Genomic DNA, 72089 nt, shown 5'->3' with positions numbered 1-72089 from the left:
ATGTTGAGGAGCCTCTGTCTTTTGATGAAGCACAGAATTCAGAAAATTGGATTGCTGCCATGAAATCAGAATATGATGCACTTATAGAGAATGACACATGGACTTTATGTGATTTGCCTCCTGGCAAAAAGGCCATTGGTACGAAGTGGGTTTACAAGTTGAAACGCAAGCCGGATGGTGAGATCGATCGCCATAAGGCTCGACTTGTTGCAAAGGGTTATGCACAACAAAAAGGCATAGATTATGAAGAGACTTTTGCTCCCACTTGTCGTATGACTACTGTGCGTTTTCTATGTGCATTGGCAGCTCATTTTGGTTGGGATGTACATCAATCAGACATTGTTACTGCTTTCTTGAATGGTGACATATTTGAGGAAGTTTATGTAACGCAGCCTCGCGGTTTTGTCATAAAAGGACAAGAGGACAAAGTGTGCAAATGTAAGAAGGCTTTGTATGGGTTGAAGCAATCTCCTCGTGCTTGGTATGAGAAAGCTGACACTCATTTGGTTAAACGAGGCTTTCGTAACAGTCCAACAGAAAGCACATTGTATGTAAAGCGTGAGGATGATGTATTTCTCATTGTGGTTCTTTATGTTGATGATTTGCTGATCACTGGACCAAATGAGAGACATATTGCTGAATTTAAGGCTGATTTGAATGCTACTTTCAAGATGAAAGATTTGGGGCTGTTGCATCATTACTTGGGTATACAGTTTAAGCAGTGTGATGGTGGTATTGCCTTGTGTCAGAAAAGTTACATAGAGACATTGCTATGTAAGTTTGGACTTGAGGATTGCAAACCTATTGCCACTCCCATGGAAACAGGTTTGAAGTTGAGTCTACATGATGCTGGCGATCCTGCTGATGTCACTCTTTACCAAACTGCTGTTGGCTGCCTCATTTATGTATGCAACACGAGGCCAGATATTCAGTTTGCAGTCTCGCAGGTCAGCAGATTTATGCATAGCCCAGGGTCTAAGCATTGGCAGGCTGTCAAGAGGATTTTCCGCTACCTTAGTGGCACTTTACATCTTGGCTTGTTTTATCCCAAGGGGGGATCATTGCCGCCAGACTTACATGCTTTTTCGGACTCAGATTGGGCTGGTTGTTTTGACACGCGAGTGTCCACAAGTGGTTTTTGTTTCATGCTTGGCAGTTCATGTATATCATGGTTGAGCAAGAAGCAACCTACTGTGGCCACTTCGAGTTGTGAGGCTGAGTACAGGGCAGTCTTCACAGCTACGGTTGAGTGTGTATGGCTCAGACGCCTTATGGCTGACTTGGGTGTTGGACAGGACACTGCCAACACTATCTACACTGACAGTCAGAGCGCATTGGCAGTTGCGAGGAACCCAGTTTTTCATGCTCGCACAAAGCACATTGAGGTGCATTACCACTATGTCAAGGAGAGGCTCTCAGCAGGAGAGATCAGCTTGGCTTATGTGCCAACACAGGACAACCTTGCAGATCTTTTCACAAAGGCATTGTCTCGTGAGAAGCTTGAAGCTTTCCGCAAAGCTTTGGGCTTACTCCCCTTTGTGGACTGATCCTGTCCTCAGGGCATGGCACTTCCCTTTACTCATGTGCCAGCTCTCGTTCACCGCATCACTCCAGGGGGGATTTGTTACCATATACATGTGGTAGTGATGTGTGTGAACACACTAGGACCGCCGGGGCATTTTTTCCCTCTTTAGGAGGTTTTTTCCCCCGTGCATTGTATATACGCCCATCACTCTAGGGCTATCTATCTTTCCATTGCACACTAAGTAACACACTCTCTATTGTGTGCCTTGAGCTTCCTTCGTCTTCTCCAAGCTGTGTGTGTTTCTCTGCAACCCTAATTCCAACAGTGACCTTATTGAATGGCCAACCCCATTTCATGAATATTCCTAATGTATGTACTGGAGTGAGTGATGTCATATCACTTACTGCTGGCCTACCCATTCTCTAGCACATATCATAGGTTTTGTAGAACATTGTATCTGCCATCATCATCTGCCACCAAAGACCTCCTTGGAGGATCTTCTTATATGTAATATCTGTTGAGAAGTGTCCCCCTGCATCTCCATTGTGAGCTTCAGTAATAACTTGCATTTGTCCTTTCATAGGCACACACCTTCAAAGTACACCATCAATGCCTAATCTATACAGGGCTCCCCTAATGATAATAAACTTAAGACTTTTTACAATTAGTACCTTTTTCTTGTTCAGGGACTAGTCTTCTAGAAATCCCCCCATCTGAAGGAAATCGTAGACATCTTGCCACTTTGGATCCTGTCCGTCATTAGTCGTATTCTAGAAAAGTTCAATGTCTATTGGTTCATCTTCTAGTGATGCTTTTCTGTGCTTCTACAAAGAAAATCACCACTACAATGTGTTTTGCCTAGTTTGTGGAAGATTTTGAATTCAAACTCCATCAAAAACATCATCCATCTACTGAGCTTTCCTTGAATGATCACTTTGTTAATAAGAAAGAGAAGTGTCTGATGGTCCACATAGAAATGAAAAAACTTTCTCAATAGATAATTCCTGAACTTTGTAGCACTAAATACCATTCCCAGTGCTTCTCTCTTGGTGGTCGAGTAAACTTGTTCAATGATGCTAAATTTGCGATTGACAAAGTAGATTGGGTAGTCCATCTTTCCATCAGGTTGATTGCCCCCATCGCCATTCCAGACGCATCAACATGCACATGGAAAATCACATCCCAATTCAATTGGCAAAGGATTGGCCTCCTGCTGATTGCATCCTTTAAGCACTAAAAGATTTGCTCACATTTGGGGTCCATATGAATTTCTTTTATTTCTGAGTCAGTTCATACAAGGGTAGAGTTTTTGTTGACTATGAACATATAAATGAACCGTCTATAATAATTAATATATCCTAGAAAAGAGCTTAGCTCAAATACTATCTTTGGTGCTCTAGCCTAGCGAACACACTTGACTTTGCATTATCCATTTCAATCCCGTTCATTCTCTTTTCTTTGCACCTCCTGAAGACCATCTCCAAAAATAATAAACGCATTTCTTCCATGGAGAAAATATTAAATTACTCCACAAATATGGCCAAAAACTTATGAAGAAACTCACTAAATTTTTTTCCATCATACATCTTTAAAAGCTCACTAGAGCATTTTACAATCCAAATGGCATTACCAAATACATAAATGCTCCCCATTCAATGATAAATGTAGTTTTGGCATGATCTTTAGGTGCTATCTTGAGTTGATTGTAGCCATTGTATCCATCCATGGAACTGTACATTGCATGGCCTACAATCTCATCTAGCATCATATATGTAAAGGGTAGTGGAAAAGGATCCTTAATTGTTTGTGCATTCAACTTCCTATAGTCCACACATACCCTTAGTTTTCCATTCTTTTTAGGGACTACCACTGTCAAAAACAGTCAGTCACTGTCAGAAGATTATCTATCTCCTCCTTGACTTTCTTTGCATAATTGGGGTTCATCCTTACCTCTGTAATCTGATTGGTCTGGCATCTGGCTTCAGTGGTATCCTATGCTGGCACACTTTTGGATCCACTCCTCAGGTCAATATGTTCCCAGGCAAATACATCTTTGTATTTCTAGAATAGTGCCTTCACTTTGTCTTGATCTTTGGCTTCAGATGCTTATTGATTTTAATCATCCGAGGGTTTTCTTCTGAGCCAAGATTGAACTCCTCACCTTCTTGATCATCAGGGAGTAACCAGTTTGGGCCTCCTCCCTTCCATGTAGCCATGGATTCAACTTCTTTCTCAGTTCAGATACCGGTCGCGTAATCATTGAAAGGATTATCTAATCCTAGTGAACCATTCTGAATCTCAGCTTTTTTGATTGTTGGGTTCCCTTCCTCAAAATTTTCTTGACTATTATCCCCTAATGGTCTTAAATCCGTTTTGTATGGTGTTGGCTATTCTGGTGACTGACCATCCAATTGAACTAACCTCTCCCAGAGTTCAATTTCCTTGAACTGGTATGGGTATTGTTTCCTTTGTCTCTCTGCCTGCTCCTTGTCCATTAGCATAGCACTCATGTCTATCTCTGTGAGTGGGAAGATGTTCATTGAGGCCAGCATCTTTTCTATCTTCTTTGTTTCATACTTCTTGCACAGCTCTTTAAGTCTCAACGCTTTCTTCCAGCTTCTGGGGTTGTTAGATTTATTGGAATTCTTCTACTTGCACCTTGAATTGTTAGTATTTGATTGACATAGTCGTGTATTGCACCAGAAGTCCTAAGCCATGGTCGACCTAAGAGTATCCCATATGCTCCTTGAACATCCAATACCAAGGAGCTAGTTTTGAGCTTTTCCTTGCCCACCCTGATCTACATGTTTTCAACTAACCTATTGGCTTGAACCACCCTATGGTCAGCCATCCTGACCCTGAATGGTGATGGTTTTAAGTCCTTGATCCCCAATTTTTGCCTTAAATGTTCTCCCAGAATATTAAAAGGAGCTCCCCCATACAATATGACCCCTGGCAGAGGTTCCCATTGCTTTCTCAGCTTGTAGTCCACCTGGATTATCGAAATCTCATCATCTCGGATGGTTTCCAGGTCCATTGCTCTGGCTTCAACCCCAACTTTTCTCTTCTACCTGATGTACTTTGCAACCTCTAGTAGCATACATCTGATGTCATCCAACTCTACTGTTAATTTTTGGATGCGTATCTTCACATAGATTTCATCTTTCTGTCTTCTCACCTCTGGTGTTGTTGCCCTTTTGAAGACTGGGGTGGTAGCTTCAAAATTATGTGAGCTTCAACACACTCTAGCTATTCTGACATTTTCTTGGCTAGATTCTCAATTATCTTTGCTGCAAGCTCACACTGTTCCTATCATTCATCCACTACCTTTTCCTTGTCCTTCGCCTTCAAGACTGCTCTCTACTACTCCCACTTCCTGGGTTTAACAATTTGCTTTCCCTCATTCTCTTCTAGGATCTCTTCAATGATCACCCCCTTGCTTCTGGTCACTACCCTAACTGGCAATGGCTCTGGTACCTTTTGGTCAGGTGCTTCTGGTTTCAGAGCTTCTGGGCAATGAGCTGCAAAGTGTCCGTACTTCTTGCATGTATAACAATTCAGGATTTGCTTTGCAAAGTTTCCTCTACCTCTGTCCATACTAGTGTCCCCCTAGTATCTACCCCTGCCAATACCAGTACCACAAGTACTTTTGTTGACTTCATTATCCTAGGACCCACTAGCCACTTCTACCTCAATTGCTACAAGATTTTTCAATGCAATCATTGACAGATCCTTTCCCTTCTTAAAATGGTGGATTCTAATGCCACCAATGTTACATACATGACCATAGGCTTTACAATAGATACAGCATGAACACTCATCCAACCTATGATCTCTTGACCTGCACTTTGAGCACCAAATCTCCATCTTCTTTATTGATGGACTCGTCTTGGCAATTTCAACAATCTGTTTTGACATTTCTTCCAATTTCCTAGTCTACTATCCTTTTTTCTTACCTTTGACTTTGTCATCTGTTTCACTTTCAAATGTACTGGAACCGATACTGGAGTTTGATTTTTTAGTGGAAAATTTACTGTCACTGAAATGTTTCTTCTTATGCCCTTTCTCCTTCTTGGCCTATTGCTTAAGTTTCAGTGCCCACTACGCTAGATGATTAAACTTTTTGGTTGATGCTGGAACATCCTGCTCCTTGAGCTTTTTCTTGTGAACCCATTCAGAAACTAGGCCCTCATTCTTTTCTCTAATGGAGGCACTTGTAGTTGTCTAGTTAGTTCCTTGATTTTCTCTACAAAACTCCTAACTGACAACTTGCCTTGTTTAATCTTGTCTAGCTCACAGAGGATATCTTCATCCCCCCTATTGTCTAGATATTCTAGTTCGAAAGCCTTGATGAGCTTATTGTACGAATTGAGGTAGAAGGTTGGTAATGGTGGTACCATTTCCTTGCTGCCTCCTTGAGTGTCTAGGGAAAGTCTCTCCCCATTCATCTTCATCAATATCTTTAGGCTCAGCATAACGCTCAAATGCTTAGATGTGAACATCATGATCATCCTTTTTGCCTCCTTTGACTATTGGGAATGAAATTTTTAGATTAGTGGAATGCTCCTGACTACTAGCTCTAGTTCTAGAAACTGGCTTCTTTCCTTTTGATTTTTGTTTGCTGAAATGGTCCACATTTGCTTCCTAGTTAATTATTGTCAGTTTTGGTTTCAGTCATTATGCCGTCATTTTTCTTCTTTTCTGGCTTGTGTCCTACCGAGTGATGTTTTCTCTTGCTGTCCTCACTTTCTTTAGCACCTCTCCAACTACGTTGAGATCCATGAGATTGATTGCATCATTCTGCTCTCTTTGCTTGCCTGTGCCTAGAGTGAGATGAGTGCTGAGAATCCCTCGATTCATTAGTTGTTCTCGATACTGGAGGAAAATCGGTCTCATTCCCAGGTTCTCTCTCTGTGTCAGAGATTCACTCTCTTTAATTCTTTTGAAACTGGGCTGACATGATCCAGATTCTCCATGAATCTCGTAGCTGGCCTCCTGGCTCGTGTAGTTCCTTTGGGCGGCATGATCGATCGTGATGGCTCTAACACCAATTGAGAGATAGTTTGATTCTCAAGGCTTGAGCAAATTAGCTCAAGCCACCGTGATTACCAAAATGGAATGAGCTGGATAATTTCAATTAACTATTCTAGGTTGGTAGCTAGAGTTAATTCAAATCAGTCAAGACTTCAGACAAGACACACTAAAAGACAAGACTGGAACTTGAAATGATACTAAACACTGGTACAGGAAATGAAAATAGACACTAAGATTGGGAATTGAAATTGGGATTATGCATTTAGATAAAGAATAAGTACAATAGAGACGTAAGCTCAATGTGTATTTAAATTACAAGAGCATGCAGCTCCAAGAAGTAAGATACAAGGAATGAACTCAACCCAAGACCAAACGTTTACCAAGAAGTCCTCCCAAAATGATATAACAACCCCCCATTTATAGGCCTCAGTCAGGGATCTGACTGCCTACGCACTGTATCACTTACTGTGGTAACTGCTCGTAGTTATTGTCCCTAGAAGCTTCCAATCCTGCAGCCTATCCTATCGCTTGTTAAGGGTCATCCCCGCCATCTACATTGTTCCATTTTTTCCTTGCTTGTCTCTCACAAACGCACAAACTCACTCATGAAAGCACAAAGTTCCAAGCTCTAGCATGGAATGGTGAAGCCAATTTTGGAGTTGAGTGGGCCATGTTAAGTATGGAGCCTGATTTACCCCTTGTAATTTATTTGTATTAAAACGCACATTTGTAAGGCCCATGTTATGAGGAGAAGCCATTGTGCGTGAATAAAAATCACTCGCCGGAAACCAAAATTTTTGTCGTTGAAATATTCCTTTTTATCAAAATATTATGATCGGACGGAGGCCGAAAGTGGTCGGAAAAGGGTCGGTCGTTTGGCCGGTTGGCCGGTGGTCGGAAGTCAATGGCCGATGGCCGATTTGAAAGGCAAACTTGTCTTCTCAAGGGCGGCCACACATGGGCGGATTGGAGAGTCCATTTGGACTTGTCGACACAAGGGCGGCTACACATGGCTGCCTCTCATGAGAGAGGGTAGCCCTTTTGGCCTATAAAAGGAGGCCATTTCTACACACATTTGATAGTTTGAAGTTGATGCAACAAGGTGGGCGTGAGGTGGTGAGAGTGAAGCAAGGCAGGAGCTCTATTAAGGGTATAATCCCTTTGTAAACTACATCTTGTTTGAAGTACTAAAGCAATTGAGTGGCTGCTTTCTCGTAGATGTAGCCCACATTGGGTGAACCACGTATATCATGTGCTCTCTCTCTCTCTCTCTCTCTCTCTCTCTCTCTACTCTATAATATTTCGTGCGTGAAAGTTTTCTCTCTCCATTAAGTAAGCTACTCAATTAACTACTTAGCTACGTCCCATTTCCTAACAATTGGTATCATAGCAAGGTTTGCTCGTAGCTAAAGTATCTCAAGGAAAGGATACTTGAATTGATTGAGAGTAATGGTGGAGGAAGGGAAGCTCAAGATTGAGAAGTTGAACGGTAAGAACTACCAACACTGAAAGATGCACATTTAAGACTATCTCTAGGAAAAGGACCTTTATTTGCCACTAGGCGGTCTTGCAAAGAAGCCCGCAACAATGGCAGATGAAGCATGGATTGTCCTTGACCGAAAGGCATTAGGAACAATCCGGCTAAGCTTGGCATCAACGGGGCGTCAACGATGGCCTTCAATGTTTTGAAGATGAAGACCACGGAGGACTTGATGAAGTCACTTGAAGGCCTCTACGAGAAACCAGCTCATTGTACTATGTAACATTCATAGATGATGCGACTAGGAAGACATAGATTTATGTCATGAAGAATAAATCCGATGTGTTTTTCATATTTCAAAGGTGAAAAGTCTTTGTGGAGAATGAAGCAGGTACCAAGGTTAAATGCCTCAGATCCGACAATGGAGACGAATATTGCAGCCAAGCTAATGAAAGTTTTTGTGCTAGCAATGGCATTCAGAGGCAAAAGACAACCCCAAGGACACCCCAACAAAATGGGATTTTGGAAAGGATGAACAGGACAATCATGGAGCGAGCACGAAGCATGTGACTACATGCAGGCTTACCACTCGAGCTTTGGGCACAGGTAGTAAGTATGTCTGTGTGCTTGATCAACCGGTCACCCTCAACAGCATTGGATGGGGGAGTTACAGGGGAGGTGTGGACATGTAAACCCGTGAATTATTCATTTCTCAAAGTGTTTGGGTGTGAGGCTTTCATGCACATAGATAGAAGCCTAATTTCAAAGATAGATGCAAATTCCAAAAAGTTTTTCTTTATTGGCTATGGAGAAGGTGACTTGTGGCTTAAGCCTTGTGGCTGCTCATGATTTAAATCTTGAGTAAATGGATGTAAATACGACATTCCCTCACGGTGACTTAGAGGAGGAAATTTACATGCTTTAACCAAAGGGGTATGAAGTAAAGGTAAGGAGAAAATGGTTTGCAGATTAAAGAAGATCTTGTATGGTTTAAAGCAAGCATAAAGACAATGGTACTTGAAGTTCGATCGATGGATGTTGGATCATGAATTCACAAGGTGCAACTCAAATCATTACGTCTACACAAAGAATTTGGGAGATGGGAAGTTCATCATCCTAATGTTGTATGTTGATGACATGCTGATTAGTGCTAACATGCAGGACATCAAAGACCTAAAAGAGGAGCTGTCTAAATATTTTTCAATGAAAGATTTAGGTGCTGCAAAGAGGATACTTGGTATGAAGATATCAAGGGACAGGATGAGGAAGACAATAAAGCTATCTCAAGAGGATTACATCAAAAAGTTACTAGAAAGGTTTGCAATGCAAAGTGCAAAAAGAGTTTCTACACCTTTGGCTGATCACTTTAAACTAACCAGGATATGTGTCCAAAGATACAAGAGGAGATAGCCTATATGTCTAAAGTTCCATATGTTGCAGCGGTAGGTTCTCTTATGTATGCTATGGTCTGGATAAGGCTAGACATTGCACATGCAGTGGGAGTTGTAAGTAGGTTCATAGACAACCCAGGTAAAGAGCACTGGCAAGCTGTGAAGTGGATACTTAGGTATCTGAAAGGGACAACAAAAAATGCTTTGTATTTTGGAGGAACTGATATTTTTCTTCAAGGATATGGTGATGCAAATATGACAGGTGACAAAGATACTCGAAGGAGCACTACTGGCTATGTGTTCACGGTTGGAGGCACAACAGTAAGCTGGGCTTCAGAGTTGCAGAAAGTGGTCTCACTTTCTACCACGGAAGCAGAGTATGTAGCAATGATAGAGGCAAGCAAAGAAATTTTATGGCTTCACAGATTCTTAGAATAGCTTGGATTCAAACAAGACAATTGTGTCTTGTACAGTGATAGCCAAAGCGCTATCCATCTTGCAAAGAACTCAACCTTTCATTCAAGGACAAAGCACATTGAGGTGAGATATCACTTCTTACGTACACTTTTGGAAGTGGGACAGTTAAAGCTAGGAAAGGTGCATACAAGTGAAAATCTTGCAAACATGTTTACAAAGGTGGTCAACAAGGAGAAGTTGAGCTTCTGCTCATCTTCAATCAACATTCAAGGATAAGAAGTCAGGATGGAAAGCAGTCACATGTTTGGTTTGGAGATTGGCCTCCAAGTGGGAGATTGTTAAGTATGGAGCTTGATTTACCCCTTGTAAATTTTTGTATTAAAAACGCACATTTGTAAGGCCCCCGTTATGAGGAGAAGCCATCGTGCGTGAAGAAAAATCACTTTTTGGAATATTCCTTTTCGTCGGAATATTATGGCCGAACGACGGGCGAAAAGTGGTCGGAAAACGACCGATCGTTTGGCTGGTTGGCCGGTGGTCAGAAGTCAATCGGCCAGTGGCCGATTTCACAGGTGGACTTGTCTTCTCATGGGCGGCCACGCATGGGCGGATTGGAGAGACTTGTCTACACAAGGGCAGCTACACGCAGCTACCTCTCATGAGAGAGGGCAACCCTTTTGGCCTATAAAAGGAGGCCATTTCTATACACATTTGATAGTGTGAAGTTGATGCAACAAGGTAGGTGTGAGGTGGTGAGAGTGAAGCAAGGCGAGAGCTGTATTAAGGGTATAGTCCCTTTGTAAACTACTTCTTGTTTGAAGTAGTAAAGCCATTGAGTGGCTGCTTTCCTGTGGATGTAGCCCACATTGGGTGAACCATGTATATCGTGTGTGCTCTCTCTCTCTCTCTCTCTCTCTCTCTCTCCTTGATAATCTTTCGTGTGTGAAAGTTTGTCTCTCTCCATTAAGTAAGCTACTCAATTACCTACTTAGCTACATCCCATTTCCTAACAGGCCAATAGAATGGCAGCCCTCAATTTCAACCAATGCATCTATATCTGATGCAATAATTGTGAGGAAGGCACTAGAAATGGGTAACACTCAAAAAAATATGGGCTCTTTTTAGTAAATATGGACCCAAGAATTCCACCACAAAATGCCATATGATTGATTGCATTGCTTGCTAGATGTGCCTAATTAGCACAACGATAGGAAGCTATGGGTACACAAATAGGGGCATGGCGAGGAAGGTCTGGGTTGTTTTTAGTGAATGAGAACAAGGGCTGCGATGTGCAAACACATGCAATCATAAAGCGCAAGTCATTCACGAGCCCATGCTCCAAGATGTCGTCTCTTGGACAACGCTAATTGCAAGGTATGCTCAACATGGGCCTTTGATGCATGTTGTGTGTATGAGAGAGTCTAACTTCTTTTGTGATGCATCTGTTGTGAATGTAGTTGGCTACCTTATCTTTCATGTACTGAATGTTCGGATGATTATTTGTCATGTAAGTGCTATTAGATTCATGTTAGTCAGCATCTATTGTAGAGTTGCAGATACGAAACGTTCAAAGTGACAGGCTTCAATAAGTAGTTTTGTTGATGTGAGGCCTAATGAGTAACGCATGCAAAAGGCCAGATGTGATCGATAGATTTTGACAGTGCTTCACTTATCGCTTATAGGAGAAGGCATGTGTGTGTGTGTGTTGGTTTAGTGTGGGGGGAAAAGGCTGTTGGTGAAGACTCGATGTTAGATGGTGTATGAGCAAGGTGTCTCTCTTAAGAAGGCCCTGTGAAACAATTGAAGGCCCTTCTCATAACACCTTTGTATGAATGCCCTTATCCTCGGGAACAATCCAAATTAGCCGACATATTTATGTGTCGATTGTGTGTATCATGGGGAGATGTATAAAGATAGACACACACACAGACACACACACACATCCATGTGCTGTTGGTAAGAGCGAGGGAGACATGTGGAAGGGGGTTGCATGAGCTAGTGCATAGATATTACTCATACTATGCTGTAGCTTTACACCATAATAATGCATAAATATTACTCATTTAATTTTAATGCACTCCCAATTTCGAATCTTGCTCTTCTTGTCAGCAGACATGGAAACGAGCGACAGTACGCTTGCTCTCGCTAAGCTCAACCTCGGGGACGAAAATGAGGTAGAGGTAGAGAGAGAGAGAGAGAGAGAGAGAGAGAGAGAGAGAGAGAGAGAGAGAGAGAGAGAGAGAGAGAGAGAGCGCGCGCACGGAGCACTGTCCTTGCAATGGGTCCCCAATTTAGAACAGAATTCTATGATCAAGTATTGTGCAGAGAATTGTTGTGCAGTCTGTGATGAAAGTGTCGAGAGCTCTAAAGATTTGTACAACAAGCTTTTGAATTTGTGCAGCTCAACTCATTGAGGGAGATTGTGCATTCTCTGTGTCAAGTGGCAAATCCTCTTGGAAAAATGATCGATTTCTTGAAGGTTGGCTTTGTTTAGAACTGCTCATATCTGGCCTTTCACAGTTTTGTCAGTTTAGTGAGTGTAGCAGCTACTATCTAGGGTTTTGATGCACAATGAGTCACTTAAATAAACTTGTGGATGTCCTGGAAAATTGTATCTAGTTTTCCTGGTATTTTCAACTTTTTGGCGTGCCTAGCATTGCTTGACCTTTTGGGCAAACTGAAATTCAAAGTCATTTTACTAATTTGCTTTCATGAAGAAAAAAGCTATTGTTTGGTTGGGAGGTATTCTGGCTACCTTATGGCCTAGGTTGAAATATAACCCGTGCTTTACAGCCTCAGGGGGTTGGTACCTCTTGCATAGATAGCATGTCTGGATGCAGAAGCAGGTTTATTACTTATAGAGGATTGTCGATTTCTCTAGACATGATGAAATGGAAAGACCATAGTTACAGGGGACAAAGGGAACTGGGTTGGGGGGGACAGCCGTAACCGGGTCGGGGACGGGGTTGGACGGCTGGGAATGGCCGGTTGGGCGCATGCCAGGCGGGAATGCAGGCTGATGTCCCGGGGACGGACCAGGAACGGATGGGACGGCCGGGGATGGACGGAAAACGACCGGCAAGGAACGGATTTTTTTTTAAAAAAAATCAAATTTTTAGCCGTTTGAAACGGTCAGTAGGGCAGCCGAACGTCTGTTTTTGGGGGGAGGCTATAATAGCACCCTTTGGTCTCTCAAGACTCAAGCTCTCATTGGCAATTGCTCAAGGCTCAAGCCTCTCCTCTCTACGGTCTACCTTCGGCAAGCTCTACCCTTGAAAGGTTGGAGCTTCTTGAGAAGCTCATCGTGTATGAGGTCGCGGAAGCGGCCAAGAGGGGCCGTTTTATTGCCGTTGATCCCTCCGCCATGGCGACACCGCGAGAGCAAAGGCAAGCCAACCTTGGCTCCACCTCTCAAGCGTTCAAGACAAATGTATCTACATCGGGGGCTTCCATTGTGCATCGCCAAAGCACCCTCAACGAAAATTGGAATCCTAAATTGAAGGAAGAGGTGGATAGCTCGGTTGCCCGATTCTTCTTCCACGACCACATTGCCTTCCATGCTTCACGGTGAGTTTCCATTGTGACTTATGGCATATGCACATTGCAATCTCCCATTTTGTATTTCATTATGGGGTCTCGACTCTCCATACTAACACAACATGCTCTATTTTGTGTGGATAGGTCTTCATACTTTCGAACCATGGTTATGAAAATAGGGGAATATGGCCCCTCTTATGTGCCACCTTCATCGGAGAGGCTTCGCACCACCCTCCTTGACAAAGAGAAGCTTGCCGTGGAGCAAGCGGCCCAAGCAACAAAGGATTTGTGGGAGACCAATGGCGCCTCTCTCCTTGTAGATGGATGGAGCGACACCCGCAAGCGGTCCATCCATGGAGTGGTCGCCTACTCTCGGGGGGAGATGTACTTTGTGCAGAGTCACGTGATGCATCCGACACTGGCAAGGCCGCAGAGATGCTTGCTACGGAGTGGACAAGCACCATAGAGCTCATCGGCCCGGAGAATGTCCTTTGTATGGTTGCAGATGGAGAGGCGTCAAATAGGGCAGCCGGGGCTATCATTGAGGGCATGTATCCCTACATCCATGTCACATTTTGCATGGCGCATTGCCTCAACAACCTCCTCAAGGACATAGGGAGCTCGTCATGGATTTCACCCACCATTAGTGACGCCTCTCAAATTGTCTCCTTTGTGCTCAACCATCAAAACGTGCGCCATGAGTTCTCAAAGAGGAGCCACTTGTCCTTGCTCAAATATTCAGAGACAAGATTTGCATACAATTGGCTTATGCTAGGCTGCTTGTCTACATGTGGCAGAGCCTTAAGGGGCCTCTTTCTCAGTGATGAGTTCCAGGCCATGCCGGAGTCTACATTAGCAACATGATTGAAATGCCGAGAATGGGCCAACGACGCCGCTTGAAGGGACGAGGTGAAGACTCTTGACGCCATGGTCAAGCCTATTCTACACCTACTTCGAGTTGTGGATAGCTTGCAGCCATGCATTGGCAAAGTCTACGAAGCCATGGATCGGATGATACACTTGAGAAGCTTGTGCCTGACCCTATTCAATATGCAGAGATTCGTGGCTTGTGTGAGTTGAGGTGGAATGAATACTACTCTCCACTTCATGCGGCAGCTTATGTGCTTGACCCCGAGTTTCAGGGAAGGGATCAAGAGACCGATAAGGAGGTGAGCAAAGGATGGCGGCTTGCATTGGAGCGCCTTGGCTCTAGATTAGAGATGAGCTATTCAACTACAGGCAAAAGAAGGGCTCCTATGGATGTGTAGATGCATAGGTTGATTGTAGCAAGATTGGCTCGGTTTTGTGGTGGGAGGACTATGGAGGAGATGGCCCACATTAGCGGCACTTGGCTGTTCGTGTCCTTACCCGAGAATGTACCACTAGTTGCTTGGAGCAACTATGGAGTGTGTACAGCCACATTGCCTCTAAGAAGAGGAATCGCCTTGGGGTCCAGAGGGCCAATGATTTGGTGTTTGTGAGCGCTAACTTGTGCATGCTTACCAAGAGTGTCACACACAAGGCAGATCCCTTCACTGAGTGGGAGATGGCACAAGAGAATCCATCTATGGCCGACACTTTTGGAGGAGCTAGAGGAGGACTGCGAGTCTCAGTGCGAGCCTCGCGAGGCCTCATATGTCGCTGACGACCTTGACTATGACGATGATATGGAGATTCAGCAGGCGAGCACTTCCGGAGTTTTGATGATCATTGATCACTCTAGAGTCTAGAGTCTACTCCTCTAGAGTCTACCTAGCTCTTTGTACTTTTTGTTATCTGTAAGGCTTGTCCTTTTTGAGCCCTTGTGGCATGCACTTTTCATTTTGTATCCATCGATGTTTTATTAGCACATTTGCGTCTACATGACTCATGCTGGTTGGTCTATTTAGTGTAAATTTGTGGTCAAAGTGATGCTCTATGTGTGTGGCATGTGTGTAGGTTAAAAAATGCCAAAACAACTTTTTTTTTTTTGGCCATTCTGACCCCCGTCCCCATTTCCTTATTTTTGCCGTCCCGTCCTTGTGCCCGTCCCCGTTCCCGACCCCGACCTGCTGTCCCATGTAACTATGGGAAAGACTACAGGCTCTTTGAACTACATGTGGTATGAAACGCTATATTTGGCAGCATTGCCTGAACTGGCTTGATGCAGATAGTCTTGACTCTTGAGTCTGCTAGCCCTACTATCTTCTATCCACATGTATATTCCCAATGATGGGAGTTCCAAAGGGGGATTCCAAGGTTGTACTCAGAGACTTGCATGTGGACAGGCCTCTTGTATTTTCTTTGCAGCAGGCTCAAAAGAGTTACTCTAGCTTCCTTGGCAGAGCCTAGAGGTCTTATGAAGTTCTTTGTGGATGTTTTGGCAAGTGAGCCGAGGATTGTTTATTTTGTGATCCTCCGTCATGGTAACTTGTCTGACTTGTTCCTTGGGGAAGGAGCTACTGGTATATGTGGCTCTAACTTTGCACTATGATGAGAACCATTGTCATTTGCATCATTTGAAAACGGGTGCATCGTTTTGTGTAGCTTGAGGGACAAGGGTTGGAGAAGCGGGTTCATCAAGAGGCAAAAGATAATGTGGGTCTCCAAGTATCGGCAAATCAGGGGTCGTCGTGGAAGACTTGCCGAGCATAAAGTACCTTGGAGGTATTTATACCCCCTTTGCCATTGGGAATCAGCTCTATAGATCCCTTGCTGCGAAGAGGAATTTTAGATTTGTCATTAATAAAAATAGTACCACAGTGTCGCCGGATGTTGGACAAAAGATGTCAGGTGCAGTGGAAGTGTTTATGGATTTAGCTCGAATCTAGTACCCCGCACAAACACAAGGGACACTTTACTTCACTTGGAAGAAGTGAACTGAACTGAAAGAAAGAGAGAGACACGAGAGAGAGAGAGAGAGAGAGAAGAGAAGCGACACTGGGTTGTCATGTCCCAACCCTCAAGGCTCCCCTTGTTGTGTTGCAAGAGCAAGTACTTTCTTTATTCTTGCAGAAATGCTCATACAATGACTGGATGCTGATGCTAATGGGTACTCATGCTATGGTACTTGATGACGACGATGATGTCGACGACGACAACGACGACGACGACGATGATGTCAAGGTTGAAAGTTGAAAACGTTGATCCGATCTGGATTTGAAAACATTGATTTGAGGCTGAATCAGAAAACACTGGTTTAATTTGAAATGTTGGCGATGCTGGCTGAAAACGCTGATCTTGTCCTGAGAAAACGCTAGGGCTCTTGAGGTGCTGCCTGGCTGCTGTTGGGTGCCTGCCTCTTTGTGTCCCTGCTTCTTCTGCTTCTACTGAGCACCCAATGGGTTTCTTTTATAGTTCCTTTAGCCATTTGGCCTACCTACATTCCAACAAGGGTAAATGAAAAGTCACTTATTAATAAATGATCTATAAGAGGTGGTTCATGCGGTAAAATGCCTGCATGATGAAAATGATTGTTCTGTGCAAGAGAGGGTATGCAACTATGACCGGCTTGGACATGCACGTCCTGCTAGAGCTCACAAAGGTGCTAGGCTCAGTCCTAAGCTATTGGATCATTGTAAGGTGCAGCGAAGTGAATGTTGAACTTTGCTCAAGATGAGTGCTATGAACTATGTTCAAGGGTTCCTTTTACTTACGGAAGGGAGAGCCTTCCGTTCCTTTAGTGAGAGAGTGCAAATGATCACAAACAAAGTGGAAAAACACTGTGAATGAAGGTGCTGAGATTGAGAGATAGAGAGAGAAGAATACGACACCAGAATGTTGTCAAACCCTCCTCCAAGGGCCCCACTCTCTATGGCGAGAGAGATCTATGCTATTGATTGCACAAATCTGGTACAATGGTCTAAATGCAATGGACTTGCCGACGATGGTGACGACGACGAGACGGGCTGAAATCTGAAAACGCTAAGGGCTGATATCTGCAAATCTTGTATCTGCTGAATTCTGACTCTATGTCGTTGACGATGACGCGACTACGATGCATTGAAAACGCAGATGCGGAAATCTGCGAATAGCGGGCTGAATCTGCAAACGTTGGCTGATCTGACCGTGCAGCGAGGTTCTGTTGCAGGACGGTGAGGTCTGCGAGGTTTGGGGGCGGCGGTACGGAGTCCGACTGCTGAAAACTGAAAACGCTGATGTCACGTGACACATCCCAACCCTATGTGTCCGTGGACAAGCTACACCACAACAGGGTTCAGTCAAGTCTAGATTAGCAGTGATCTGGCACTTTTGTGAGTCTATTCGTAGACCGTGCATGCCCAGCCACTTAGCATAGATGCATATCCTCCGGTTGCACACAGCATGATCATCGGAATTCCCATCAGAATCCATTAGCATCAGTTAGGGGAATTTTCCAGTGCATTTAGCCTATTTTCCTATTTATTGGTTATTTTCACTTATTATTTTTAAGTGACTTTCCTACAAAAGTAGGTAGGGCAATTTTGCTTAGTTTCTATATAAGCAAACCCAAGTTAGCACTAAATGGCAGAAGAGGCAGCAGGAGCACCTTGCTCAACAGGCAACTTCTCAGCAAGACCAACGCCCGCAACTACTTTGGCGTTTTCTCCACAGAAGACCTAGCGTTTTTGCATCAGATCAGCCTTGGCGATTTGTGCACAGCAGATCAGCCCCGGCATCATCACGACACAGCAGATCAGCCTAGCGTTTTTGCATTTGCAGAACCCCGGCGACAGAAGGACCAATTTCAGCCCTTGGCGTTTTTGGATTTCAGCAGCAAATTAAGACCAGCATCATTCACCTAAAGTGTAGCAGATTCATCCCGTAAAGACCATCAGTTTTCAGCCCTAAGAAACCTCATTTTTCAGCCATAAAAACGCAACCAAAACAATCATTTTCAGCCACCAAAACAGTCCCGAAATTCAGCAGTTAGAAGATCACAGATTTCAGCCATCGTCGTCGTCATCGGCATAGACCAAGTTGCATCAGTCCATTGCATTTGCATTGTACGCATTTGTGCAATCAAGTAGACCACTCTCGCCGACGAGAGTGGGGCCTTCGGAGGAGGGTTTTACAACCTCTCGATGTCGTATCTCTTCTCTCTCCTTCTCTCAATCTCATTCACTTGCACGCACAATCCACTCACTTTGTTCGTGACCATAGCACTCTACAAGACGGAAAGCTCTCTCTTTCCCTAAGAACTAAAAGGAACCTTGAGCAGTAAAGATCACTAATCTTGAGAAAATACAACATTCATTCCGCTGCACCTAACATTGGTATCAGAGCTTTGGAAGTGTTCTACATTACTCAAGGAAAGAACCACAAGAAATTTTTTTGCTTGTTGCGATCGCACGAACCCAAGTTTACTTGGGCGTGGCGATTCCTAATCGTGTTTTGTTGAAGAGTGACAGGAATCCCAAGAAAGAAGGGCTTGTCCAGTCTCCCCTTGTGTCTCTTTTCACTCATTGAGAGCGGACCGTGCACTTAGCGGCTGGCCAATCGACGTGAGGTGGGAAAAAGCAACCTTGGTGTGAGCGCAAGGCCGCCAAGGGGTGCGCCCGCAGAAAAGGGTAGAACTCGGGTGAAGAGAAGATCCTTCTCAAAGCGATTTGCAAGCGAAAGAAAACCTCAAGAACCTCAAGAACCCAAGACCCCCAAGAACTCAAGAACCCCAAGAACCCTAGATTCTCACGAATCAAGGACCCCAAGAACTCAATAACCTCAAGAACCCTAGATTCTGTCATAATAATCAATATCTAATTCTCCTAAATGATTTTCTCATATTAAACTGATCATTTAATGTGGGGAAGTGCCAGGGGAGAAAAAGCTAGAATATTGGTTAAGCTAGCAGACCGGCCACAGTAGGGATCCAAAGGAGGGAAAATAGGGATCCAAAGGGGGGCCAATCTGCAAAAGAGCCATGTGCAACAATGGGCTAAAAAGACCCTAAGGTTTAGTCCATTAAGACTTCCAAAATGCTAAGGTTCCAAAATTCAAAGGTTGTGTCCAAAGGGTTGAAGCTTAGGGGGAATTGGATGCTTTGTGTGCTCTCCAAAGTCAATGCATATCCCTACATGGGAGGGGGCGAGCCCTTCTTCTAGGGGATGAGAGAGAAAGCCACACACACACATAGGCTCCCTTTACACAAAGGGAATGAGGGACACATGTCAGCTCCCTAGGCCAGATGCCCACAAGGTGTGCCCAGTTTCTATTGGATGACCCTTGAAGTGGACCAATGAGAATTAAACTAGAGTAAATCTAGTTTAATTAATATAAAAACATTTAATAAAAGAAACCAATGAGAATTAAGTCTCCTAGAAGACTATTGGGCAGTCTCCCAAGGGGTCCAATGAGCATTCAGGAGCCCAATGGCTTGCCTGATTCGTATTGGCCAGGAGGCAAAGGGGTCCAATGAGAGTTTAGTTTAATTATTTAATTACCTAAAGCTCTCACAAAAGGGGAAAGGGGGACACATGTCAGAAGGCTATCACTTATGTTGCTTAATTGTCATCGGCTTGACTTGGGGAGAGCCAATGAGGGCTCAGCAAGAGCAAATAGCAAGAGGGCTCGCCCAAGAGAGAGAGGGGGCTGATTTTTGCAAGGCATTATCACACACATACTCACACAAGCTCATGTGTGAAGAAAGAGAAGACTATCTCTTCCCAAGCTTTAATGGAGAACTCATCACCTACTCCAAGCTTGTGAGATAGAAGCCTACATCAACACTCTCTTGGCATGTGGATGCAAATCCAACCAAGAGCCAAGCTTCAATGCATGCTCATCTTCTCTACCAAGCTAATTACTAAGCTAAGCTATGCTAATATGAGTGATTATGTGAGGAGATGTACATCTTTCTTGTAAGATACTCCTTCTTCCTCTCAATCTACTCTCATACCCTGCTAGCTCTCACCATCTTCGAAGGTGCGTGAGGTCTTGGGTCTTGGATAATTCAAGTTGTGTTTGCTAAGTGTTTGCTTAGTGCATGAAGCTTTCATCTTCATTGCACTAGCTAGTCTTAAAGGAACACAAAGAATTGTATTGTACAATGTCTCTCTTGATGGGAGAAACCATAATACAAAGCCTTTTGGAGGGGGGACCGGCTCCATGCAAATCCGGTCCTCAACTGTTGTCATTAGCTTAATTTATCTCTCTTTTGAAAGTATTGTCGATGCTATCTAACTAGGTGTTATGCTTTTTGTTGCTCTCTCTACCCAAAAACTCTTGTAATTCTCATTAGGAATCTATTCTAATGAAATGCCCACTATGTTCATGCTCATTTCCGCTACACACAAGTTATTAGGCCATTAAATGTTACATTGGTATCAGAGCTCAAGGTTTCTCTTTTCTTGCTCAAGAAGGGAGGTCCTCAAGCTAGCTACAAATGGTTGGTATTATTAATTGCCTGTGAGTAAGTAGAATAGGGATTTTTCAGCCTTGCAGTGCGCTTGCCTTTGTGCAGTTAACGGGGCATCACCGTCGAGAGCTATGGTCTTAATAGTGGAGTCCTACGGGGCTTGCCTACGGCTTAACCACTATTGAGCTATTAGAAGCTTGACAGGAGCCGGTGCTGTTTTGGTGTTGAAAGACCCTCTCTTCTATTCCTTGCAATTAATGGTATTCGAGCCGCGGGTACAGTAGCTTGAGTGCTTTTTCTAAAGGGGTAAAGAGGAGTAGCAACTAGAGCTTGAAGTGCCAAAGTACACCTAAAAAGTTTACACCTAAAAGTTGTTAGAATGGCTGACAATAGTAAAGAGAGTGAAATTAATGTTGATAACTTTGATTTTGCTCATGAGCAAGCTACTAATGATGCTTCAATGCTTGTTAACTATCTTGTTTCTAGGCTTCAACAAGCCATGGGCAATCCATCTCTCCAAAGTGAAGTGCAACGGCAGCTCTGTGCTCACGGGATTCTCCAAGCTCATCACCATGACGAGAGAACACCTAGGAAGCCTCCTTGTGAGACTACCAAGAGAGGTCTCTCTCTGATTCGGGAAGAAGAAGAGAATCCATACGAAGGGCTCAAGAATTTACTTCTTGATGATGTATCTCCTTCCCAAAGGAGATCTCAAGAGCCTCCACCGAAGGAACGAGAAAGAAGTGAGTCTCCCGCCACCTCGGCGGAGATGGCTCCACGAAGACGGCAGGCTAAACGCTCTCCATCACCACCAAAGCGGAGAAGACCATCATACTCTTCTCCACGCCATAATTCAAAGAGGGATGATAAAAAGCAAGAGAAGAAAAAGGCGAGAAAGAGGACATCCTCTTCTCCATCTTCTTCATCCTCTTCCTCTTATGAAAGCTATGGTGAAGACGACAAAGATCAAGACAAGAAAAAGGCGAGAAAGAGGTCACCCTTTTCTCCACCTTCTTCAAATTTTTCACCTTTTGAAGAAAGTGATGGCGCTACTTTTGAACCATCAAAAAGAAGAGGCCATAGGAAATCCTATGCCGCATGGAAGAGGTCGTCCAAGCTGAAGAAATTCAAAGAGGGAGGGAAGAGCATCTCTTTCTTTACCTATGATGGCACCTTTGGTGCTACGAACAAAGTCTTGGCCTTTATCCAGCAATGCGATGCGGCGTTTGGAGATGAGGGCTTCACGGAGTCCTCTAAGCTACGCCATGTAGCTATGCACTTTCAAAAGTCCGCCAAACAATGGTGGTCTAGCCTACGAGTCAACGGTGAAGCTCCACGAACATGGAAAGCTTTAAGAGCTTCCATTATGAAGCAATTTTTGGCCACCGATGCCAAAGACAAAGTACTCACCGAATGGCGAAGCTTAAAGCTCTCTCCAATGAATCCATCCACAAATATGTAGACAAGTTTTGGGACCTACAACTCAAAGCCACTGTCTTCAAAAAGTTGGATTTTGGAGAGAAAAAGTAACAATTTTGTGCTGGCTTAACCGAAGAAATGGCGGAGTATGTCAACTCCCAAAGGCCACGTACCATATCGGCGGTAATACACCACACTATGGTGGCCTCTCGAATCAATTTCCAAACGGGGGCTAAAAGAAATAATAAGCCCCCGGAAAACAAGGATTCCAATGAGCCTAAGGGGAAGGACAATGTCCAAAAGTCTCCTAAGGGCAACTCCAACAAAGCTAAAGAGAAGGGAGTTTACAAAGGTAAGAATAAACTCTCTCCTGAAGAGCTTGAGCGTTATTGTAAGGATAACCGGTGTTTCAAGTGCGGCGAATAAGGGCATGCGTACCGCACTTGTTCCCAAAAGAACAACCGCCAAGATCCTCCTAGAGCTTCCTTGGTTGAAATCCAAGAGGAGGAGACTCACCAAACTCACCACAAAGGATCTCCTCTATGCCATGCTTGGGGAAAGGTAAGAGAACATGATGCTTTTATTCTCTTTGACCCTGGTTCTACTCACAATTTTATATCTATGGAGTTAGCCACCAAGCTAGGCATACAATCCTACGAGATGGGAGATGTCCTACCCGTAGATAGTGCCTTCAAGGGGCAAGAAGCTTCAGTCACTCCCTTAATTGGGAAATTGAGGCTTCATGTCCAAGGCTATGTGGACAAAGAGGACTTCTTTATCTCTCCTCTCAAGCATGAGGATGTAATCCTAGGGGCACCATGGTTTGACCGCCTGGCTGCCGATGTTAAATTTCCTGAAAGGAGAATCTCCTTTAAGTTCAGGGAAAAAGACATGTATATAGATGCTAAGGAAATGGGTAACACCATCCCCATTGTACATACACCAGCTTTCAACAAGTCAATAAAGAGCTCTATTTCCGTGTACATGATTTTTGTTAAAGATTCTCAAAATGAACCTAATGCTTTAACAAAAGAAAATAAAAGCAACCAAAAAGAATTAGAGTTATCCAATTTTCTCAAGGGGTCTCAAGATGTTTTTATTGACGACATCCCTTGTGAACTACCTCCTAAACGAGGTAATGATGACCATGCAATTGAACTTCTTCCAGGAAGTTCACCGCCTAACAAACCTTCTTATAGAGTTTCTCAAGCCTAACAAGAGGAGATTATGCGGCAAGTGCATGAGTTAGTTGAGAAGGGTATGGTTATGTTAAGTATGGAGCCTGATTTACCCTTGTAATTTTCTGTGGTAAAAGCGCACATTTGTAAGGCCCCCATTATGAGGAGAAGCCATCGTGCGTGAAGGAAAATCACTCACCGGAAACCAAAATTTTCACGGACAAGAATCAGGGGCAACTTTAAAGGCCTCCCCGAGACTTTTTTTTTTCGCCGGAATATTATGGCCGGACGGCGGCCGGAAAGTGGTCGGAAAACAACCGGTCGGTTGGCTGGTGGCCGGTAGTCAATGGCCGATGGCCGGTGGTCGAAAGTCAATGGCCGGTGGCCGGTGGTCGGAAGTCAATGGCCGGTGGCCGGTGGTCGAATTCAAAAGCGGACTTGTCTTCTCAAGGACGGCCACACATGGGCGGATTGGAGGGTCCGATTTGGACTTATTCGCACAAGGGCGGCTACACATGGCTGTCTCTCATAAGAGAGGGCAGCCCTTTTGGCCTATAAAAGGAGGCCATTTCTACACACATTTCATAGTGTGAAGTTGATGCAACAGGGTGAGTGTGAGGTGGTGAGAGTGAAGCAAGGCGGGAGCTCCATTAAGGGTATAATCCCTTCGTAAACTACTTCTTGTTTTGAAGTACTAAAGCCATTGAGTGGCTGCTTTCCCGTGGACGTAGCCCACATTGGGTGAACCACGTATATCGTGTGTACTCTCTCTCTCTCTCTCTCTCTACTCTATAATCTCGTGTATATAAATATGTCTCTCTCCATTAAGTAATCTACTCAATTATCTATTTAGCTACGTCTTATTTCCTAACAGGTTAGGCCAAGCTCATCTCCATTTTGCTCACCTGTGCTATTAGTGCAAAAGAAAGACGGCACATATCGTATGTGTGTCGACTATAGAGCACTAAATAGGATCACTATCAAGAATAGGTTTCCCGTTCCACGGGTAGAAGACCTATTTGATAAGCTACAAGGATCGACCTACTTCAGTAGGATTGACCTAAAAAGTGGCTATCATCAAATAAGGATAGTTGATCAAGACATTGTAAAGACCGCATTTCGCACCACATTTGGTCTTTACGAATACATTGTCATGCCTTTTGGCTTGACCAATGCACCAGCCACATTTAACCGCTTGATGGAGAAGCTGTTCAGGCCTCGTCGAACCTTCACTGGAGTGTTCTTTGATGATATTATCATCTACTCTAATTCATTGGAGGAACACAAGCAACACCTCCAGGTAATATTTCAAGTTTTAAGAGAGAATAAACTTTATGTTAATCGAAAGAAAAGTGAATTTTTCTTGCAAGAGATTCAGTATTTAGGTCTTATTATCTCTCAAGATGGCATCCAAATGGATCCATCTAAGTTAGAGGTAATAAAAGGATGGCCTAAACCAAGGAATCTTCATGAACTAAGAAGCTTTATAGGTATGTGTGCATACTATAGACGCTTCATAGAAAAGTTCTCACAAATTGCGGGACCATTACATGACCTAACAAAGAAAAGCGTTAGGTATACATGGTTTGCTAAGGAGAACAATGCTTTCGAAAAGCTGAAAGAAAAGCTTATCTCTCAACCTGTGCTTACACTACCGGATCTCTCAAAACCATTTGAGGTCCAATGTGATGCTTGTGGTGATTGCCTTGGAGCTGTTTTGCTCCAAGAAGGGCATGCCATAGGCTATCAGAGTCGAAGGCTCGACCCTGTTGAGCAAGCTCTAGGCATATATGAAAAGGAACTCCTTGCAGTTCTACATGCCTTAGACTCATGGAAGCACTATTTATTGGGGACTCCTTTCATTCTGCGAACGGATCATCAAAGTCTTAAGTACTTCATGACGCAGACCAAGCTCTCCGACAAACAAATGAGGTGGGCAAATTTCCTTTCGCAATTTCATTTTCATATTGCTCACATTGCTGGCAAGCATAATCAAGTAGCTGATGCACTCTCAAGACGGCCGAGAGTGAATGCTGTTTCCATAGCAACTCACAATGATCTATCTTCAATGATAGATGAGTATGCTATTGATCCCGATTTTAGAGATGTGATTTCAGCCCTTGCATTAGGGAAGAAAGAAGAACCATTTACCTTACAAGATGGTTATCTTCTCTATGGCAATAGACTATGCATTACTAACTCACTACGTGAGAAAGTAATGTATGAATCTCATACTCCACCTTATGCGGGGCATAGAGGGATTCAGTCTACCTTAAAGGGAATTGAAACATATTTCTATTGGCCTACCATGAAAGTGAACATACAAGAGTATGTCTAAATGTGTGGTATGCCAAAAGACAAAATTTATTAGAGGGAAGCAACTTGGATTGCTTCAACCCTTGCCAATCCCTAATTCACCATGGGAGAGCATATCCATGGATTTTATCTTTGGATTGCCTAAGTCTATCCATGGGAGTACGGGAATATGGACGATAGTAGACAGGTTCAGTAAACAAGCTCATTTTATACCTGTCAAAAAGACTATCAAAGCCTATCAAATGGCAACCCTCTTCATTTCACAAATTTTCAAGTACCATGGCTTGCCAATGTCCATAGTGTCGGATAGAGATCCTAGAATGACCAGTAATTTTTGGAAGGGTCTCTTTGAGAATTTAGGGACAAGGCTAAACTTCTCTTCGGCCTATCATCCACAAACGGATGGCCAAAGTGAAATAGCTAACCTAACCATTCTCGATCTACTAAAAGCCTATGTAACGGAAGTAGATCAAAGATCCCAATGGGAGAAGTACTTACCCTTAGTGGAGTATGCTTACAATAACACTGTACATACTTCCACGGGAAAAGCACCTTTCGAGGTAATTGAGAGAAGATAAAAAAGTCCCTTGCTACTTAAGGTACATGGGAAGATCTTCGCTGCAGATGAGTATAGCCGAGACCTACAAGAATCTTTTCAAAAGATTAAGGATGCTATCTCTATCTCACAGCAAAGGCAAAAGGCTGCTGCTGACAAGCACAGAAGAGCCCAAGCCTTTAAAGAAAATGATTGGGTCTTGTTAAAGTTTCCCAAGGCTCGATTAAGGCACACGACGGGCAAGAATCCTACGGGCCACCAAAAGTACTATGCTAAACTAGCAAAAAGGTACTATGGTCCCTTTCAGATTCTTAGGCCAATCAATGAGATGGCCTATCAACTCAAGTTGCCCAATCATTGGCTCATACATAATGCTTTTCATGTGAGCCTATTAAAGCCTTACAAAGGAGAGCCACCTCAAGAACCAACTATTGAAGACCCACCGGAGATCGAGGACCCACCGGAGATCGAGGACCAAGAGGAGGTGCTGCAGCCCGAGTCCATTCTCCGACATGAAGACAAGGTACTAAGAGGCGGTAAGACTATCCGACGATATCTTATTAAGTTTAAGAATTATCCTTTTGAAGATGCTAGATGGATGCAAGGCATACAATTAAAGGATAACCTAAACCTTGTCAACGCTTACAATGCTTCCCAAGAGTAAGCAAATGTACAAAATGTTAAAAATGAACAAAGTTTTTGTCTTATAAGACTCTCTTTTTCTTTATTGTGCACAAAAATGAAGTAGTATGCATGCTTAGATCAAGTTTGTGGAGACGACGTCTCCCAAACACCAAGTAGAGCTTGTCACTCTACTATGGAAGACTGATAGGACTAATGTGCAGACATGCTTGCGGCATCCTCAGGCTCTCAAGCGCCAAATGGACTAGTCATCCATTGTGGAATGATGTCGTAGGGTAACATAGGGATCCTCTACCCGCTAAGAAAAGGACTCATGAATATGCTTTATCTTCTCTACACCATAGTCAAGTACGACTATGATTTCAAGAGAGAGGTAATGTCATAATAATCAATATCTAATTCTCCTAAATGATTTTCTCATATTAAACTGATCATTTAATGTGGGGAAGTGCCAGGGGAGAAAAAGCTAGAATATTGGTTAAGCTAGCAGACCGGCCACAGTAGGGATCCAAAGGAGGGAAAATAGGGATCCAAAGGGGGGGCCATCTGCAAAAGAGCCATGTGCAACAATGGGCTAAAAAGACCCTAAGGTTCAGCCCATTAAGACTTTCAAAATGCTAAGGTTCCAAAATTCAAAGGTTGTGTCCAAAGGGTTAAAGCTGGGGGAATTGGATGCTTTGTGTGCTCTCCAAAGTCAATGCATATCCCTACATGGGAGGGGGCGAGCCCTTCCTCTAGGGGATGAGAGAGAAAGCCACACATACACACACATGCTCCCTTTACACAAAGGGAATGAGGGACACATGTCAGCTCCCTAGGCCAGATGCCCACAAGGTGTGCCCAGTTTCTATTGGATGACCCTTGAAGTGGACCAATGAGAATTAAACTAGAGTAAATTTAATTTAATTAATTTAAAAACATTTAATAAAAGAAACCAATGAGAATTAAGTCTCCTAGAAGACTATTGGGCAGTCTCCCAAGGGGTCCAATGAGCATTCAGGAGCCCAATGGCTTGCCTGATTCCTATTGGCCAGGAGGCAAAGGGGTCCAATGAGAGTTTAGTTTAATTATTTAATTACCTAAAGCTCTCACAAAAGGGGAAAGGGGGACACATTTCAGAAGGCTATCACTTATGTTGCTTAATTGTCATCGGCTTGACTTGGGGAGATCCAATGAGGGCTCAGCAAGAGCAAATAGCAAGAGGGCTCGCCCAAGAGAGAGAGGGGGCTGATTTTTGCAAGGCATTATCACACACATACTCACACAAGCTCATGTGTGAAGAAAGAGAAGACTATCTCTTCCCAAGCTTTAATGGAGAACTCATCACCTACTCCAAGCTTGTGAGATAGAAGCCTACATCAACACTCTCTTGGCATGTGGATGCAAATCCAACCAAGAGCCAAGCTTCAATGCATGCTCATCTTCTCTACCAAGCTAATTACTAAGCTAAGCTATGCTAATATGAGTGATTATGTGAGGAGATGTACATCTTTCTTGTAAGATACTCCTTCCTATCAATCTACTCTCATACCCTGCTAGCTCTCACCATCTTCGAAGGTGCGTGAGGTCTTGGGTCTTGGATAATTCAAGTTGTGTTTGCTAAGTGTTTGCTTAGTGCATGAAGCTTTCATCTTCATTGCACTAGCTAGTCTTAAAGGAACACAAAGAATTGTATTGTACAATGTCTCTCTTGATGGGAGAAACCATAATACAAAGCCTTTTGGAGGAGGGACCGGCTCCATGCAAATCCGGTCCTCAACTGTTGTCATTAGCTTAATTTATCTCTCTTTTGAAAGTATTGTCGATGCTATCTAACTAGGTGTTATGCCTTTTGTTGCTCTCTCCACCCAAGCACTCTTGTAATTCTTATTAGGAATCTATTCTAATGAAATGCCCACTATGTTCATGCTCATTTCCGCTACACACAAGTTATTAGGCCATTAAATGTTACAGATTCTCACGAATCAAGGACCTCAAGAACCTTAAGAACCCAAGTTCCTCGTGAACTTAAGAACCCAAGACCCCCTAAGAACCCAAGTTCCTCGAGAACTTAAGAACCCAGACCACAAGAACCCACAAGAACCCACGACTTCAGAATGGTCATCACTCGAAGCGGAATGGATACTTCGCTTGGAGGTGATGTGCATGAGAGAGGCGAAGAAGAATTTTCCCCACCAGGAGGTTTTTCCGACCCTTCCCCATCTACGACAAAGATTGCATCAACTCCGATGGAGGAGTTGAAGCAGTTGTTTCTGGAAAGGAAGTTAGAACGCGAAGCAAGAGATGCAGAAAGAATGGCAGAATTTGATCATGAATGCAAAGAAAGAAAAGCAGAAATGGAACGCAGACACGTAGAAAGAAAAGCAGAAATGGATCGCAGACACGCAGAAGACAATGCAGAAAGAAAAGCAATACAAGAACAGAGCGACCGACAAAACAAAGAGTTATGGCGACTCTATTCTCAAGTTCAGGCACAGATGCAAGAGATTTGGGGAAAGGAGACTGTCTCAGTCTCTTCTTCTCCAAAGCATGACACACAGGATTTGCATGATTGTGTGAAGCATGATGATGATTGGATGCCAATGATTTGCATGATGATTTGGATGACAAAGATAAGCATGATGATTTGAATGATATTGCTAAGCATGATGATTTGGATGCCAATGACAAGCATGATGATTTGCATGATCAAGATGTGATTTCTCACAAGCATGATGAGTTGCATGAAGACGATGTGATTGTTCACAAGGATGATGTGCTAGTGGATGCTTTTCCTAGCGAAACTAACCTCGTTGTAGATTCGATCAATCACGAAGATCCGATCTTGGCTTTCGAGTCGAGGTCTAATGAACCCCCACAGGATGATTCGATCATTCAGGAAGAATCGATCTTGGCTTTCGAGTCGAGGTTCTCAGATCCCCCACAAGAAGATTCGATAGATTCCGAAGAAGCGATCTTGGCTCGCGAGCCTTGGTCCAAAGAACCCTCACAGGAAGTATTATGTGTTCGCATGATTGATACGCACGCATTGTTCGAGTGTTTCATTCGTGAAGGTTTCCTGTATTTTCGTCAGCATCGTTATGTGATCCCTTTTACTAGGCATAACATATTGCATGTTGAGCACGTTTCTCTCATGGATGAGCACGAATGTATGCGGATTGTTCATGAAAAGTTGAAAAGTTTGTATGTAAGGAAGTCATATTCCATGTCTCTTCCTTGGCATGACACAGTTTACGAAAGAGCACATGATTGTATGAGCACCAAGCATGGGCATTTCCATTGTGATTTGCCACAGTTGATTGATTTTGATCAAACAGAAAAGGTTCGATCGCATTGTTTGCATGTGTTTGATGAACGGGTTGTCACTCTGTCTCTATGTTCATCGACATTGCATACACAGTCTTTAGAGAAGACAAGATTTTTTTCCTTCACTTTACATGGAATGGGTATGTTCATGGTTGTGTTGGAGATGGTTTCAAGAATTTTCAGCCATGGAGATTCTTGAAGACGAAAGAAGCAGGACTCTCGACGAAGTTGAAGAAAGAAAGGAGATTCAGAAGACTTTGAGTCGCTTTCGGCGTGGCCCAAAGAAGCAAGCGTTGCAGACCTTTATGAAGTTCAAGTATCGCTCGACCCACACAGCAGAGTGGGCTGGCGAAGAGTCCCTTCGAGGATTCTGGATGCTATTGGCGATCTCCCTCGACGCCATACAGTTCGGTACCAGTACCTCACTTTGAAAAGGAGGGGATGTCACGTGACGCATCCCAACCCTATGTGTCCGTGGACAAGCTACACCACAGCAGGGTTCAGTGAAGTCTAGATTAGCAGTGATCTGGCACTTTTGTGAGTCTATTCGTAGACCGTGCATGCCCAGTCACTTAGCATAGATGCATATCCTCCGGTTGCACATAGCATGATCATCGGAATTCCCATCAGAATCCATTAGCATCAGTTAGGGGAATTTTCCAGTGCATTTAGCCTATTTTCCTATTTATTGGTTATTTTCACTTATTATTTTTAAGTGACTTTCCTACAAAAGTAGGTAGGGCAATTTTGCTTAGTTTCTATATAAGCAAATCCAAGTTAGCACTAAATGGCAGAAGAGGCAGCAGGAGCACCTTGCTCAACAGACAACTTCTCAGCAAGACCAACCCCTGTGACTACTCTGGCGTTTTCTCCACAGAAGACCTAGCGTTTTTGCATCAGATCAGCCTTGGCGATTTGTGCACAGCAGATCAGCCCCGGCGTCATCACGACACAGCAGATCAGCCTAGCGTTTTTGCATTTGCAGAACCCCGACGACAGAAGGACCAATTTCAGCCCCTGGCGTTTTTGGATTTCAGCAGCAAATTAAGACCGGCATCATTCACCTTAAGTGTAGCAGATTCAGCCCGTAAAGACCATCAGTTTTCAGCCCTAAGAAACCTCATTTTTCAGCCATAAAAACGCAGCCAAAACAGTCATTTTGAGCCACCAAAACAGTCCCGAAATTCAGCAGTTAGAAGATCACAGATTTCAGCCATCGTCGTCGTCATCGGCATAGACCAAGTTGCATCAGTCCATTGCATTTGCATTGTACGCATTTGTGCAATCAAGTAGACCACTCTCGCCGACAAGAGTGGGGCCTTTGGAGGAGGGTTTTACAACCTCTCGGTGTCGTATCTCTTCTCTCTCCTTCTCTCAGTCTCATTCACTTGCACGCACAATCCACTCACTTTGTTCGTGACCACAGCACTCTACAAGACGGAAAGCTCTCTCTTTCCCTAAGAACTAAAAGGAACCTTGAGCAGTAAAGATCACTAATCTTGAGAAAATACAACATTTATTCCGCTGCACCTAACAGCTGATGCTAGGGATGGACTTGTCGCCGGGAATCTGTAAAACGCTGAAGGTAATCTGCAATTGCAAAAACGCAGGCCTAATCTGCTGCTTGCAAAAATGCCAAGGCTGATCCGCTGTTTGCAAAATGCCAGGGTTGATCTGCATCTGCTGAAAACGCTAGGCTCAATCTGATGCCAAAACGCTGGTCTTGCTGAGAAGGTGCACTCTGAGTGGGTGGGCTCTTGCTGCCTCTTCTGCCAGAAAGTATACGGACTCAAAGTCGCTCTACCCAGTTTCCCAACAAAGTCACTTATTTATAATAAGTGAAAAATGGCTATAATAGGGAAAATGGGCTCTATGTACTGTAAAATGCTCATGATGGCTACTGACTGTAATTCTGATGATCATGCTGTGTGCAACCAGAGGATATGCAACTACTCTAAGTGCCTGGACATGCATGGCCTGCGAACAGACTCGCAAAGGTGCCAGAACACTTCCTAAGTTGACCTGAACCGTAATCATGAAGTAGCTTGTTCTGTTAGGTGCAGCGGAATGAATGTTTGCGCTTTGCTCAAGATGAGTGCTCCGAACTGTGCTCAAGGTTCCTTTTTGTTCTTATGGAAGGTAGAGCCTTCCGTTCTTAATGAGAGATTGCTATGATCACAAACAAAGTGAATGGACACTGTGCGTGCAAGTGTATGAGACTGAGAGATAGAGAGAGAAGAGAGATAGACACCAGAGACGTTGTAAAACCCTCCTCCAAAGGCCCCACTCTCGTCGGCAAGAGTGGTCTACTTATGATTGCACAAACTGGTACAAACGGTATGCACATGACTGATGCAAGTCTAGGCTATGTCGACGATGACGACGGTGATGACGAAGTCGACCTAAGGGCTGAATCTGCAATCTTTTATCTGCTGTCCAAAAACGCTATGGGCTGAAATCTGCTACAATCCAAAAACGCTGATTTTGGGGGACTGTTTTCGTAGGTCTTGGTCGCTGAAAATCTGCAGGTTTAGGGCTGAAAACTGAGGATCTTCAAGGCTGAAAACTGATGGTCTTACCGGCTGAATCTGCTAGTCTTCGAGGGCTGATACTTATTGGTCTTTCTAATGCTGAAATCTGCTAACGTTGGGACATGCAAAAAATGCCAGGCTGAAGGGATCAAAAACGCTAGATGCTGGCTTCTTCAAAAACGCTAGCTGATGGGATCGTCTTGGTGATGGTGTCCTGATGCAAAAATGCTAGCTGAGGCTGTCTGGCGAGGGTGCTTACTAGGCCGCTAAGGGGTGCGCCCGCAGGGAAGAGTCGAGCTCGGGTAAGAGAAAAGCCTTCTCTAACATAGATTGCAAGATAAAGAAAGACCTCAAGAACCTCGAGAACTCAAGGACTTCAAGGACTCAAGAACCTCAAGAACCCGAGAACCACAAGACCCCAAGTTCCTCGTGAACTTAAGTACCCAAGATCTCAGTGTATGGTCATCACTTGAAGCGGAATGGATACTTTGCGTGGAGGTGGCGAAGAATAATTTTCCCCACCATGAGGTTTTTCTGACCCTCCCGTTTCCCCATCTATGCCAAGGGTTGCACCAAATCCTATGGAGGCTTTGGTCAAGTCGATGATGGGCATGATGCTACAACAAGAGGTGCAACGCGCCACCTTTGATCGCGAGTGCGAGCAAGCGCGCTTGGCGGCCGAAGAACGAAGGGTAGCCTTGGAGCGTGATCGTGAACAAGCGTGCATGGATCCTCCACGAAGAAAACTCCATATTCCATCGCGTGCTTGGCTTTTGCAAAACGCTGGCAGGTCTGCAAAAAAAACGTTGGCTGATCTGATCTTCTTCTTGGGAGGAGAACGTGTGTAGGTGAAGCGCCAGAACATGAAGAGCCTGAAGCTCTGGTATCGTGTGAGAGTGCGCGTGTGTGGAAGCGTGAGAGAGGAGAGAGTGAGAGAGAGACAGTAGACACAAACGTTAGAGATGGTGAAGAGGGGCGATCAGCCCCCCATGACTACCATGAGCAAAAGACCCTCAGTACAATCAGTATGATGGAAGTGGGCACCCCCTTGCCCCTATAAATAGGTGCCCAAGGGGAGGTAGGGAAAGGCCTGATAAAAATCCCCATGATTCAACAGCAAAATGATATATGGAAACATATGTGGGCGCCCGGATAGTGATGCAGTTTAAATCCATATGCAAAGGGTGGCCAGCCTGGAGGCACACTAGCCGTACATGCATGCCCTAGACCTGTGAAGCAACAGAGTGGTGTAAATCTAACAATCTTTACCATTTTAGTTCCGCTGCACCTGTTTGATTGCGGATGACCACCAAGGGGTAGATCTGGGGCTGATTTGCGCTCCCAATATGAGAGGAATGAAGGGCTGAAAGCTGGCTGCAAAAACACAGATTTGAAGCGTAAAAACGCAGCAGATCTCTCGCGTAAAGCAGGGCTGAAAACGCAGATCTTGCCGATGCGGATGATGGACATCAATGTGAGCACTCGATGCCGGCGAGGGAATGGATGAGGGGAGGCTCGACGGGCTCCCGAAGTACCGGACGAAGAGAGCGAATGCAGATCCATGCCGTTTTCCGTGATGAAACGGGGCTGAAATCTGAAAACAAAAACTATATGCACGTCATGCCAGATGCCCACCGTAGTGTAACAACATCTGTCAAAATGCGCGTACAAACCATTTATGCAAGAGGGTTCCAAAATCTAATGAACTTGTTCGGACATGCAGGCCTTGTGAACAAGCTCACATAATTGTTGGTACTAATCCTCCTAGGATTCTAGACACTCCTATCTAAGAAGAAGGGGCAAACTGGCTCTGGAAGTCGATGAAGCATGTCCACGTGGCACACAGAGCCATTTGTATGTGACAACTAGTTTGAAGTAGCCTTTGCAGAAGGCAACATCTCAAAACGATCCAAATTGCGCCATGTTAGTATGTATCTTAAGGATGCAACTGGCAACTGGTGGCTCACGACAATTCTTGAAGGGCGTAACCGAAAGAATGAAAAGACTTCAAAAAGATTTTTTGTGCTCAGTTTCTTCCTCCCGACTTCGAAATGGATGTGAAGAAAGAATGGGATTGGCTATCTTAGAAAGAGCATGAAGCCGTTTTTGATTATGTCGACAATTTTTGGGAGATACTTCTCAAGATTACCCCATTCATGAAAGTCTTCGACGAAGAGGTCCGCAAATTCGAAGCTGGACTCCAACCGACACTCCAAAAACGCATGAAGTTGTATCCCCGAAACACCCTTTAAATCATGATGCAATCTCCCTTAGTTGTTCGGAATTCGCATTCGAAAGAAACTTCTCGCAAATAGGAATTCAGTCTCTTTCATGCAAAGGAGAAGGCTCTCTCTATGTGGACAAACACCTCCTTTTGAAAGCGACCTTCAGATCAGCCCCAAACCATGGCTTTAAAAGTAGTTGTTTATCTTTCTCCTTCGTGGTGTTAGCTTGTACGTCGGAGATTGAGTTTGAAGCAGGAGGTGGAGAATCTTTTTTGAGATGTGGGCAATCCCGTTTCCTCTGGCCACAAAAGAAACACTTGCCCTCTTCCATATAAGCCTTTAGCTGAGACTGAGTAAGATATTTTGCTTTTGTTAGTTCCCTCTGGCTTCTTTTCTTGACCCTCAATGGGGTGCATGGATGTATTGCTTAGGTAGATAGTTGGCTTTAGCTTTAGGTTTGTTTTTAATGTGTGTATCATCATCGATGTATGTATTTTTACTAGTCAGATCAATAGCTCTGGTTCTATAGAGTGCTCTAATTTACCACTGGGCAAAGAATATTATGTAATAATCAATTATTCAAGCTTTTCTATCATCGTGTCAACAAATTGCTCAAGGATCTGCATTTTGAGGCTAGTTCTTTTTTGGAGTTGTCTTTCAATTTTAGGTGCACTCTCTTCAGTACTGAGGAGCTAACTTGTAAAGACGATTTTGATGACGACTATACTATTGATGATGATGCTAGGGAAAATTGGTTTGTAATATTTACATCCGCTCTCCTTTTAGAGCTCCTCGTGAAGTTTTAGAGTGCTTATTTCATTGAGTTGTTGAGAGTCCTCAAAAAGGATGGAGTTTCATGTGTGTTTGTGATATCAGTTCTGTTTGTAGAGTAGAACACCAAAACTGACTATGCTGCTGTTAAACAACAATATCTCACAGTGGACAAAGCCGCCTATTAAAATCAAGGGGATAAATCAAATGGTCTGCCGCAGGTCTTTGGAGAGACAAGGGAGCAGAAAAAGGTGGAGATGAATACAGCGGAGTCAATTATGTCTCCTTATTGTTTGGCTTTTTGCAAGTGTTTTAGCGTTGTCAGGCCCTTCTTGTAGTTCTTAATTCAGGCAATGTTGACCTTATGGACGTACAGATATATGAGGTGGATGATTTGGGGAATACAAACAAAGGGTTATAGTTATTACGCATGTTTTCGGCTATTTTCAGATAGTACTCAAGATTATCAAGGAATTTAACAACCATAAATTATTTTGTTCCCCATGCAATTGATCATGTTGCATGCTCAGGAAGATGTTGAGACAATGAACAAGGAGCATCAATTTTGGGTAAAAGATCTGAAAGTGCATCAAGATCAGTCAGATGAAGAAAGAAGGTAATGTTCACTAAAGAACCTCTTTGTTCAAGTAGTAGGTTATGGAAAAAGTCTGATTGTGCTTTTTGTTCAGGGTCACGGAGGAGTTGTTGGAGGATGAGGCTGGAGAGCTAAGTGAGTTGAAAGAGAAAATTGAATATCAGCAAAGGCGAATCTTCTCTTTAAAAGGAGAGGTAATGCTCGTTTGGCTTGCAAAACTTTTGTCTGATCACCACATGCTAGCATCGTCTCTTAGGTCATCTTGCTTCAAGGCTAGGAATGTTTCATGTTCGTCTTCGATTTCTTGCTTATGCTGGATTGCTCGTTTTGATGCATGCCTCAGATATCATTTTGCCAATCTATTTGCTCACATTCCTTCCATTTTTCTTATTCTCTTCATTTTATGAAAGGTGCAATAGAACGTATGTTTCTAGATCAGGCATTTCTAGAATACATTGCGCATGAGCTTTTCGTATCTTTTGACCGACAACCACCCCTGAAAATCAAATTTAGTAGGATCAAGCACCCGACAGCGGCTCAATCCTCTTCATTCTCCATTGAAAACCCTTTTGCAACATTGCCACATCCATCTTGTCCGTACAGAGTGTTGTGTTGACGCGTCACAATCGCCTTCCTGACACCTAAAAGTAGCAGCATGTTCTTGATGTTTTTTATCATCCAAATGTAACTAACCACTAAAAAGAGGTTTAACAATGTGACAATTTAAGCAAATGAGCGATAAGAAAGCATCATTGGCTCTTAGTTACCTAAAAAGATACTTTGAAGAAAAATGCATTGATCTAAATGACCAGATGGATTGGTTAAAAGGTTGAAATCAGTCCAATTCCTTGGTTCTACAAGCAATAAGGTTGATAGGGAGGCATTTTACTACAACTTGCGAGACGCCTGGGATAGGCTTGAAATTAGACAAGTACTTGGATCTACCAATGGATAAGCTTGATATGGAGGCATTCCGCCATTGCTTGCTAAGCACACAGGTTTTAGGTGAGTGGAAGCATGGACAAAGGTGCCATGAGAGGAGGCTAAATGCAAATCTCACAAAAAGTGCATGCAATATAGATAAGGAACATATGCTCATGATACACCATACAAAGCACACTTTGAATAGGTTTTCCTATTATTCTATAGGTCACAACTCTCACTCCTATCATACTGATTGATTCTTGTAGGACCTCTTATCCTAGCATTGAGAGTACCTTGAGCCTCACAACATGTAGAATGCCTTTTCGTCACACCCCCTACCGTCTACTGCAAGTCGTTGTTTTGTTGCATATTTTTATCCTTAATGCATGATTGAAAGAGAAGATAAAAGAAGAAGAGAGAAGACAAGGAATTGCATGATTTTTTGGGTTTTTGAGACAATACATGGGGTGAGTAATGAAATGTAATTCAATATGCACTCCTATCATGATAGAAAGATAGCATTGATACATGTTTTTTTTTTTTTTGGGTTGCATTAGATACTCAAAAATGAAGAAACTATCATGAAGTATTTACGAATGGTTACATCACCAAACCCAGAACTTGATTTAGACTCATTACTGAAAAAGTAAACTTTTTTCTTTTTATTTTTGTGGCTTAAATGGTGCGAAGAACCAATGCTTGCTTTCAAACAAATGCTTGCTTCTTTTTTCAGGTCATGCTATGCTAACACCTTCTTGTCCTCATAACCATCTCCATCTCATCTTTGCTCAAGCATCGTTCCTTTAGTCGTTATGCATTGCTCAATCGAGACGAGAATTATAATATTTTGTGTTTAGAATCAATTGACTTGGTTGATTGGTGTTAGTGGGCCATGTAAATTACGTTGTCCAAATTGTGTTCTTAAATGTAAAGTGACATTTCTGTTGGTTTTTGATTTAGTGCTCAAACATACTCTCTTACAAAAAATCTTTTCAATATGTACATTCAAACGCACAAGTACTTCAAACAGCTATTATATGTGACCATAACTTTTCAATACAATGGTGTGTCATTTCAAACTTTTATTCAAAGACAATTAAGTCTAACAAGACATCCGAGGGATGAACGGCATTGTCGGAGATGAGATGAAGAGAGAGGAGAATCAATCTATATGAAGATGCATCTTGAGCATTTGAGATGGCGGGTGATGTAAGAAACCCCCCCCCCCCAAAACCGCCCTCCCGTCCCTCTCTCTCTCTCTCTCTCTCTCTCTCACACACACACACACACACACACACACACACACACACACACAACGAGCAAATTGGTTGTTGAAGCATGTGGTCTTGGATAGAAGAGAAGAAGAAGAAAATGACACGAATCTTCTCAAAAAAAGAAATTTCTATTCGTTGCTCAAGAGACAGAGCCATACTTTTGTAGTAAACATTGAAATAATGCTATAGCAACTACCTTTGGCAATGCCAACAAAGGTCACTTGAATTCTACGGTAGTTTCTATGTATATTATTTTGATACAAATCAATTCCTTTTTAGTGCAGAATCTTTCTGTGTATATTATTTTGATACAAATCAATTCCTCTTTAGTGCACAATCTTTCTATTGTGAGTTGATTTTCTATAAATTCTTTAGTGTATAATCTTTCCATGTATACTATTTTGATACAAATCAATCCCTCTCTAGCGCACAATCTTTCTACTGTGAGTTGCTTTTCTCTAAATTCTTTGTTGCATAATTCAAACAATGAAATGTTACACGTAGAAAGCTACATTAGTGAGTCTAAAATTTTCTTATAAGGAGAAAAAAAGACTACCTTCAAAAACTTTAATACTTGGTTAGCCCAACACCCTTTTACCAATTGGTGGGAAGTCTCGGTAGTATGTTTTCCTTTCATCCAAAAAAATCTCAAGGGTACATTTAAAGTGAAAGAAAAGAATGCTAAAAATTTCCATGTTGATTAAATAGAAGAGTTATCAATAAAAACAACCGGGTTGTAACTTGCAAAGCAACCATGACTTACCAAAAGGCTCGGTGAGCTCTTGAACTATCAAGAATGCCACTTTGAAGAGAAGAAAAGGCATCTCTTTTGCAAGGACAATAGCTTACAAAGCTAACACTATTGGGATTCCGATTCTCTTTTCTATAAATCGAGAGTAAGTTGACCATTTCAAAAGATAATCAGCTATGATCTTATTGTGGAGAGATATTGATTATAAGTCTTTTGAATATTGTTGGAGCATTAGCAAGTTCAAAAGGTATCGAAAGTTGTTCATTTGCTCCTTGATCTTCAGTTGCTCCATGAACGTAAGCGTTTGATTGAATTTCTCCTCCTCTAGTATTTTGAGCTTTGTTAGCTTGAGGTTCGCCCTATGGTCATTGATTTTTTACATGGATGAGGTGATCTATTGTAGTGGTTGTTGGGCATTCCATTCCATGTAAAGATTGGATTCCTTGATCTAATGTTCCCTTGGTTTTTTGGTGGTTTTTGATTTTGGAAGGAGCTTTGCTTTATCGCAATACACCTAGGTTGAAAGTTCATGTATATTCTTCATAGAAATGAATTAGGGTGTTGTCTAGGTAGCTCGTTTCCTCCTTACAAAATTGAAATAAGAGGCTTAACATGGTAGTGCAAGTTTTCTTTAAAGCTTCCACGACTCTATGCTTTAAGCATGCAAACTTAGTTGGGTTGCAATAATCCCGAGATGCTTGCTTAACATGGTATTGCAAGTTGTTTTTAAAGATTCCATGACTCTAAGCTTTAAGCATGCAAGCTTAGTTGGGTTGCAATAATCCTGAGATGCTTGCTTTGACTGATGTCCTTTGTTGATATTGACTTTGTTATCAAGGATTTCCAAAGCTTCAAGGTTGGCATCATGCGATAAGGAAAAGCAAAAGCACATGGTCTTATTCCATATACCAAAGATTCTGTACGTCCACGCACATGCAAGAAAGTTTTGATCCTCATTGGTAATGGAAAACATGGTTAATATCTATGATTTTTGTTTATGATTGGCCAACAACTACCAAGCATGTTATCCGTCGACAAAAAATTATCATTTATTTGGACTAGGCATGGTACAAATGTTAGATTGGAGGCATGTCTTGATGGGAGAATGCACCCCCATAGACCCTCTGAGGAGCTTCCATGGATAGAACAAAACCAAGAACCTCTTTTATGTTTCAAATACCTCCTCATGTTCTCTCGTCCATAGTAGAGGACCTTGTTTAGCTACCTGTTAGAAGGGATCAAGTCGTAAAGAAGACAAGGGCGTAAAATACTTAACCTTTTGGATAATAGTAGCTAGTTGCTTAGTACCCTTGGCTGATGGAAAGATTATTAAAGCCTACACTTTGTCAACATTAACCTCAATCCTATCTTGTGAAATCATGTGTCCCAAAACTTCATGGATTGATTGAACTCTGCTTTCATGATAATGCTTGAACAAGCTTTGAATACCGATCTTTTACATAGGAATGAGTACAAAAATAATCAACGTGATCCTTCACAAAATGCAAAGAATGGAAGATAACATGCAACCCATGATAGTGCAAAGCACAACCAATTTTAAAGCTAAAAATATCTAGAGAAGCCATCACATATGTTGTATTTCTCATGATCTGTGAATCGATAAGTGCACGCATGTCAATTTAGGGTCTAGATCAACCTTGGTCAAAGCTATCAAATCTTGGTCAACCATGGTAAATGGATATAAGGATGTTATAAACTTAGGCAGTGCCCATCAAGAAGCATAAAAGATACATATCAATAGCTTACACATTGGATTTGGCAAGTGTTTGCACTGCACACTACCATTTCTTAGTGCAACCAAAATCCCTAAATAGTGGCATTTCCTTCCGCAGTTTGGACGGTCCCCTCATGCTTTCCAAACCTGGAAATCACGCTCCTAGCAACCGTAAAACTTCTCAACCAATCAAAGTAAAAAAACTATGAGTTTTAGTATTTTTCTTTTCATTTGGCTCCTTGCTAACCATTTGAAAATGGGTTGCCATCTTTTGGGCACGTGCACATTTAACAAATGGTGATGTATAAGCACTCTTAAGATGATGAAATTGGAGTATCATGGCATAATTTGACCATGAGAAGTTTCAAAGATCAATTGGAGCTTTATTGGACCTATTTTTAAACTATTGCAAGAATGATGTAGGAATGCCAAAAACCTAGTCAAAGTGGTGGATCGACAAAATTCAAATATGAAACATCATCATTTAATTGTTTTTTGGAACAAGGAAAAGGAGACGAAAAAGCATACAACTTTATGCCCTCATGGAGCTACCAATTGCAAATACAAAGATAAAAGTTTTTCATGCATCATTTGGACATTACATGAACAATGCATATATTTATTGTAATATTTCTAGAGTGGTTCAATGGCAATGCCGGACATGATGTAATGTTCAAATGATGAACATGGCTCACAAAATTCTGAAATTTCATCTCCTAAGCTCTGAATTTATGTTTAAACTAGTTATTTTAGCTATTGTCCGATCGAACAACTAGCTTGAAGCTTTATGCAAAAAATGTGTTGCTTGATCTCATCTCTCTCTTGTTTTAAAGCTTTATTTCACTTCCTTGAGTATTGGACAAGAGTATGTTAGTGCTAGAAGGCTATGCTATGGATGTCTACCGTCACAACGACCCGCTAACATTGGTGCCATTGCTGAGAAATGATCCTTAGGTGGTGAGTGACCTAGTGCATATTTAGAGTTTTTGTTATCCAAAGATTTGTTATCCATTCTATAGACATTAGCAGCAAAGCAACTAGATGGGGGGTTTAGTGCTTGATAGAGTCTAGAGTCGAGGGACTGGCTAGATCTATTCTTGAGAGGTAAAGAGAGTTGTGAGTGAGATAGACAAAGACATTGCGTTCTTCAAGTTTTCTCATTGCTTTGAGAATGTTGTTCCATTTTTCTTTAGAATTTTATTTACACTAGAAGACCATAACTCTAAAGTAATGAGATTTGATGGTAGACACCTGAAAGCTGACCTAAAACCAAAAAGAGGGTAATAAAGAACCTCAAAAGACTCACTAGGAACAAAATTGAAAATTTCAGAAGGTTTCGTGATGGAAAGACAAACTGATAATGTCGACTTCATTTAACTGAAATCAAAGTTTGGGATCAAATTGTGATAAAAAACACAAAGAAGGAAATTGTGGAAAAACACCTAAAGTTAGTTTATCATACTAAACTTTGGAAATTTTCTACTTTTTATAGTCAAAATAGAAAAAGATTTTGGGAATAGGCTCTACACAGCATAGTCTACTAGCTGACAAAGTTCCATATCAAGAAGAGATGAAACATGGATTGCGATCCATGTCTCCCATCTAAGATTTTGGCAGAAAACTATATAGTATGAAGTAGAAATCTCTAGAGACATATTTTCCAAAAATGTTTTTGCAAAAAGAATCCAAAAGTAGACCAAAAGGGCCAAAAATAGTCTATGGTGAAAAAATTGCAAAATCAGACCTAGGGTTTGATTTTCAGCTGAACTAAACTAGTCCAAATCACATAAAAAGCATATATCTGGTATCAAGGTACCAAGGGCAAGCTAGAACAAAGTTTCATCACATTTGGCCACTGAGGTACATGGATCGTGATCCATGTTCCCTTCAAGCAGAATGAACCTAGAGTGATACCACACATAGATATAATCATAAGGAGTACATATGTCTTTTCAAAATCAAATTTGGACATCATTAGAGGATTCTGCAAGCCAAGATAGGTTTTGTGCAAAAAGTGCAATTTAGAATTTTTTCGACTAACAGAGTGGCTATAAGCTCATAGCCATCGAGTTTTGATTGTGTAGGTGGTGAAGATCATAGCATTGCAGCTTGAGGTGATTCCGAGTTGGAGAATTTTGAAGCTACCAAAGAGGTAATAGGTTAGGGTTTTTCAAGAGTGATTATTTCTGGATGTATTTGAGATCAGGTAGATTTAACTTGATTAGAAACCCTGTCGTACGAAACCAAGTGAGCAATATTTCTACTGAAGAGAGTGTGAATCAGGGACCATTGGATCCCTTAGAGCCAATCATTGAAGAAAGTCTCTTTGATACATCAATAGAGAGATCTTGCACCTTCATGGATGAGGGATTCAACAAGGCGAGTTTTAAAGAGGGACCAGACATGGAAGGAGGACCATCCCAACAAGCACCCAAAATGAAATTGTTGTACTTAAAGTATTAATTTGAAAATGACCAAAGAGAAAAGACCTACAAAGATGGTATGGATCGCTACTGCGTGATTAGAGGAAAGACCTAGTGAGTTTCAGGACCTAATGTCTGTTGACTATAGTGGTAATCAATACTTTGACGAGGGGGGAGCAATGTAATTAATTGTGCAGATTCCCTATATTGTTGACGAATGGGGAATGACAAGCACGAAAGAGAAAGTTGATGTAAAGTCAGAAGATGAGCCACCAAAGTTGGACAAGCCAAATGCTAAACTAAGACGTGTGAATGACCCAAAACGAGTCAACACAGAAAATACCCACATAGGGCTAAATAAATATGATAATGGTGAACAAATGCACTATTACAAATGTCATGAACCCTACACAGAAAGAGTTATTGGAGCACAAAAGGTTGTATGTTTTTACATACAGTGAAGGGAGATACACCCATATAACCATGCTTGATAAGTATGGATGTGGGTACTCAACAATAGATAAGAGAGAACTTGAAAGATAGACATATTTTGGAGGTCCATTTTATCAATATTATATCACTCCTAATATAATCAGACCTATTTTATCAGTATACCGGGCCAGAGATAAGAATATTGAGTCTAGAAAGATCAAGAATCACCGATTTAATAAGCCAACATTAGTTTTAAGTGATCAGACCGATGGGATCCTTGGGTTCCAGGGTTCCAATGTCAACACATAGGGCAGTGAAGCTTCTAGCATGATACATAGAATGAGCGATCCGATTACCATGACAAAAGCATGAGATGTGCATCTTGAGGAGAGGGCCATAGACAGAACTCCAACTAGAGTTCCTAGTGGGAGTTATGGGGCTAGAAATATACTAACGGGAGAGCCAAAAGTAGTGATAATGGTTGTAGAAACACATGTATGAAAAAATATAATGTAGCTAAATGTGTTTCTAAAAAGTAAAATGGATCAAGAGATCCATATGCTCATGTCTTACTCTTCAAACAAGTTTTGAGAGCTGAATAGATTGTGGATTTTCACACACAATATGAAGGATTTGGGCTAACATTTGAAGGAACAACCTTGACGTGGTTCCCAATCTTTGAACAAAAGTGAGAATTATCTAAAAGGAGAATCGAACATAATACCATGTCCCAAATCTACAATTTAGGCAAAAAGAGAATGAGAAAGTGAAGAAAGATTTGCTTCGCTTGAGACAATACACAGAGAGACGTCCTATGAGAGAGTTACCCCAAGCTGAGAGGCTATCATTTCTCTTTGCAGAGGGCTTGATGAATGGAACACTCAAGAAGTAATTGCATTTGAAAGCATGCATGGCATTTGAGCAAGTACCTAGAGAGGCTTTACATCTAGTTGACAATTGTAAGGCATATGGAGAGGTGATAGAAGATGCAAAGAGTGTCCAAAAAACCCCAATAACAAATGAAAAGCGACAATGAACATTATTGGGATTTTGCTATGCTCAAGTGGGCCAGAAACTAAGCCTACAATTACAGTAAATGCTATGACTAGAGCTCAAGAAGATGCCAAAGGTAAACCTCTCGAGGAGGAACATAAACTACCTATTCAAACAGAAACTGAGAGCAATGAGGACTCAAAAGAAATCATGGAAAGCTAAACAAGAAAAAATGAAAGCAAAAAGACTAAAGGAGTGAATCGCCTTAGAAATGGAGCTGTAGAAAACTAGAGAGTAGCTAAAACAAGAAAGGGAAAACAAGGGATAAACTGCAGGAGCGGTGTCATCAAAGAAATCATATGGAGGTTTAGTCCTGGTTGATAAAGTTATAAAACCTTTAGATGCTCTTTTGCAAGATTACGAGGTTAGACTAAAAACCAATCAGATATTAGAATAAAGATGGTTGACATATCCGCATCCGGAGATTGAGAAACAAAGACTTGAAATGTGCAAAAGGCTCATAGATTTAGCTCAAGCTCTAATGGATCCAGAGAGACAAAACATCCCTAGGCAAGAAGTATTAATCCACAAACGTAAAGCAAAAATTGAGCACAGTGAAAATGAAAGAAATGATTAAATGAGATCAGAAACAAAAACACCATTGGAAAATAGGGTAGTGGCTAATACCACAGATGACTTAAAGTCACAAATGATGATACCCATTCCTAAAGTGGAAGAGCCATGGCCACAAGCCTTATGGGAAACAATAAGGAATAAAAAGGATGGTACTGCAACTTCCAAGTCTGCACCTATCACTGAGATCAACATGGATAATGAATTTTACCCAACAGATATACAATCTCTATGTGGTGATGCAAGAACAAGAACGTCTTTGGAGAGTAGACTTGAAAGGTTAAAAACTTTGCCGTCTTTCATAAAAGAAAATGAAACAAAATTGGAGGTTAGGGTTAGTTCCCTCACAATGGAAGTCAATTCCAAAGATGATGGACACTAAGGGTCTGCATGAACTAATGTCGACTCCTATACAATGCATGATAACTCTCTCTAAGTTGTTACAAATAAGACCACATCTATGGGGAGAGGTGGGTAGAAACTTGGAGATGATGGGATTAAAAATTCCTCTTCAAGAGATCCCCTTAGATGATCAAATGGGTAAAATGACACAAGACAAAACCGATACCTGTACTGTGAAGGAGAAGAAGGAAATACCACCTTGTCAGTGGAACATAAAGGGATAAAATTAATTGCAATACTTGATGGCGGGGCTGGAGTGGCCATTGCCACCAAAGAGATATGGGAGAAATGGGAAAGAGCAGCTCTCAGGAAAATAAGAATGAAATTATAGCTTATAGATGGTTATGTTGAGAGACATATAGGTATGTTGGAATATATTGTAGTAACCTCTTGCAAGATAGAGTATGAACATACCTTAGCAATAGTAAATTTTGGCAAGGGTAAGAATTTTGATATCATTTTAGGGAGACCATTTATGAGTCAATTTAAAATGGTAAAAGATTGGGGCTACGACCACATCTAATTGAGGCATAAAGAGATTATGATGAGGATCAATGTAAAAGACCATAGCTATAGAGATGTTAGTCAAACTCCTATAGAGGAATTTGACTCAACAACGGTCAATGTGCAAGAGATATTTACATGGCTACATACTAAAGCATATCTTTGGATGTGTGGAGCTTTTAGTGTGAGAGCTTAGCGAGAGAATAATGTATCCTAGAGAAACCAGTAGAGGATAAGGATTATATCGCAAAACAATTTCTAGAGGAATTGTTTGAGCCTTTTGGATGGAATCAAACATTAGCTACTCTAGATGTATGTGTAAATGAGGTAATTTCAACAAATTTTTTGACAAAGGGGGCTATGATATAACACCCTTCCAAATGATGAGTGTTATCATGGAATTAGGATCAGAGATTGGACACTTAGATACACAAAAAAACTACTGATGTAATTGCATAGTTGATGAGATTTCCATTAGGGACTTGAGAAACAGAAACAAGGAAGAATTCTAGGATTCACAAGATAATGAACTTCCAGAGATAGATTTAGATGATGAGTTAACAAGTAGCTATGAAAATGAAACAAAACCAAATATAAAAAAGTGGCAATCTTCTACGATTTTTCTAACCAAAAATCCAAAAGACAAGAAAGGTATCGTGTGAAACAAGTGAGGAAGGAAAAGCAAACGAGAGGAAGACCTATACCTCTTATGAGGAATAAAATGTAGTATTCGATGCTCGTAGGAGCAACTGATTGTGTCAAGGACAATATTACAAAGAGATTTACAAGAATTTCTTCAACAAAGATGGAAAATAATAAGAAACAAAGAAAATTAAAAACCAAAGACACAACTGAGACGTCATTTAGGACAACAAAAATTGAGCCGTAAGCAAAAATATCAAAAATTGAAACAACGACATTTTTCCAGTATGTTGGGAGAGGGAAGGCATGCTTGTTGAGATAAGCAATAGCCTATATACTCTAATTCATTTATTTTTTCTTCCTTCCTCTTAAATGTTTAATTCAAATTTTGAACCATTTCTTACCAAAATCTCCTATGTGTGTGTATGTGTACACACACACACACACACACACACACACACACACACACACACACACACACACACACACACACACACACACACACACATGCACTCACTCGTCTCCTTCTCTTTCATTGTACAGATTGCATAACCTTGTATTCTTTGACATAATAGAGCTTAAACACCACGTTTCCTCTAAAACAAACTTCTTTGCTATATGGAGGTGGGTAATCTCATCATAATGTATATTTCAACATTGTTTAGTCTAAGTTGAATGGAAATAATTGCAAATTTCCACAACATATACCTATGGGGGTTCACCTCAAAATATGTAAGTGTAGCACATGAGCTCACCCAGAGGGGTTTTTTATATACCAAAGAGTTACAGAATTCATATACAAGAGGGGTTTAAAAATGAAAAATTGAAAAAAAGTTATAGGTTTATGAAGGAAGAGGGGTTTTTTAATTCATGATGAAGTGTGTGTGTAGAGGGGTTTTAAAAATACCTCTTGAACGCACACGATATAGGCATTTTTGAAAGGTGAACCCCCCCGGGACATATACTTAGCAAATTGTGTTTATTATACAACTTGCAAATGTTGAACTCATACATGTTTTGGTTTGAGCAGGTCTCTAAAGTATCATGGTACAAGGTCACCTCTAACTATGTTAATTGAGTGGTGTTATTTGTGATAGTGGCTCAAAATGCTCGCGTAACATGACTCTCTTATGGTGGCACAAAGCTCTCGTCAAGCAATGTCATTGTATAATTGAATGCAAGTCCCACCACGACAACCATTATGCTAACATGGAGGAATCCTTAGTAAAGAAATAAAAAATCTATCATGAGAAAGACATTCTTTCCTAATATAGATCATTCCCACCAGTGATAGTTTTATGTAATAGGTTACCATGAGCACATTATGCCATGGATTGGATGCAAGAACTATGACCACACTGCCCCTTATATACTCTGCATGACCATATCTTGATTAAAATGAATAAGAAGCAATTTGGACTTTATCTTTTTTTGTGTATGTGCAAGAGCACCCTATCTCTACCATGTTTTGAGTTTGTTGGTAACTTAAATCAAATTTGTAACATTTCAAATGTAAACATAATTTTGTACATGAAAAGGTATAATAGACTAGAGGCCAATCTATAAATGATATATAGGAATAAACCTTCAAAAATTAACATCATGTTAATATAATTGTGTTGCTTGATTACAGATCAAGGAGAATTTCTTTGTGTTAGTATTGGATTCCTTCTTAGAGAGCAAGAGAGAAAGTTAGAGAGAGATCTACAAGCTGACATATATATTGTAGTCTCTTACAAGTTGGTGGACTTTAAAATGGCATTGAAATTTGGCACATTTGTAGATAAAACAAAATAAAAGCTTTAATGAACTAATCTTCCCAAAAGTAACCTTGAGGTGAGGCTCTACCCAATGATGTACTCTTTGAAAACAAGGAAGCAATAACTTGTGCTATGATAAGGTAAGATTCAATATTTTGATTAGTACGCCCTAAATTTATCAACCTTGGGTGCCTTCAAAGACCTTAGGGGAAAATTGAAGTATCCCAATCTTGTGTATATTGCATTTTCAAGCTATTCTAGCATAGAATTCTCAAGGCATGATTTTCAAATGATATTCAAAGCATGACTCTAGCTTCAAGTTCTCTTTGATTTTGTCCATGAATTTAGAAAAAAGTGCCCTAGGGCTATGCTAAGGCCCTAGGGGCCCTGAACAATAGGGACCACAAGGGAGCACCATTTGGCCAGAAGAGGTTTCCTGTTTGGAAAAATTTTGTGCCCTTGTGGTCCCTCTTGAGGGCCCTTAGGGCCCTAGCATGGGCTTTGGAACTTTTTTTTCCACGGACTTGGTTCCCATATCTATCATGAATTTCTTTTGTCAAAGAAGTTTTTTCTTTTTGTTGCTATCTCTCTCCATCTCTCTCTCTTGATCCCTTCTGAGAGAGAGCGAGAGAGAGAGAGAGAGAGAGAGAGAGAGAGAGAGAGAGAGAGAGAGAGAGATTGATTAATAAATTATTATCTTATGGAGAAATCTTGCTTAAACAAAGTGCTTCTTTTTTACCACAAATGCATCGTGTGTCAATACCTCATTAAAACGTGAGTATTGAAGCACTCCTTATCACATGGTGAATATCATATAATTTTAATTAAAGACACATACAAAATCATATCCCAAAATGCATCTACTTTTTGCCTTTGGAGGTGCTACTTAATCCCCCCAACGACAGTAGCCAAGAGATGGAGTCCAAGGTAAACACGTGATAGGAAAGGGACCATGCTCCATCTCCTAGCATGATGGTATAATTTGATACATCCACTCTTAAGCATTATTGAACTTAGCGGATATGCTAAAGTATTAATAAACTATCCAAGATAGCGTTGATGATTATAATGTCTATAAGTTGACGACCACAAGTCTACTAGTGAAAGTGAAAGCAAGGAAGAATTTTGTATTTAACAAGAGAAACACCTGCAGTGCACATACATTGTTTCAAACCAAAAAAAGTGTCAAACATAGAATTGACCTTCACTATACAGAAAAGATAAGATTAGAAATAATAAATCCATTATAGTGTTACACATTACATAGCATCATCGTCAACATGATGTAAAATGTTCAATTGAAGAGGTTGGGGCTAATAAAAAATAACACGACATTCTTGAGAGACATGTGGTACTTGATGTCATCATTGAGTAATACACCAAAGGTAATCTTGAATATGTGTACTTGGGAGATGATGAAGCTTGTGAAATTGTTGGTGTTGATGGCTACGGCTAAAACACTGGAAGAGCCCAATTTTTGTAATACTTATTCTGACAAACTCGTTGTAATTATATCAGGACTTGATTGAGTTTCCAGATTGTAATTTAGTAAGTATGTGGAATCTCTAACCCCACAATAGATGACAGGAGGTAATCTTGGTGAGTTAGAACCTCAAGGCTGAGGTATAAAAGCCAATTTTTGTAACCCTAATACAAATTTTGAATGAATCAACTTTTGAGCTCCACTAAGTATACGTGACTTCATGTTGTGTGTTGAGAGAGAGTGAGGTCTTCTTCTTCTCCCTACGCACCCTGTGGTGGCTACATTGCAAAGACGACGTCACCATTGTGTCAAGCAATGATGAGAGCTGCACTTTAGTGCCAAGCTTGCACGGTTTTGGTCTCTTTGCAAAGAGCTCTTCCATGAGCTTTGAGGTGAGTTTTCTCTCCAATCATGTGTCCGTTTAGTGATTGCTATATGTCATTGCGACCATGACAAGATGAGCTACGCCTTAGACCTAAGCACGTCGAGAATCGGTGACCTATAAATTTTGGCATGTCTTTATACACGATTTCTATACCGGGTGTTTATGGGTAGTAAGTTGGGTTAGAGACCATAGGATGGTGTCCTCTAGATGTGCAAAGGTTAGCCCTTGATTGTCGTGACGATTCAACAACATTAGCTTACGTTTTGGTGAGCATTGGCTTCATAGGAAAGGTAGTGGTTGCATTTTCTTAGCGTGTTTCAATTGGTATTCTTTGGTAGTGATTGTCTTAGAAGGTCAAGTAGGTGATTGAAAACCATCTATTGGTTCCATGCGTCTATGAGTCAAGCTTTGTCCTTGGTTGTCGTCTTGTTGTTTAGCCTAGTTCTCACTTTGCTAGCAATTGCGAGCAGTGTGTCTGCCCGACAACATTGGCACCACTATTGGGGACGAGAGCCCTATGTAGATGACCTTAGACTAGTCCTACGAGGTAAAAGTACCTCTGATTATCGGAGTCTTGTTATGTCACTTTAGGAAGTATCGAGGAGTGGGACTCTTTGGATCTTAGGGGAGTGCTAGGGAGCGTGTGTCTCACCCAAAATTTTTCATCATAGTGGTATTAGTCTTAGTTAGTGTTGTTTGGATTGTGAGTGATTTGTGAGGAGATACAAGCGTTAACGAGTCCAAAAGAGACGGTGAAGTGCTTTCTCTACTCATAAATACAAGTCCTTATACATGTTTTGTAGGAGTAGTTGTAAATAGGACATATGATTGTGCTAGAGCTATCGGTTGCATTTACGATCTTGAAAAAGTTGATTTTTGGAAAGAAATGCAATAAACAAGATTCAATAGACAATTGGTCATGGCTGAGTGTTGCTGGGTATAAAAGAACACATGCAAGAGATTTGGATGAGAAAAGTGCAATTTTTCATAAGTAGACATCATACGTGTATGATGTATAGGCCTTAGTTGGAGACCAAATTTGACAAACAGACTGGACCAAAGTGTTCAAAAGGGGTGTTATACCCTAATGACACCTTGAGACTAGAGTCTTGGCCTACATTTGGTCCCCAAAAGACAAAATCCTTGAGTCAAAAAAATGGAAACTTGTGAATCTGTGCATATTTTTGCATGGGGGATTGGTAAAAGTGCTCAAAAAGCGATACCAGAGACTAGGGAATTCTTGTGCATGAGTTTTATACAAAAATTCACTAGCAGACATTATACACATATAATGTCTCAAGGGTAGTGTGCGCTCCTTGCCGCACTGTCGAAGCAAGGGACTTGCCAATACACCGTGTGCGAGCCACAAACGGCTCCAAGCACACAACAAGCCTAAACTAGCAAGCTCAAGAAAACAAAGGGTGTGTCACTCACCGCTCTACGCTCGCCTTCGTGGTGGATTCCTCGCCGCGATGAAGAAGAAGCTACAGTCGTGCCGCGCTCAACCGCTTCGCCGCCGTCGTGCCTTCGTAATGCTCGATCGCACACACCCTCTCCCTCTCTCTCTCTCTCTCACACACACACACACAAGGAGGTGAAGAAGAAGAAGATGGAGATGGAGCAAGAGCACTCTTCAATTGCACAAATGAGAGAATGAGTAAAAATTAGGTTTAGTTGGCTTTTATAGGAGCTCACCCCATTCACACTTGGGCGCCCATGCTTAACCAACTAATCCCTTGAATGTCCAAGTTAAAGTGCGCCTCTCATCGACGATCACTCTACCTTTCCCTATTGGACCGACAAGCCCGGTACCTGACTCTACCGAATACATAATACACGTCCGTCGTAGGTGATGGGGTGTCCGTGAGCCGTGAGGGTTAACATGCCCCCCTTCCTGATGTAGATTCCGTTCTCGGAAGCTATTGAGTTGAAGCTGGTTCGTCGAGGTGGAAGAGCATTTGAGTTGAATGTCCTTAGCCTTCTTCAGTCATTGCAAAATCAAACAACATTGGCACAGTAATGGCATTCTCTTAAAAAGCATATGCAGTTTTAGGTAGAAAAATTGATTGGTAAAAGAATTTCAAACAATTTGGTAGCAATGAACATTAAATTGCAATGTAATCAAATGCATAAACAGATGTAAAGGTAGAAAATTAAACAAGTCTGGGGTCGCTAATTTGACGGTCGAAAGGCACTAGAGATCGAATATTAATACCATGGATAAGCTTCTTAATTTTCAGTGGTCAATTAAGTTGTTTAATCGCGAGAGCCAAGTATTCATGTTCGAGGGCTGACTAGAGGCTATATCTAGAAAACCTTGTAGTTAAGCTACCATAAAAGGAATTTCTCATGAAATCGTCGCCTGGCTGATTACTTTTTCTTTGACCCCCCAAGGTCTTTTCACAGTGATTCAATTATGATGTGTGTGCTTATTTTGTATGCCTTGGGTTTTTTGCTTTTCAAGGAAAAGCGCCCACACTGGGAACCTCTAGGGCTCGAGTACCATAGGCAATACATGTGAGTGAAGTACCAAATCAAGCTGAGATTTCTCTTCCAGCTTAAAATTTTACATTGTGGCACTTTGATTTTTTGCTTGTTCATTTTCAGCATTTAATTTTGTAACTTTGGGAGGTCATATAACACTGTTACATTCCCCAGGCTCATCACATTAGTAAACTCCCTTTATAATACTTAAGCTAAAGGTCAATAGGGTTAAGCCCACTAGAAAGCCCTAGTACATTTCATACAATGCTGCCTAAATCTGATTAAGAACCTAAGTAACCATTGTTTATTAGGAAGGCATTCCCCATGGTATTAAGAGAAGATTTCTAATACCTAGCTTGGTCAAACTAGCTTAGTCGGACTGCTTGATTTTTAAACCTAGACAAGTGATTATGACAAAACATTACATTGAATTAAATGTTTGATACTAAGCCAATGCGCTGAATATTATGCTACCAATCACAATCAAGGCAGACAAACATAGATGCAAAAAGATAACGGCAATGCTAATGGACAAGAAACACCTGTTTGTGTTGATGGTCGCACTTGATTTGAAGGTTCCATGAAGGTCCAAATCCTAACCACAGCAACACGCTCCTGTACACACTATGAAATACAAACAATACCTCTAGGAGGCACATCAGTGGGAAAAGAGATCTTTGCTAATCACTCAACTCTAAAACAGAAACACTCCTATCGTACTAATCTTACCTACCCTCCATCATTCAAGTGATGAGGATCAAAGGTGTTTTATGGCATAGGTTTCTGTTTCACTGTACCAGATGTGACATGTGTAGGTCTGAGTCAATGTTTTGACTTTAATGTGCATACTCGTTTGCTAATTGCTCTTGCTCTTTTTTTTTTTGTTTTTTTTTGTGAGTATAAAGCTTTATATGTACATTCCCTAAGATTGGTGATTGAGAGGTCAGGGAAAAAGGTTGAGAGGGAAACAAATGAATGATGACTGTCAGCAAACACTCCCCCCTTCCTTGGGTAGATCATACCGTTTGAAATGAGCTTGCCACCCTTTGAAACCAATTGTTCCAGTTGGTAATAGGTGAGGATTTTTGCCAGTAGTTTTCTATTACCCTAGGTGCCTTGTCAAGCTGCAAGGGTGGTAAGGTACTCTCCCAGGATCGAACTTGAAGTGGTTCATTAGGTGATTCTTGAACACTCGGAGGTGTGGATTCTTTTGTAGCTTCATGGAGGTCCACTACTATAGATGGAGGCTGTGTAGAAGCTTTTACCTCTATGGATGTATTACAGGAGGAGCTAGAATCTTCATGGGACTCCCCCCTTCCTGAGCTAGGTGGAACAAATCGTTCTTTCTTTGGTACCCAAACTAGCTCGGGAGCGGGTGTGTAGCATTCTGTGATTTTTTTCTTTCCACGATCATTGATTCGTTTTGGAACTACGGGATTGGGCTCACTTGGGTCAGGTGATAGGTAAGAGCACACTTTACGTTTGGGCACCCAGATTTGATCATTTCCTTCATAGTATCCTTGGGCTTCCAATAGTCGTTTAGGGATCCATCGCAACATTTTCTTACTTTTCTTGGAGCGAGTGGTACGTTTCTTACAAGGCTTCTGTTTTTTTGCACTAGCTATGGTCACTAAAGAAGCTTTAGGAGCCCACTTGTATGTTTTCTTCCTTACATTAGGATGAGTCTTGTCAGAAGCGATATGCATCGCTTGTAGCATATTTAAGGGTATAGGCATTTCATCCCCCTTAGGTGTTACCCAGGTCGTCCCCCTATTTCCCCAAGTGTCTATGGTTGATGCTAGGTGGACCCAATCCACATTGTCTGATTCCGTCATACCCGGTAACACATCCATATAAGGAGAATCTTGGCCAATGTCTGTATCCTTCTTACAAGTGTAACAATATTGTAGTGGGGCCGAGTGAACTGTGGTGTCAGAGCGATGATCAATAATGGTTTTACTCCCTAAGGGGTGTACCTTACCAGTCACCAAATCCACTCTAAGGACAGAGTCTTGGAATTGCAAATACACATGATTTTTAGACCAATCGTGAACCATTTGTGCTTCCCTCATGAATGGTCATCCTAAAATCATTTCATATGACATAAGGTGTTTAGAGAAATCCATTACAATGAACGTATGTCGTACCTTGTGTCCTAGAACTTTGATCTTAAGATCCTTGAGCATCCCCATAGGTTTGGCTATGGTACCATTTGCCATCTTTACCACAATGTTAGTAACACTGAGGCGGGGTTTTCCCATGGATTCCCAACAATCTTTTGTAACGATGCTAACTCCTGCACCACCATCAAGAATTCCCTTTATAGTTAATCCCTTGGTAGTGATGGGTAGGGTCGCATTAGACTCGTCGCCTTCAAAATACTGCCCTAATTCGTTAATGGGTACCTCGATCACAGACTCGTGTCCATCTAAGTCAAGTGATTGCACATGATTTTCCTCATCAATCATAATCGACTCAGGCCTATTTGGTTGCGCAAACTGCGGTAATCCCGTTTGTAGCTCTCTGTTAAGGAATGCTCGAAGTGCAAGGAACAACTCAGGATCTCCATACAGCTTTGCTATGATCGTGGTTCGGACCTCAGAAGACATGAAGTCCACTAGTTTGGCAACATTCATTGGCGTTTTGCAGGGTGTAGGTCCTTGACTAGGAACTGGTGAGGATGGAATCTCATATTCCTCAATGGGATCAGGTATTCCTTCGTTAAACATCCTTTCCAACAAGAAAGGTGTATGCTCACTTTCTGATGTCCCGTCCTCACTCCCTTCTTGGATGATACTAGATATGGCTAACGGTCTATGGTTCATGTGGGGTGGATGAACTTGCGTGGGAAACACTGTGTCATGAATTTTGACCTGCATGGGTTCTGGTTCTAGTTTCCTTTGAGTCTCCTCCACTAAACCTCTTAGATGTTTCACCTGCTTAATCTCGTCTACTGGGTTTGGGTACGTCCCAATCTTCTTTTTACGATTCTTCCCTTTTTGCCCCTGCGGTTTATCTTGGGGGTCTTGGATTGGATTTGGAAACACTTGTGGTGTTTTCAGAGGCTCTTTATGATTTTCTCTTATTCGGTTTTCATTTGGTTCCATGTTACGGTTTTCTTTGTCGGTCTTTCCCTTTGTGGTATTGGTTCTAGTCTCCATTGTCTCGACTGAATCTGAATCATCCTCGAGGTCATTCATATACACGGGGTCATCTCCTGTTCCTATGTTTGTTTTGGAACTTGGCTTTGAATTTTCCATATTCTGCGACTTCTTCCTTCGTGTCTTCTTTTTCTTTGCTTGGATAACTGAAATGGTATCTCTCTCTTCGAGGATATGGCCTGGCCCTTGAAGCATGGACCGTGTAATCGCATAAGCAGGTGCGACGGGTGGTATTGGCGATGTCACACTAGCAATTTCGACCAAGTTCAGGGGTGTGATTTTAGGCGCATTTGGGTTATAGGGGCATTGGGCAATCAAGTGATCTATGCCACAACGATTACATGTGAGTATTGGCATTGCAGACGTGCTCCCTTGATTCACTTGCATCTGTGCAGCATTCTTTTGCAGCCTAATAGGGCACTCCGCTACTCGATGTGGTCCACCACACTCGTAGCATTGAAGAGGTGGCCTCCTAGCCTGGGTGTTGATATTTTGACCTCTGGATGCGAGAGCAGCAGCTTGATAAACCGGCTTGACTTGTCCCCAACAATCTTCCATGTAGTATATAGGACACTCTTCCAATGTATCAAGCCCGTAGGCAATACTAGTGTCTATTTCCTCCTCACAGCCATCTGGATAAGCATTTGATGGCTCGCAACCCACTTGGTTCATAGGGGCGACTCTTGGATGCGGGGGCTGTGGTCCTAGCACAGGATGTGGTAACGGTGTAGCTTGTACAACATTTTGAGATCTAGGGACCATGTGTTGCGGTAGTTGCTCAACAGGTGGAGTAGGCATCAATACATGAGCTCGAGGTGCATCCGTCCAGGCTACAGGTGGTCTATTTGACATCATACGTTTGATCATTAAACAATCCTTAGCTTGGTGACCATACCTACCACATGCGTTGCAAGTTCCATTAAATTTTACTCTAAACGTAGGGCACTCACTAGTGCTATGTGGACCTAAGCAAATGGAACACCATTGTTGCTCCCTTCTTGGATACATGTGACTATTTTGAGGGGGTCGATTATCCTTAAGAGACTCTTGGATTGCCTTGGTGAGGTCTGTCAAGAATGTCTCAAATACCTTTGGCTCATTGGCAATGGGCTTTGCAGTCATGGGTTCATACTCAATGGCTTGTGAGCTAGTGGATCTTGTGTCAGTAGACACCCTCATGCCTGCTATCATCAAGTTGTCCTCTAGTTGGATTGCATTGGCAGTGACATCTTCCCAGGTTGTGATACCTCTAATCACTAGTCCATTATAGATTCCTTCATTCCTCAACCCTCGAATGAATCGATCAAGCAGTTGGTTATTGTTGAAGCGCTCATTTATAGGGCAACGAGAGTTTAAGTGCTTTAGACGACTAATGAAGTCCCTTACTGACTCTCCTTCCTTACGTTCGGCCTTCTGTAGCTGAGATGCTACACCCCAAAGCACACCTTCTCGTATGTACTCCTTTAGAAACAACCTTTGAAGGGTAGGGTAGATTGTTTTCTCGTCCACCCTTAGGGTCCTATACCAACAATCTCCAGCCTTCCCACTTAATGTCAAGCTTAAGGCATTGCACTTATGTAGTTCGTTGCGTTCCCCTAAGGAATCACATACTTGTTCAAACACTTCAATGTGTTTTCTAGCATCTTCGTCCCCATTGAAATTTTGCGTGAGTTTGGCAATTTGTACTGCCTTACTTCTAGGCTCTCTATCAGATGCATGACGCATATTTTCCGCGATAGATCGACCTATGGTTTGAGCAAACGCTGCCAAGTCACCTATGTGAGGAGGTAGGGCCGGTGGAGGTACTCTTGGAATCATATGTGGGAGAGGAACGGGTACCGGTCTTGGCATATGTGTGGATGATGCAGGATATGGAACATAACCGGGCATAGGTCCACTCGGATAAGAGCTAGGGAGCGGCACTCGAGGAGCATAAGCAAGTGGTACTATTGGAGGTGTGGGGGCCATGTGTGCATAAGGGGCTAGAGGCACATATGGTCGAGGCCCCATATTAGGTACTACGACACTAGGTAGTGGCACTTCGCTAACCGTAGATATCATCGGTACATTCTCTGTCAGGCTTATCCCTAGAGTGAGCACTGGGTTTTCCTTAATAGAGGGTTGAGCCAAGTTAGGGAAGCTAAAGTTTTCGCTCGGAGGCTCAGATTGCATAGAGACCCCAGGTGAAATGACGTAAGATGGGTCCATGGGGCTCATTAGAGGAGTCTCCATTTGTGATAGAGTAGGCTGTTGAGCCTTGCTCGTATCCAGAAATCTCATGGGGCCAGTTGAGAGTATATTTACCCCTCGGTTTTGCCTTTCTGATTGAATAATGCCATGGATAACATTACAGATCATTTTCTGTTGATCTTCGATGCTCGTGGCACTAGAGGTGGATTGTACAATCTCTATCCATCCTACATGGTAGGCGTGGCCAGAGTGTAGATCCGTCAACACCTCAGTGTGGAGGTCGTATGTCCAATGATCATTAATGAACAATCCTTCTAGAGTCAACGTGTTAATGGTTTCTTGTGAGGTAGAAGCAATGTTGCTCCCCGTGGTTTTACTTGTCACCAACGGTACTCTAGAGGGAACTTCTGAAGGAGGCAGCTCAACAGGGCCTTCTTGGTAAGAAGTTGGCAGGATATCCACATGGACACTCTTTGGGGGTGTGGGGTCCACGTGCGATGTGAAAGGAGAGTCCACTTCCCCACCCCCTTCGTGTGCTTCATTTGCCTCAGGTTCTGAGCGAGTAGCTCTACCTAATGTTTCCATGAAACGGCTAAACATACTAGTACTAGGCTGTGGAGCTTCGGGAGGTGCATGGCCTTCTCTCTCAGTGTTTTGGTTAGGGTATGCTTCCATGATTTCTGAGTCGGAGGAGGAATCACTAGCGGCTATTTTAGGGTCTTGGGTGGTGCTACCTTGTGTCCCCGCTGAGGGTCTAGAGCTTATCGTGGATGGGTAATGGGTGTCCGTATGAACAGAGGCACCCTCAATATGCTCGTGTTCTAGCACCCGCCCAGAGCGTAAGTGCATGTGCTTTTGATACCCTAAGGTGTCAAAAAGCTGCTCTAGGAGGTCTTGTGACTAGTTTTTAGCGTGTTTTTTGTTTGTTTTTTTGCTTGATTTTTTAGAGCGTGTCGTGGAATGGGCCGTGTGATAGCTCGAAACGAGCGTATCGGTCAGAGGGTCGTGCCGTGCTTTACAGCCCTCCGTTTGGTCACTCTATGCCCTCGGAATCCCTAAAACTGTCAATTTCCAGTAGGGAACTAGGCCCAAACTAGAAAGTCTAAGGGTGCAAGTGGGAAGAGAAAGGAGGAGAGTGGAGGACTTGTCCCACATGCTCTCATTCTCTCTTGAGGGAGTAGGGTATATATATAAGAGTGAGTCTAGTATATATCATAAGACTGGGGCCTGGGCCTGGGCCTGGGCTTGGGAAAATGATCCCGATCCCGATCTATCTTTTATACAAACCAACCCGTCCGTTTTAAGAGTCGCCCGCTCGCTCGCGTTTTTGATTTCTGATTTTTTTTTTTTTTTTTTTGGAGAAAAAATAAAAAACTTTTTTTTTTTGGCTGCAGAAAATACAGAAATTGAAAACGCAGATATGCAAAAAATGCAGAAAACGCAGATATGCAGAAATTGAAAAAACGCAAATATGCAGAAAATTGAAAAACGCAGAAATGCAGAAATTGCAGAAAATACAGAAATTGAAAACGCCGAACTTGAAAATGCAGAAATTACGCAAATTGAAAAAACGCAGACAATAGCAGAAATTGAAACTTGACAGCAAATGCAGAAAACGCAAAAAACAGAAATCTCCACACACTCCTTCCCTGTCTTTCCTATGATAGAAATTGCACCACAAGGAAGCGTAAAGTGCTAACCGAGCTTAGTGTAGGGCATATCCCCGGCAACGGCGCCAAAAATGTGCGCTCCTTGCCGCACTGTCGAAGCAAGGGACTTGCCAATACACCGTGTGCGAGCCACAAACGGCTCCAAGCACACAACAAGCCTAAACTAGCAAGCTCAAGAAAACAAAGGGTGTGTCACTCACCGCTCTACGCTCGCCTTCGTGGTGGATTCCTCGCCGCAATGAAGAAGAAGCTGCAGTCGTGCCGCGCTCAACCGCTTCGCCGCCGTCGTGCCTTCGTAATGCTCGATCGCACACACCCTCTCCCTCTCTCTCTCTCTCTCACACACACACACACAAGGAGGTGAAGAAGAAGAAGATGGAGATGGAGCAAGAGCACTCTTCAATTGCACAAATGAGAGAATGAGTAAAAATTAGGTTTAGTTGGCTTTTATAGGAGCTCACCCCATTCACACTTGGGCGCCCATGCTTAACCAACTAATCCCTTGAATGTCCAAGTTAAAGTGCGCCTCTCATCGACGATCACTCTACCTTTCCCTATTGGACCGACAAGCCCGGTACCTGACTCTACCGAATACATAATACACGTCCGTCGTAGGTGATGGGGTGTCCGTGAGCCGTGAGGGTTAACAGGTAGAATTAGCAGGTAAGTTAGACTTTTGACAACCTACCGACTTTTGACAACCTACCCACAGTCTGCAAGTTAAGTGGAACACATGAACCAAGTTTCACTTCAATTGAGCATGTAGAGTGAGTATTGAGAGAGTTTTACTCTTTTTGGGAAATTCCTTGACAAAAGTGAGGATATTGTGCAAATTATTGATCCAAATATTGCTTTGAGCACACATGCATGTTGTTAACATCAAGGGTACCCGGGACAGAAACAAAACTCTATCTGTGAGCAAAAAGACATTATACGCGTATAATGTCTAAAGGCCAGATCTTGAGCAAAAAGGTCTCATTTCAATGAGTCATTGTGATTAAGAACAACTTCAAAGCAAATAGGCAAACTTACATTGAAATTGAAGCAAGTTAGAGGCTTGTAAAGATCTAGAAACGGAATTGAGCAAGGTGGAATGCTTGAATTGACATATCTAGCTCAAAATAAGGGTTAGAATTGAGAGTTGAGACTTTCTGGAAGTTTATGGTGTAGTGAAGGACCTCTAGGATAAAACTCATTCCATTTTGAGCAAACGAACATTATACGCATATAATGTCTCAAGAGCATTTTTAGAGTCCAGATCTGACAACAAAGCTCACTAGGGTGTTAAGCATCCTAAAACAAGCTTGGGGGTCAAGTTTCACCCTCTGGAGTATTTTTGTCTTAGTAAGCTTCCCCGATAAGCCGGGAGCAACCAAGGCTTACAAGGAAGAGATTGACCTATCTGTAGGTGCTAGAACCACCCAACAAGGCTTAAAAGTAGACAAGGCAACCAAGGAAAATGCATGAGTCAAGTTTGAGTCAAAATTGAGACTTTAGACATCATACACGTATGATGTCTACATGCAAGTTTAACGCTTCAATTGGGAATCTGCTAGTCCACGAGTCTTCTTTGTGATCCTAGCATTCGAGCTGCCTTGACAAATCAAAGATTGGAACTCACATAAGAATCTTGTCCTTGTACACATTGGTACTTAGCAATCAATTTGTTAACAGAAAATTTGCAGAGTCTAAAGTTTTGTGCAGACACCCAAAATCAAGGATCCTTCAAGTTGATAGTCAGTTGGGAGTGCAAAGTACTCCACTTGACGGATTCACTGTATATACAAAACGGGACGCCACCCACAAGCGTACAAATTTGATAAAACCCCTATATACGACTCATATTAGGAAATATGACCCCCCTTTCTACACTTATACGACAATCAATGAAGAAAACTATCTTACCCCTATCTTACATATAAAATCTAGATCTCACATGATTTAATTGAGTAAAAGTAGTCAAAGAGTGTGTAGCATTTTAATCTTGAGAGATAAATTATTGGGGGCCTACCCCTAACTTATACGCTTATGTAGCTTGTAAAAAAAAACCCCTTCCTTGCACTTACATGGTGTGGTAAGTTTTCCATGTGAATCCCCCGGGGTACTCCACCATTCTGAAGAGTAGCTACAAAGAGAGAAGAGACAAAGGAGCAACTGCAAGCAGGCTTCCAAGGTAAGAGGTTTGGATTGATAGTAGTTTGAGCGAAGAGTTTGATGAATTTGAGATCGAGAAGGTGCATCCAAAGAGAAAAGAGAGTGGCAACAGATCATGCTAGCTTAGTGTTAACTGAGGAGAGCGTGAACCAAACAAGGATTGATCCACTAGCACCAATTATGGAGAACGGTAGCGAGACTGACACCTCTTCAAAGTAGTCTTTTTACCTCATGGCTGACCAAAACATCATTACAAAACCAAGCGGGAAGAGGTAGCACCTCTAGGAATCCCACTCAGACAACAAGGCACACAAACCATTTCTTAGAAGGACCAAATGCCCATGGAGCTCTTGTATATGCCGATGCAAGGGGACGTAAAAGCATATGCATAGAGGAAAGACTAGCAGATAGAGTGGAAGCCCTTCTAGTGTATGATGATGGGGAAAAATTTCATGATGATGAGGGAACAAATCACCTCATTGTTAAGGACCTAGAGAACTATAACAAATACAGGGAAAATGTTGCAAAAGGGAAGATGGTTTCTAAGATGACATCTTGGTGTTTGACAAGAGGGTGACTAAAGTAGTGAAAAACCAAGGAGTGGTAGGAATCTACGAGTACACGAATGGTAGGGCCAACAAAAATTTCAGGTTTATCACCCTACACTTTTGAGAAAAGCACAAAAAGACTTTCTATTGTTTTTGTACGAATCAAGTGAAGGGAGTCTCATAATGTATGTTGACAAGTATGGATGGGAGTATGCACTGATAGAAAAATCACAAGTAGCAAGAATGATAGGCACTGGAATAATTCCAATAGATCCAGTTGCAACTCAAGGCCCAAACCCTACCCCTAGCAAGTCTACAAATCCCTTTGAATAAGTGGAAGATACGACCAGGTTTACATCTAGTCAAGCTAGAGGAATTGAAATGCAAAATTTTCCTTCATATCTGAACACAAACCCTGAAACCTTGCAATCCTGGTTGCATCCCACAGTGACAAGGGAACATGAATTCTATAGAGGAGAAATCCCTATCACAACAGGACCTTATTAACCTTCATAGTGTCACCGATGCCCACTTATTCTTACTTTTATCCCAAGCAGGGCAAAGTACCGACAATGATGCCGACCACACAAGATTCCCCTATATGGAAAGGATCAAGACAAAAAGAAGATTTGCAGTGGAACTACCTATTAATAGAACCTATAGAAGATATGGGTTGGTAGAAGCATTTGATGCCAGATCGAGACATGAACAAGGGCCTGTAAGAGGAGAGGGACGAGGAGATTCTACATCTAGTAGACCACATACCTATTAGACCCTCTCAAGTCTAGAAATGGGTTAACAAGAAGTATTCAGGGGAAAGAGACCCTAGAGACCATGTGGTAGCATTATTGAGAGTGATCTGAGCAGAAGAGGTCAAGGACTTTGATACATAGTTTGTCGGATTTGGACTCACCTTACAGGAAGATGTTGCCACCTGGTTTGATCTTGTTGAAAGACGGGATTTTGAGACCATGAATTTGTGGAGGAATTCTCTCATAGAAGGATATCTCACAATACGGTCTCACAAATCCATAAGTTCAAGCAAAAAGAGGGAGAACTTGTCAGGAAAGCAGCCTTACGGTTGAAACGATACATAAAATTTTGTTCGATGAAAGAATTACCCACTCAATCCAGACTCATGTTGATATTCATCCAAGGATTAAGAAATGCGTATCTTTAGAAGTATTTTCATATGAAGAAGAGCTCAACTCTGAATGAGTTTACCAAGGAAGCTCTATACTTAGTAGACAATTGTGCAGTCTACAAGGAAGGGGACTACAAGGACTTAGATGATGATTCGTCATCATAGCATAGTGGAACTAGGTCCGCGAAGTCTGTACAAAATAGTGAAGCAGTTGGGGGTCAGGAACAACTCATTGTAGAAGTTCTCAAAAGAATAAGCCCATTTGCAAAGTCACAGGATAAGCAAGCAAAATGGTGTGCCATTGAGCAAAAATGGACCAATCATGCAACAGAGGAGTGTTACTTTAACAAGGGGAATGTGTGTGAAAGAGAGAGACAATATGTCCCTCCAACTCAAGTAGCACCTCATCAAGTATCACCAATGCCTAGGTATGCACTAGGGAACTTGCTCGGACCTATAGGAGTTGAACGGTCACAACCAGTCTTGGGGCAACAATCACCCCTGCTAGGAGCGAGACCAATGGGTGTAAGGTATACACCTACCATAGAGGAACCAAAGCAACAAGCATTAGTGCCTGTGCTTGCGTATTATGAAGAACCGAGTGGATATGTGGCAAGCCAAGTATACTATCCACCCAAAGAGACGAGAGCACCAGAACCATGGAGCGTGATTGGAAATGCTAGACCACCAACTGCCACACATGCTGCAGGTGAAAAAAGATATAGCTTAGATGAGATAATGTTGATGTTCATCGCACACGGAGGGCTAGCAAGACCAAGGCTTGATTATTAGCAAGCCAATGAGGAGCCTAGGGAGGACCTCAACAACCAAAAGGACCGTGCTACAAGTGTGGTGGGGACCATTGGTTAAGAGACTGCCCCCATGAGTAGATAATTAGAGTAAGTGCATATTGCATTGAGTACGGAGTCACTCATCTGATTCCGATTGCCCAAATAATTTTATTAAGGGAGCAAAGGTAACATTGAACATACTAGGGGCTGTGCCATCTAGTAGTGGGTTGGAAAAAGAAAAAGTGAAAGCCAGAGAAGAATCAATGATTGAAGAACCCTAAATAGATACGCCTAGTGTCAAGAGGAAAAGTCAACAAAACACGTGGAAGGCTAGGAAAGTACATATGAAGACCAAGAAGGAACATGAGATGGCCCTAATGAAAGAGTTAAAAAGAACCAGGGACAAATAAGAGAGATTTGAGAGTCAAACTAATCCAGAAATAAGAGTTCAAGAGACCAGAGAACCCAACAAGATAAAGAAAGAGAGGAGTGCAAGCTCACGAGGATCAATGCTAGTTGAGAAAGTGAATGAGCCCCTCGATGCACTTATGAAAGCCTATGAAGCCAGAATCAGGAACACAAATGGATAAATTATCCCTACGCAGAATTGGAGAAGCAAAAATATAAAGTGGAGAGCCTAAGTGGACCAAGGTAGAGAGAAAAGATAAGTACAGAGAACTTAAGAAAAATATTAGGGAAGTATGGACAACATAAGTAGAGGATCATGGTTTATAAGAGGCAAGGGATAGTTATCCCTTATCGTGGCTGCATTAACATTCTTTAGATACACACGCTCGTAATTTACCATTCTTTTTAGGTAGTACCACAATGGGAGATACCCAGTTGGTGTGTTCTATCTCATAGATGAACTCAGTGTCTTTTAATTTATCAATCTCCTCTTTGATGCGCCTCGCAAATGTATCATTGTACATGTATGGTCTCTGTCGGCTAGGCTTGGCATCAAGTTTTAAGGGAATTGTGTGCTAACATATTGTAGGATCTACTCCTTTCAGGTCCTTCTATGACCAATCAAACACGTCCTTGTACTCCTTGAGAAGACTTATGAGATTTTCTTCCTCTGTTGGACTTAGATCCATTGCGATGTAGGCTTGTCGTGTCTCTTCTCCTGGTTATGCCAAATCTATCTTTTTTGCATCCTCGGGTCCATCGTAAGACTCCTTGTCCCTTCTCTCCCAGAGAGGTTGTATCATCACTATCTTCCTGTCTTGTATGGTGAACTTTTTGTAGTGGGATGGCACACTCATTTTGTCTTCATTCTTCCCATTTTGTCCTATGGCAAAAATCGTGCAAGCGGGCCTCCTCAATGATGAGTGCCAAATGGTCTGCCTAACACGCCATGACTATTGTGCCATCTGATAGTAAAAACACTACAGCCAAGGTGAACACACTGGAAACGAGCTCGACAAAGAATGCAATCCATGGATGTATGCCACCAATGCCAGAATCAAGTTTGCATTGTGTGAGAAGGTTTGTCCACACAAGTCGCACCCCTCCAAGCTGGTGGTCATTTCGTTTGAGTGTGAGAGAGATCCAATCAAACGTTGGATAACTCAAAGGCTCCTGCAATACATAAATACCATGCAAAAGAAGATTGAGAGAGTGATTACCAAATTCAAAGTAGAAGCCTAAGTGTCCTAAACTCACTCACAAGAAATCTTTGGATCCATGATATCCTTTCGTAGATGGAATACATTAGCAAGTACTGCGAGATCTACTGGGACGACCTCAACACTTAAGATTTTTGCCATTTGTGCATAAGAGTGAGCCAAAACTGTGTCAAATGAAAAATTTAATGAAATGGATGTGGGTCACCCGCAGTCCATGTGAACAGTAGGGGCGCCCCTGTTCCCCGCGCCCGCCCACCTTGCCCCCCACTTTGCCCCTACCCGCACCCCCCTCGCTGCCGCGCCCCCCGCCTTGCTTCCCTCACTACCCCGAGAGAGAGAGAGAGAGAGAGAGAGAGAGAGAGAGAGAGAGAGAGAGAGAGAGAGAGAGAGAGAGAGAGAGAGAGAGAGAGAGAGAGAGAGAGAGAGAGAGAGAGAGAGAGAGAGAGAGAGAGAGAGAGAGAGAGAGAGAGAGGCATGGGGAGAGAGGGCAATAGGGGGGGGGGGGATTTGCGCTTAGGGTGATTCACACGTGGGGAGAGGGAGAGAGAGGGAGGGGGGTGCGGGGTCACTCACAGGGGGAGAGAGAGAGAGAGAGAGAGAGAGAGAGAGAGAGAGAGAGAGAGAGAGAGAGAGAGAGAGAGAGAGAGAGGAGGGGGGATGCAGAGCAGTTCACATGGGGAAAGAGAGAGGGAGAGAAAGAGATTGAGAGAGAGAGAGAGAGAGAGAGAGAGAGAGATGGGGGTGTGGGCATTCCACACGAAGAGGGAGAGAGAGAGAGAGGGAGAGAGAGACATAGAGCGAACAGGGGAATGTAATGCAATTTTAACAAAAATAGCTTTAATATGGATTTCAAAAATTATTAAATACTATTAATAACTATTAAGACCAATATAAAATGCTCTTAAATCCTCTAAACATAAGTAAACACTTTCACTCTCATCTTTTCAATCTTCTACAAGAGATTTCTACTTAACTATCATGTCATGCACTATAGTCTTCCCTTCTTTCGAAAGGATTTTTCCCTTTACAAATGGAAAGATTATCTTTGGGGTTAAATATCTACAAGAGCATGTTTCATCACAAACGTTTTCTGTTTTGCATGCAATTTTCATGGCTGGCAGTAAAGAGTTAATAGTGCCAATGGAGAGAACAAGCAATCACTTGGGAGAGGAGTTTTATGTTGTGGACAATTCTCTCTCTACAAAGTTCGTGGTGCTAGTCGAAGATGACACGGTCTCAAATTCTATTGGTATGGCTGCTCCATTGGTGGATGTTTCGTGCATAGACCTTACTAGTCCCAGAAAGTAACAACTCTTTGGAGAGCTTGCAAGCATTGCAAAACACTATCAAGTTAAGGAGTACAAATAGTATTCTGTCATTTTTTAATGCAATGACGAAGCCCAAAACTTTGACGAAGCTTCTTTCAAAGATAGTGGAAATCAAACAAGAGTCATAAATACCAAAGGTTTACAATGGTAACATGGTGTTTGAGTTTTCACCAACCTTAGGAAAGGTTCATCCAATGGATGCTATGGAACATAAATATGATCCACACCATTGGACCAACCCACAAACGTCAAATATTGCATTTACTAGAGTGTGTCGCAAAAGTTAGTGTGCAGGTGCTCTAAAATTTCTCAATGAAAGGTTTCCCGAATTGGTTAATTTTGGGAAGTCACACACAACACATTTCAATGGCAGCATGCTAAAATTACCTTGCGTGGGCGATTTTTGCGATGGACTTTGTCATAAAAACTAATATCTAACCAACCCAAATGATTTTCTCATATTAAACAGATCATTTAATGTGGGAGAACAAACGGGCACAAGGGTTAGAATATAGGTATGTGCTCTAGACAAATGGGAGATGGTCTATCAAAGAGCAATGCTAATGGAGCTTATTTGCCCTAGGGTTAGCATCTTTAAAGACCTCTAAAGGTTAGTGTTAAAAAGACCTTTGACTTACGTAAGCTAGGATTGAGCTTGAGGTGGGAACCCGGCCTACGCTTGAGGTGCTTGTCGTGCTTGATGACTGAGGTTCTTGAGGTGCTTGAGGTGCTTTTCATGCTTGATGACTAAGATGCTTGAGGTGCTTGTCATACTTGCCAACTAGGGAGCCTGAGGTGCTTGTGGGAACACTACCCAAGCTTGAGGTGGTTTGCCATGCTTGCTGATTAAGGTGCTTGGGGGTAAGGTGCCCAAAAAGTCAATCCCATCCCTATAAGAGAGGGGGCAAGCCCTAAAGCTAGGGGAATGCGAGAGAACACACACACCCTCACACAAAGCAAGATTGGTACAAAGAAAGCAAAAGGGACACTTCTCAAGCTCCTCCTCATGTTGCCCTCATGGTGTGCCTAAAGCCTATTGGTTGGCCTCCCAAGGGGTCCAATGACAAATTAGTTAATTTAATTAATTTTTTTTGCGTTTATCAAGTCCTCTCTCTCAAAGGGGAAATGGGGACACTTGTCCCAAGACTAGAATGCTTGCTTGATATGCCTCTTGCTTGTGATTGGCTAGGTCTGGAGGGGTCCAATGAGCTTCAGGCATGAGCTAGGGGGTTTACTTGAGGGGTATACTCTCCCACACACACTCACACACACTCTCATTATGTGAAGTGCAAAGTGAAAGAGCTCCATCTCCTTCTCCAAGATAGTAGAGAAGTTGAGAGCCTACACCAACACTCTTGGCTATGGAATGCAAATACAACCAAGAGCCATGCTTCAATGCTTAAGATTTCCATCTTCTCCATCTTCATTACTATGCTATTATGTATGCTAGCAAGAAGAGTGGTGATAAGTGAGAAACTAATTCTTTCTTCTATGAAATGTTTCTTCTTCCTCTTCCCTACCCTCATTCCCCGCTAGCTCTCTCCACCTTCGAAGGTGTTTGAGGCCTTGGGACTAAGTCTTGGGATAGTTAATGCTTTCTACAAAGCTTATGTTATGCTCGTGATGCATGAAGCTTTCCATATTCATTGCATCACACCTAGGTCAAAAGGAACACAAACATTGTATTGTACCAAGTCTCTCTTAATGGGAGAACCTATAATACAAATTCCTATTGGAGGGGGGACTAGCTCCACATAAATCCGGTCCTCAATTGTTATCATGTTGTCTAAACTCTCTCGCTTGCAAAAGTATTGTACATGCCAAGTTAACTTAATGCTATGTTTATGTTGCTACCACCAATTAAGTTCACCAGCTATGCTCAAAAAGTAATTTCACAAAAGTACTTTCTCTAATTTTTGCTACTCTCAAAGTTAATAGGCCATTTCCATTACATTGGTATCAGAGAATTTGGTTTCTCTTTTCTTGCTTAAGAAGAGAGGTCCTTAAGTAGCCTATAAATGGTTGATTTTGTTAATTATATTAGGGTAAGTGGAATTGGATCTATTATCGGTTTTGTTGAGCCCACTATGTGATGGTGCACACCTCAGCAGCTTTGGACTTAATAATGGGGTCTTCTTAGACTTGCCTACGGCTTTACCATTATTGAGCCATAAGAAGTCCAAAAGGAGCTAGCCCTTGGCAATTTTTCAATATTAGACCCACTCCACTACTCTCTATAATTAACCACTTCCAACCGTGGGTGTAGATACTTAAGTGCCAATTTTCAAAGGCTAAGAGGAGTGGCAACTAAGGTTTTGAATTGCCAAAGTATACACTAAGTAAGTACAAAAATTTTGTTAACATGGTTGAAAATAACCAAGGAAGTAGGATGAACATTGATAACTTTGATTTTGCACATGAAGGTGCTAATGATGATGCCCCCATGTTGGTCAATTATCTTGTTACTAGGTTGCAGCAAGCTATGGGCAACCTTGCTTTGCAAGCCGAAGATACTCAACAAATTCGCGCTTATGGGATTTCCCTTCCTCTCCAAGAAGAGAGAGAGCTTAGGAGGTCTCTTGAAGAGACCCCCAAAATAAGACTCTCTCCCATACAAGAGGAGGAATCCAAAGAGCAAGAAAGTCATGAAACTTTAAGTTCCTCTAAAGATGTGGCTCCATGAAGATGGCGGTCTAGACGATTGCCAACTCCTCCCAAGAGGAAATGTTCAACCCACAGTCCTTCTCCTTGTCACTCCGAAAGAGAAGAGAGGAAACAAAGGAAGAAAAGGGAAAGAAAGAGGTCACCCTCTTCTCCTTCTTCTTCACCTTCCTCCTCTTCTGACGAAATCTATGGCTATTCTCCTAGAGAATATAAGAGGGGAGGACATTGCAAATCATACCCTGCATGGCGAAGGTCACAAAAACTTAAAAAGTTCAAAGAGGGACAAAGGAGTATCTCTTTTCTCAACTATGATGGCACCTTTGGTGCCATTGACAAAGTATTGTCCTTCATCCAGCAATTTGATGCAGCCTTTGGAGATGAAGGCTTCATGGAGTCCTCCAAGCTACGCCATGTAGGTATACACTTCTATAAATTGGCTCGTCAATGGTGGGATAGCCTTCGTGGCAATGGCGAACCTCCAAAGACATGGAAAACTCTACGAGTTTCCATCATGAAGCAATTTCTCACAAGCGATGCAAAGGAGAAAGTGCTTATCGAATGGTGCAGTTTGAAGCTTCTCTTCCATGAATCTATCCACAAGTATGTAGACAAGTTTTTGGACTTACATCTTGAGGCTACTGTTTTCGAAAAGATAGACTTTGCTGAGCAAAAGCAACAGTTTTGTGCAGGATTACCTGAAGAGATGGCCAAGTATGTCAACTCTCAACGCCCTGGTTCCATCATCGAAGTAATCCACCACACCATGGTTTCTTTGCCTATCAATTTCCAACAAGGGGCTAGATGGAATTTCAAGTTCGTGGAAAATAAAGACAAAAGTGATGCCAAGGGGGAAACCAATGGCCAAAATTCTCCCCAAGGAAATTGCAACAACAACAACAACAACAACAACAACAACAACAACAACAACAACAACAACAACAACAACAACAACAACAACAACAACAATCAGTCCAAGGAGAAGGGAGTTTACAAAGGTAAATTGCAACAACAACAACAACAACAATCAGTCCAAGGAGAAGGGAGTTTACAAAGGTAAAAACAAACTCTCTCTTGAAGAGCTTGAAGATTTTCACAAGGACCATAAGTGTTGTAAGTGTGGGGAGCAAGGACATGGCTATCGTTCTTGCCCCAAGAAAAAAGCTTACAATGAGACTCCTAGAGCTTCCACCATCAAAGCTCCAAAAGAGAATGATCATTGCAAAGGTGCACCTCTCTCCTATGCTTGGGGAAAGCAAAGGGAGCATGATGCATTCATCTTGTTTGACCCTGGCTCTACGTACAAATTCATATCAACAGAGTTGGCCACCAAGTTAGGCATTCAAACTTTCAAGATGGGAGATGCTGTAACGGTCAACACTGCTTTCAAGGGACAGCAAGCCTCCGCTACTCCCTTGATTGGCAAGTTGAGGCTCCATGTCCAAAGATATGTTGAAAAAGAAGAGTTTTTCATCTCTCCTCTCGACCATGAGGATGCTATTCTAGGGGCACCATGGTTCAACCGCATGGCTACAAATATGAAGCTCCCTGAAAGGAGAATCTACTTCACCTACAGGGGAAAGAACATGTATATAGATGCTAGTAAGTTTGGTCATACTATACCACTTGTAATTTCACATGCTTTTGATAAATTGATGAAAAGCTCAATTTTTGCGTACATGATTTTTGTCATAGAGTCCCTAAAAGATCCTAATGTTTCGACAAATGTAAATGGTAGGAATCAAGAAGAGTTA

At 42.2% G+C, this 72089-nt stretch overlaps 1 protein-coding gene across 1 annotated transcript; it reads left to right on the top strand.

Annotated features, from left to right (window-relative positions):
- The first annotated feature begins 11856 nt into the window (after nucleotides 1-11856).
- On the top strand, nucleotides 11857-38110 carry LOC147460467 (uncharacterized). Its single transcript, XM_086498647.1, has 6 exons — nucleotides 11857-12021; nucleotides 12249-12326; nucleotides 36171-36256; nucleotides 36330-36429; nucleotides 37717-37805; nucleotides 37893-38110. The coding sequence occupies exons 1-6, from the start codon at nucleotides 11920-11922 to the stop codon at nucleotides 37924-37926; spliced, it is 489 nt and encodes a 162-aa protein (XP_086354773.1). The 5' UTR covers nucleotides 11857-11919; the 3' UTR covers nucleotides 37927-38110.
- Nucleotides 38111-72089: the final 33979 nt, after the last annotated feature.

The sequence above is a fragment of the Adiantum capillus-veneris genome, chromosome 3 (assembly GCF_014529385.1).
Source record: "Adiantum capillus-veneris isolate H3 chromosome 3, ASM1452938v2, whole genome shotgun sequence".
In the NCBI taxonomy this organism is placed as follows: Eukaryota; Viridiplantae; Streptophyta; class Polypodiopsida; order Polypodiales; family Pteridaceae; genus Adiantum; species Adiantum capillus-veneris.
The sequence above is the reverse complement of the archived record's forward strand: the minus strand, read 5'-3'. Positions and strand labels throughout refer to the sequence as shown.

Coding starts and splice junctions, on each gene's coding strand:
- LOC147460467 (XM_086498647.1), top strand. CDS start 11,920: ATGCACTCCCAATTTCGAATCTTGCTCTTCTTGTCAGCAGACATGGAA. Junction 12,022..12,248: donor ACCTCGGGGACGAAAATGAG/GTAGAGGTAGAG, acceptor GAATTTGTGCAG/CTCAACTCATTGAGGGAGAT. Junction 12,327..36,170: donor AAATGATCGATTTCTTGAAG/GTTGGCTTTGTT, acceptor TTGCATGCTCAG/GAAGATGTTGAGACAATGAA.